Source organism: Lineus longissimus, chromosome 3 (assembly GCF_910592395.1).
Source record: "Lineus longissimus chromosome 3, tnLinLong1.2, whole genome shotgun sequence".
Lineage (NCBI taxonomy): Eukaryota > Metazoa > Nemertea > Pilidiophora > Heteronemertea > Lineidae > Lineus > Lineus longissimus.
The window spans coordinates 11,109,505-11,169,450 of NC_088310.1; the positions used below are offsets into that span (position 1 = coordinate 11,109,505).

Consider the following 59,946-nt stretch of genomic DNA (forward strand, 5'->3'; position numbering starts at 1 on the left):
CTCATGCTGTTCTACCGACGGCAAGGTACAGACTCAGCAGAACAGGATCAATATCAATACTTAGACCGTAGTAAATTTTAAAAAACGCCATTATATTGCAAAATGTGATATGCGATATAATGTGTACAACGCTACAATATACAGGGCGTTTCAAGAAAAAGGAAACCGAGATCAATTTGGTAATTTCTTGGACATGGCTAAATATTTTGGAAATTGGCAACAACCATTGATTACCTAAGGTTGTCCTCTTTCAAATGACACCAAGAAATCCAATTTACTGTCACAGATGACTGAGCACAAAACAGTTAAATCAACCATGTCAGAACTGGTCTTGCACTAGATTTAACGCGGCGTAAATCCAAAAAAGAAGAAAGACCAGCGCGTCCACAGCAAAAATTTTGTTGAATGATTCAACATCTTGTTGCTTATTCCTGTCTCAACCTAACCCCAGTGTCCTCCGACATGCCCCACATTCCTTTCAACACAAACTTCAACTCTGGTTCTTATTGCTCTCAATGCATTTCTGATTACGTCTCTCTGTCCTCTTTAAGGTCTCAACTGCAGCCTCTATTCTGGCACATACATGTAGGTCATTGACAAGTCATTAATTTGGAGGCCCAACAAAAGCCCTTCACTGGGCAAACAAAGTTCGATCATCAACAAAACTTCTACCTGGTGCAAGACCAGTTCTGATATGGCTGATTGAACTGTTTCGTGCTCAGTCATCTGTGACAGTAAATTTGATTTCTTGGTGACATATGAAAGATGACATCATTAGGTAACAAATGGTGGGTGCTAATTTCCAAAATATTTAGATATGTCCAAGAAATTAACAAATCGAATTCCTTTTTTGAAACACCCTGTATAGGAATAGAAGAGTAGACTACACATAATGACGAGTTACCAAGGCGGCGTTGCACAGTGTATGTAATGCGGAAGTAATATGACTGGCCAGCCAAATCGAGTTTTGAATCTCGTAGTCAAGTTTTGAATCTCGATGTCTTGTTTTGAATTTCGAAGTCGAGTTTTGAATTTCAGGTCGAGTTTTGAGTTTTCAACTCGAGTTTTAAATATCGAAGTCAAGTTTTGAATCTGAAAGCCGAGTTTTGAGTTTCGAAGTCGAATTTTGAATTTTGAAGCCGATTTTTTAATTTCGCAGTCGCTTTTGAATCTTGCGTCGAGTTTTAAATTTCGAATTTTGAATTTCGAAATGAGGCTTCTGGGCTTTCGTTCATTATGTGAAGGCATGGTTGTTGAGACCACTAGAAGATGCAACAAGGCAATAGCTTTAACGCTTTTTTGGAAACCATTGCTGTAGTGAAGGCTCCTGTGGACTGTAGCAACAAGTTTATTAATGACAAACTCATAAAATGGGAAATATCAGTACTATAAAGAACAGCAATTACTTTACGGCGCAAATAGTATCAATGCGCGCATTTAGCGTGGCATTTATTTCATTTAATAGAGAGGAAATGTAAAAAAATATAGCAAACATTGAAATGATAAAATAATTACTCAAACAAATGAGACAAACACGTTTTAAAACTTCTTTTTTACAGTCAAAAATTACGCAATATCCCACAACTAGCAGAGTAATCGAAGAAAAACTAGTAGATATATTATATTAAACGAAGTTGAAGGTTTTTTTCTTAACCACCGAGTACAATGTACTTCCAAAAATGATGTTTGTAAAATTGTCAAAAAGCAATAAATGTAGGACAAGTGACTTTACTATACTATCAAGTTCTCCTTGACACATTTCACACTTTTAAATATCGCCCTTTTATTTCCGAGTGACATTTGCGTTGTTGAAAATCAATTCAACATCATTTTGCACATATGGGTGTATATGAACGAGTCATAGCTGTGCACACCATATTGTATTTGGATAAGTGTATGTTGGTCCATTAAATTCATCACAAATGTGCTGATTTTAAAAGGTTTCGGAGCTCATGTGTGACTTATATTCGGAGTCGGTTTTGATACTGAACTGATCGACGAGGTTGTTCATTTACCGAGGACTAAGACTTACCGACATGAATAACTGACAGAAACTGTGAACATCAAAATTGCCACACAATGGGACATATTGTTGGTGTGTTACATATCGTCGAAGTAGGAGCAACCCCCAAACAAAATCTGCATACAGCTCCACTTTGCTGAGACGTGCTTCTATATGATGCCTTGTTCTTGATGAGAGGGCCTAGGCTGTTGGATAGAAAAATTAAAAATGCTATTTTACTTCTGTGCACAAGTTCACCAGTGGATAATTACGTCAGTTGCGTTCGCTATTTTGATAGCCTCGTGTATTCAAAGCCAAGATGTATGCACAAGTGCCACAAAGAAACAGGATATTCGATTTGGTAAGTTTATTTCTCTATACAAAATCAAGACCGAGGTGGAGGTAAAATGTAGGCCCAAATCTGAGGCGTTTTACCAAAGGTCTTGGGCGAAATTCTGCAGGGTGGCCCAGAATTATTTTCCTTCACACAATGGATACACAGTAGAATTCTATTGTCCAAAAGAAAATAATTCTGGGCCACCCTGTAGTTAAACACGGCGATCTCAATTTCGATATAGAGGCCTAGTATTGTGTTTATTTGAATTTACCACCCCTAAAAATTTAAGGAGGGAGATGTCCGAACAAAACATACCGAAATCTATCTTTGGCCGTATAGCTCCAACAAACAAATGCATCTTGATACAGCGACTACCATATCTTTAATAAAAAAATCAAGATCTCTGTCATGAGACCGAGGAGGCACTGTGTAAAATTCATTTATATCAATGCTCAATTACAATCGAGGTATATTTGCGAAAATATTCACCTGAAAATGAAATTATCGGGTGATCTAAAAAAAACACGTCCCGTTTTAATAGTCCAATTACGCCGTCAATTTTGCATCGATATCTTGGAAATTATGCCCTGATCTAGCTTTGGATATTTATATTAGCCATAATGGTACAAATGTCAAGACCGCAAGTCCCAAAATGCTTATCGTCGGATAGAGAAGACTGTCTTATTTGAGCAGGTGTTCTGTGACGTCCTTCTTCCTCAACTATGATATGCAGACATTTTGTACACTTATGGTCTATAGTTTATGGACACCAGTTTTCCTCAATTTTCTCGAAAACCACTGGGTCAAAATTTGCCCGGGTACTAACGGTGTATACAGAAATTGCCGATAGATTATGGTGTAATGATCCTGTGATGTAATTTGTATGGACACCCAAATCAAATATTTTTATTTTCTATGGGGGCTTTTTCTCTCTCTATTACCCCCCCCCCCCCCCACACACACACACACACACACACACGCACACACACACACACACACACACGCACACGCACACGCACGCACCCCAGCTTAAATAACTGCCGCCATACGCCTTGGCATTGATTCTACAAGGTTATTCCAATACACCTGATCCTGACAAAGGGTATTCTAAATAAGTGTCATGAATCCAGGTCCAAATTTAAAAAGTATTTGTAACACCTTCATATTCAATCCTTTAAACCATTGCACCCCATGCGCTTTCGATAGGGTTCATGTCACATCCTAGATGGCCAGCCAATAACCTCGAAGGATTTGGCAGCGAGGTATCCTTGAATCATTGGGGATCCGTCATGCTTGAAGATGAATCGGTCTGGTATGTGACGTTGCATTTCTGGATGTCCTGAGCCCCCAGTATTTCTCTATACTGATGTTGATTAAATCGCCCTTGTATCCGGTGCAGAGAACCATTGCCACGGGTGTCCATCCAGCCCCAAATACTAACGCTGTATCTATACCACTCCTTTGGCATGACCTGATATTTTGTGAATCAAAAAGTCCCCCAGTTACCCACATTCTCCGATCTTAAATACTTTTTCATCAGTCCAACCAACTTTTCACCATTGGTCTACTGTACGTCCACTGCTGATGTGCTCGGGCAAACTGTAGGCTATGTTGCTATTAAGCTGGCGTTAAAACATCCTTCTTAGCAGGGTTTGGTCCAAATAATCCAGCATTTCTTAGCCGACCGACTTAATTACTGGTTGTCCGTGTTGTTGCACATCCACTTGATGATGTTTTGGGAGAAGGAATGGAGCGCGACGTGCTTCACGAACCAATCGGCTATCTTGTCTCTGGTTTTTAACCAGTGTGGGGATTCGGACAGTGTCAGCAAGGCACTATCCACTAATCCAACTTACCTCGACGCGAGTCCATGTCATAAAATTTTCTAAGTTCTGATAACACCGTAATATAGTAGGGGTAGCAAAATAATAGATGGAACAGCTTGTATTACATGTACGAATGGTGGTATTTTGTAGGCCTTCAATCAGCCCCTCAATCAATCGAATGATGTAAGGCCTAGAAATGTCTGTAGGGCATGACACGCGCCTGATCAAGGCCCACACTGCAAAATTTGTTTTCCAAACGAAGACGAATGATCTGCTTTTGGATTATTTTGGTTCTTTCCTCATGCTGTTCAAATACGGCGATGGACGAGGCTGGGGGACCACCAAGGCGACGGCTTCAGGCATACTCCTTACAGCAAAAAATCGATTATTTGGACGAATATTGGTTAGCTCATTTAGAAGGGCTGGAACATGGGCAGACACCAACTCATTTTGCAAGATTCCGAAATATTCGGGCGCCGACATTTCGGGACTGGATAAGAAACGAAGATGACATTAGAACTGAGTTTGTAGAGGGTCAACAACGACGACGACGAATGAGAAGATACCGGCAACTTGGCAACGGTAAGCAATCGATTTCCACAGGCTAAAGGAAACCTATCGCGAAACGCTTGTAAAAATGGGGAGTTTTGAACGGCCCGGTTAAAACCTAAGGTGGAAATAAGCTTCCATTCTTAAAACTAGCATATACCCATGGAGCGGGCAAAGTTGAAATGTAATATACATTAGTTAAATGGGCACGATGATTGAGCTACATTAAATTACTAACGTTACTGAAGTTTTATTAAAGGTTAAACACGAAATTAACTGCATTTAGGGACTTATTGCTGCTATCTACATGCAACCCCCAATAGATTGATTGGAGTACGCTATTTTGCACAATGCATTGAGACCAGTGACAGCAGGTCCTGTTCCAAATAAGGCCCTCACATATTAGGCATATCACCTACCCACTCCCGTACCCAATGCCACTGTCGGACCAAAGCCAGGCGCATGGAGAGATGCAGAACGCAATTCAAACTGACAACATCAGTCAGTAAAGAATAAAACAAAGAGCAAGCGCTGGCCACTGTACATATTTTGTCCATCCTGGCATAACTGTTTATTGATACCCTGACTGCATGTTCCGGTAGGCCACTCTCCAGAATTTGCCTTATCACTCAGGTCAGTGTTTCTCGAATAGAACTAAAATAGAACACAGGCTAATCATTAATCTCCCTGCTAATACCCTGCACCATGGACCAGGTTGTATAGCACTACATACGTGCTGGAAGCTAATACTGATGTGGCAGGGAGAATATGCGTGAAGTTTGTGTATGCTTTTGAGAATGAGCGGAGCTCTCCAGTCGACGTGCTCTCTGAAAAGTTGTTATTGAGGAACTTCAACAAGTTCTCCATTATATTCATCACTCCTTTTTTTTGTCGGTCCATTCACTCAGCAATTACAAAACCAATTTTAGTGCAAGAGGTCTCAACATTTTAGTAGTTATGTCTAGGCCTGTCCCCTTATATGATCAGAGCACATAATGGTCCAGAAATAGCGATTTCGGCAATTTTGATCAAAGAGTTTAGAGGGTTTTTGGTACTTGCAGGGAACAGGGTAAGATTTACACTACGAAGCATTACGATTTTTATTTCGTCTGTAGGGAATGAGGTAAATCTGGTAATTATTTAACTTTATTAAAAAGCCTTCAAGCTTTTAGTTGTTGATGCCGTAATAAGTTGTATTGTCTATTGACTTGATTTCATCAGCAAAACTGGAGAAATATTAATAGCTATCTCTATTAACAGTGGAGTTCTGATTGGTTCTCGCCAGAGTTCTGATTGGTTCTCGCCATCTTGCGGAGGGATCGGGTACCAATCTAATGTTTCACTGACTGCCAGCCTTTGTTTGCGAGCAGCCATTACTACTGCGGCATCGAGTTTTTGTCTTGTCAAAACTGGTAAGTTTCACTGACTGCAATTACTGAAATGATTTCGATTTTCACGATTATGTCAAGTACGAGTTATAGTTACAAATGATATCATGATGTGTTTCATTCGTTTATTGTTGAGTTATAGGCAGTTGTTTACTTCTTGGATGGAGCTCGTGATCTGAGCATGATCTAGGTTTACATGCATGACATGTGTAAGACGTGCATCACGGATTATGCATGCGCTGCGGACATGCCGCATGGTCGTGGCTGATGCAATCATTTTGGATGCTTGGCATGATTTAACCAGTCATTGCAAGTTAATGTCAATTAGCTTTTTTCTCTCCAGGTTTATCAACTATTGCTTGGGCATAGGCCTCCTGTACCATCTTATCAACAGCCTCCCTTTTTATCAAAAAATTGTAGAGTCAGAAGCTGTTCATAGGTTTACATGCATGACATGTGTAAGACGTGCATCACGGATTATGCATGCGCTTCTTGGATGGAGCTCGTGATCTGAGCATGATCTAGGTTTACATGCATGACATGTGTAAGACGTGCATCACGGATTATGCATGCGCTGCGGACATGCCGCATGGTCGTGGCTGATGCAATCATTTTGGATGCTTGGCATGATTTATAACTCGAAGTAATTGATACTACCAAAAGTATAACAGAAGGCAATGTTCAAAAGACCAACTCGGCTTAAAGTCTTAAAAACCAAACTACATGGCCATAAATGCAGTCAATGTACACTAAATATATTGGTCGCTCATGTTGTTTTAGCTCTAAGGCACTATCTCCAATTGGTCTAGTGTCCTAGTGAACCGAAGGCCAAATGTAATGATAGTAGGCAACTCCAGAACTCTACCCCCCTAGAGCCTAATAATACCTTCAAAATATAAGACAGTAAGAACCTAAAATAACCCATCACTATCATCGCTCATTATTATCATATTCACAATGGTCTTTTTCATTTCTAGGAAATTGTTTGCCATATGACAAGTGTTGCACCAAAAGCTTGTGTGACAGTGTCTACCATTCCACCAAGAAACATGGACAACAATGCTTGGTTGAAGGCAAAGAAGTTAAACAAAATAATAAAAGCATTGAAATGGAAATATGCAGTGAAAATTTGTAATGTTTGTGTAAGTAAAAAATCGTATTCAAATTGAATTATCTACACAAGTGCAAGAAGTCATATTTAAAAGGAAGTGACTATTTGGCAAGCCCGGCTCACCAAACAGCGCCTTTTTTCTGCCCTAGATGGAGAGCCGAAATTCATGCATATTCAACCATCCAGGAGCTCATTATCATTCGTGGCAACACGGTCAGCAGCACTGGAGTTACAGTGAAACACATTTAGAAATGCACACTAATGCATTTAACATGCTTATCAGTTAAATCACGTTTATTACTTTTTTTGTAAATCCATACAGTCATGTACATGTACATGCTTCTTCATAGATTATTGACCAAAACCCGAGTTTAGTAACAGAAATTAAATCAAGAGCGGGAAGTCGCCCATTGTTAAATATGCGCATATAAACTCGAATATGACGTCACTGCTCTCTGATTGGCCAACATGTTGTTACCTCTCCGGCTCGCCAAAGAGGGTAGTATTTTTGCCCTGTTTGGCAAGCCCGCCTTGTCGAACAGGGTGGCTTTTTAGTACTGTTTGGCAAGCACCTCTCCAAACAGGACAAAAAAAGATGCCTGTTCGGCGAGCGGCTTGCTAAATAGACCCGGCCTATTTAAAAACTTCGTCATTGAATATACAATGTATCTAATTGCAATGTGATTTCTTTTAAGCGTGTGTTTTGTCGTAACCGAGGCCTGAAAACTGATACTCAAGATGAAAGGCCGGCGAAGGTGGATTTAGTGACTCCCAAAGATGGCTTGCACCCAACACATCGTGGTAATCAAGAATTGACACAACTTGTCAAGAAAGCTCTCAAGCTACCAGGAGCACGCCTTTCGAAAACTAAAGACATAACTGTCAATTACCAATCAGTGAAATGTCAGCTTTGCAATGCAAACGGTCATATTAACGGAAATTGTAAATCATACTGGTACTTGTAGGTTGTGATACCTTAAGATTTGACTGACAATCATAGACGTTAGACTGAAGAAACCTGTATGAACAATGAATACAAAAACAATCAACTTATTTACACCATGTACTTTTAAATCTATCATTGTAAGAGTTTACATGTAACATCAATACTGTAAACCAAGAAATTTTTGCGGCTGGTTTATTTCGCGGATGAGGTCCGTTTTCGCAAGAAAAATATATTTAACGCTTAAAATTAATGCGGATTCCTCGGTGCCGCAAAGGGACATTGAGAGACAAATATATATTTTACGCCTATTGATTTGGCGGACAAGGGCGCACCGCAAAGACCGCAAAATTAAAACGCCCGCAAAAAATTTCACGGTTTACAGTATTCATAAATGATTCATGGTAATAAAATTACTTTAAAGCTATATCTATGACTTACATATTCTTTGCACGTTTCATTCGTTTACTGCCAATAACCGCTTCCTAAATATCCAAGATTAATAATAACTTTGATCTACAATGCCTCACATTAACCTGAAGTTCCTCATCGTCGCCGATAGGCTTGTTTATTCTAAAACCACGAAGATATTCGACGTATGACACCCTCATTGAACTCTTACATATGATCCAGACCTACGAAGCCAAAGGTTGCAAGAATTCGACGCATTTCCAAAGCCCAATTTTGAAACAAAAATCGCCTCCTAAATAGCGGCCACAACGCGCATTATAGTATAGATTTAGCAGTTTCGAGTTCCCCGGGTCGTGAGCTGGCATCAAGGTAACATTGCATATCGTGCATAACATTACTGACTCCAGTCAATGAACTGCATAAGATGTAATCACCTATTTAGTTATTTTTACAACGTTCAGCCAGTCTAAATAAAGATTTTGATCTCTTTAAGCATAAACTATTTGCTTGTTCACAGAAAAGTCATATGATTGTATACAGCTGATAATTAGGCCATTGTTTGTGCTTAAAGGTTTCTGGCCCGAGGTGGAAGATTCTCTAGCAGACTGGTATCGAAATAGAAGGACGCTGGGTTCTCCCGTAGCTGGGCAAGATCTCACAGGACAAGCAACGAGGGAATTTCGTCAGTGGATCGGGGAATTGCCAGATGGAGATATGGAACTTTTACAGAGGGACCGCCCCCATAGACTGGACTTTCGGGCATCACAGTCATGGCTGAAGGGATTCATGCAAAGGTGAATCATATTAATGTATTACGTTTCTATTGTTCGTTGACCCTAACGGCGTCGTCCCATTTCTATCGAAGAACGCAGGCACAGTACCATTCACTTTCGGTCCGTGTAATAGACATGCTTATTTCATTTCAGGCATCGAATAAGTTACAGGCGCGCCACAAAGGACTCCAAAAAGATACCACCGAATACTGCAGAACTTGTTGAAGCATTTCAGAGACAAGTTGCAGACACGTCACGAGAACAGAACATTCAACCAGATCATCTTTTCAATATGAATCAAACGTTCGTCCGTTATGACTTTTCTCCGAACTACTCGATGGACAACAAAGGAAACCGCGACACCGATATCCCATCTTTCAGGGGCAACCCGAAAGAAGGATGTACAGTCACTTTACTGATTGCAGCTGATGGGAGGAAAGGAATTGCCGAGATAAATTTCCGTAGACTAGTTCCGCACGGACGTGTTATGCAAGAACTGGGGGAGCATGCACCCGAAAACGTTAGGGTAAGTCATATCAACACAAAATCCTACTAGGTAAAAATCCGCTCTTTCCTTGTGCCTATTGGAGTAGTAACTGAGAAAGCTGTAATCTAGTAAAACTTTTTAGATTTCCGTCGATGAAGAACTGAACATTTTGCATATTTCTCTTCAGTTAACATCCAGCCCAAATGGATGGGCTAGAATCGAATCGTTAGTTCAATGGGCTGAAACAGTGCTCACCGACTTCGTTGATGGAGCTGCATTTTTGCTACTTGTGGACCAGTATCCCGCTCACCTTAATGGACTGTTTCGAGAAGCAGTAGAGAACTTGGGTGGCGGCTTGGACTTTGTTCCCGGAGGTTGTACTTCGCGTGTCCAACCACTGGATTTAACGATCATGTATGCTTTTAAATCGAGACTGAGGGCGATCTGGAAGGGTGGAAGGTAGGAAATACCGACGATGACGGAAACTGTCCGCCTATATCGCGTAGAGAAGTTGTAAGAATGATTGGACTAGCGTGGGAGAGAATTGTTGATGAGGCAGTGCGTGTTGCCTGGCGTGTAAGTGGCCTTGTGGCAGAACATGCTAATATCGGTATCAATGACCTAGTTATTGAAGATGAAGAGCACGTTGATGGTTTAGAGTTCCTTTCTGACCCCGAAATGACGAGTAGTCTGCTCAGTACATGTTAAATGATTTCGTTACCGTACATTGTGTTTGAATAAAAGGTTAATAGTGTATTACAGAATAAAGTAATCCCACTACAAATTGTGGCTTACGGTTATTCACTATAATTATTTCATCTAGTCGTCCTAATACCCAAGCCTCGTAACTAAAGCTTTTACGATCGTTTACGATTATTATACCCCTCAATCTTGCGCGCTGGACAAGTTGAAGTCCTGCCCCACAGAAATGTCTAGCCTTCACATCATTCTATTGAGGGACTAAAGGCCTGCAAAAGGCATGCCCATGAAGACCACCATTAGGTAATACAAGCTGTTCGATCTACCATGCTACTCCTACTACATTACGGTATTATTAGAACTCAGAAAAATGTTTATGACATGGACTCGCGTCGAGGTAAGTTGGATTCTCCCGTATGGTTACCCCAGCGCTAGCAGACGACAATAACAAATTTGAAAGATTCAACAGCGAATAATTTCTGTTCTATGGCACTCGACGTAGATTTGCTAGTAGATATTTTTGAATGATAACTTGAACACATTGATATTGGTGTAGCTGTCCTGAATAAATAGAGAAAGCAGTGTTTTTCAATCACTATCCCTAGGGTACAAATTCCGCTGATTTCTACCATATCTGCCGAAGTTGTGAAGATTATTGCATGTGCTGTGTTGTGTAGCATGTAAGCCTAAATCAGAATATATGCAGATGTGATTACAAGCACTTGCCTGAAAGTGTTGTATTAAGTGACTTAAGGGTTGACTATACGTAACCAGAACATGTGCTCATTGCAACCAAGATATAGAAGCAAATGCTCACAGAACTATAACAAAACAGTAGACTGCTGAATACTGTATACCATATTGATCTATACATCGCACAGGCACAGTACATGCATACAGTTTTCAATAATTGGTGCATTGTTTTAGACAACAATGCATTTTAGAAGAGCAATTAGAACTCCCTTTGGGGTTCATTTTTCAATAAAATATCACCATCAACGAATGCTTCGGTGTCGCACCTTTGCGTCTCGCCTAGAAACGTGTGTTTTCTCTGTTGGATAATTTTGATCTCGAAAATGGAAGTTGATTGAAAGTGTAAAAGTGTAGATTGAAATAGGCTATTTTTTTCGTGGATCTACTCATTCTCCAAAAACAGACACAGTATTCACGCATATTCTCTCTGCCGGTATTAGCGTGCAGTGTAATACGTACTCAAAATAGCCGCCGCCCCAGATTCGTACTCACCTTGGCGCTAAAATTACAATAACGTATGGATTTTGGAATAAAAATGTTCAACTTAAATGTTATGTTGTATTATTTCAACCATGTCACAATCATTCGTGTTACTACTAGAGGCCTTAAACGTCTTATAATAATGAAATGACTTAGTTTGTGCCGGCAACCCATTCAAGCAGGGATCGGATAAAACTATCAATCATCAATAAATATTGTTCCTGTAATGCGCGAGGATGAGTTTCGGTCATGTGCAGGAAGGGTGGATCTACCAAAAGTTTTCTGATTTACAACGTAATTACAACGTTGTTTTCCTGTTGTTGGTGTCTTCCGATTGCCATAAAAGCAAAGATATTTGCATTGCCTTTGGCCCAAGGAACTCACAGAAAGTAGATATCATGAAATCCAACTTGGGATATTGTCAAAGAAGACTGATAGTTTTTCAGATTTCTTCAGATTTTTTATCATCAAGTGTCATGGCGCGCGGCGCCCAGTCATAAGTGGTATTGAAACGAAAATATAATTTTTGGGCAACACAGACCACATATTATCTGTCCCTGCGCCGGATACCGTGCATATACATTTTCATATGATTGCACTTGTGGTCTAAAAATAGATCGTGAACACAGCTTTAATTGCTGTCCTTCATGGTCTATTCAGAAAGAGAAATTCTACTGTTTTAGCGATGGAGCATATCATTTATGGCTGGGATGCTGTTCTACTAGTCTTAATGAATCATGGATAATGGTGGTAAATAAAAATGTCATGGAACATCCATTATCTACCTAATTTAAAATTGCCCTGTTTTTGGCCGCTTCTTATAATGCAGTGTAATATAGACGGCAGACTGTCCGCTATGGTTACCTGTATGCACTGCCATTACTGGCCGCTATATGGTTACACTTGTAGTGAATGGAACTGACTCTACAGGGCCACCCTGTAGCAATAATCATTCACTGCAAGTGTAACGATAGCGGAAAGTCATGACAGTGGCAAATGTATAGCGGACAGTCTACCATCTTTTATTGCATTTTAAGTCACTTTATATACCACTTTGAGCCTATTGCTTGTTATCACATCTGCCTATTCTAAACAAAATCCAAACCAATCCGACGAGTAGTTTGCGCACCAGAGCCCATAACGCTGCGAACAAAATATTTTTTGAATGTACCTTAGACTGGAGTAACATTCGTGGCTTTCAGCTGTTTTGTACCCCATGGTACCGAAGAAGGAAGAAAGAACAGCGTTCACTCAACCTTTCACGCAGGCCGATGGTTACACTATTCTTCACAAGAATCCGAATGCTACCGAAAAGACTTGCTACACTTTAAGGTTCACGCTAACAGTAGACGATTTTCATGGCTTTGAGTTCATGAATGCAACAAGGGGCAAATGTAAGTCGATAGGATGTTTTCTTATGCTTAGGCTATATTGTTGCGTAACTGCATCGGTATTCCCACTTGCAATTGATCATAATGAAATGTTGAAATTAATTTCAAACCAGCTCAGTCAAAACAATTGAACCGCTCCGCGTACAAAATGGGTCGCTTGTATCTAGGAATGAATGATTCACTTTTCACTCTTCACGCGTGACGCCTCAGGCCTCATCATTCTCACTCCTCACTTTTAATTTCTCATTTTCCCAACGTTACACAGGGTTCACGTTTCACTCGTTTATTTGTCTTTTGGCATTTCACGGGTGCGGTCATGGACTCCTCAGAGGACGAAATGCTTGCCATGTTGCTGTTTTTTAACAACGGACCAAAACGGAAGCGGAGGCAACCAAGGTCGGTGTGGTGCCGGAACCATTTCTTGGTGGTAACTTTTTGTCAATGTCTTCTGAGGCCTGTGCACGCTGGTCTCTATTTTTGTAGTCGGGCTCTGTGGGATCCCACAGGAAGGGTCTTCCTTGTACATACTCGCACAAACTTTCTTTGAAGTCGTCCATCCTGACCCTGAAACTTCAAATAAATGACTTGAGACTATTTGTTTTGTATTTATCTTGCTTATCCCCTCCGATCATTTCCATGGAAGTACTATCGGATTAATACGGCAAATGTTTGTATGTGCTTTAGTAATTCGAGAAAACTCCCACAAGACAAAATACTCACAGCTGTTGAAGGAAATCTTCCCTTGACAGTCAAAATACGTCCTGCCTCTGGTCCAATGACCCGTGAATAATGAGGCGCGAGGAGTGAAAAGTGAACGTCTATGTAACGTCTGCCTTGGCAATTTTGCTGCTCAGGTAGCCCAAATGAAGTGCTGCTAGTATTTTTAATCTATCCGACATTTTGACTATATTATTAACGGTTTGTTTTAAATTTTGCCATTTTGAGAAATGATGATTGCTAGTTTTAATGAAAATCCGATGAATGTGGTATCACATGGTAAGCGATCGTGAAGTCAAGATCTCAGTTATAATCAAATTCAGTACTGAACATCGTTATCAATAGTTTCGAATAAATTTCTTAAAAATCTCAAAAGCCCTCGAACATTTGTAAAACATGCTTAAGTAAAATCGAATTATTTCGTTGTGCCTTTCAATCCGTTGTGATTACACAACTGTGCCGACGAAACAACTTCAGTAACTCACCTGTAAATCATGGTAATATTCGATATAACGATCTGATCATGAGAAATATGAATGTCACTTAAACTGTAACGACTAAAACTGAGCTCTTCAAAATTAGGAGTCATCATGGAATAGGCGCAAAATGTGCACCTTTCAAGATAGGCACGTGCAGCTTTTTTAAGGTTGGGGTTCACCAGAGGGGGGGGGGGACATCTTCACTTTATAAACCTATCGGGATGCGACTCAGGGTCCAACCCACTTTAAGTCAATGTGGTAGCCTGATACTCTGTATGAGCGCTCCGACAACAAGTTTGAATTCAAAAATGTGTAATTTTTTACAATTTGTTTTCAGTGAATAATTCATCGAAACAGCAACTGAAGTACTTCATTTTACATCAGTACATTAAGGATATTCATGCGTACACGAAAATGTATAAAAACGTGATATTGATTGGATAAAGCTGATTTTATTGAGATTAATCGTGAGATCGACCCTAATTAGCGCATTATTATTGCCTCGACTACCCCCTTACTTAATTCACAATTCGACTAGTTATATAGGAAGTACAATTAACTCATCTTTTGGAAACACATAGTGATACCTTTGCTATTTATTTCAATAATAAATTTGTCAAAAATAAATAGGTTGAAAATATATTTTTCAAGGGTGAACTAATATAAAACTTATACAAAATTTGAAGTAGGAATAATGTTCACTAAACCTTTATTTTGAAGAACTGCAGGATATACACCACTTTGAAATTTAGCCGAAATCGGTTAAAAAATTACCTATTGCTCAGTGTATTTTTTCAAAATCCCAAACGGTGGGGAAATTAGAAAATCGGCAACGATGGTCTCTCATTTCATGCTATGGGCTATAACTGAAAAAAGTTTCAATAAAAAAATTGGATATTAAAGATCCGAACAATCAACAACGAAGTTTTTGGCTTTTTTTTAATTTCAAGAGGTAATTTTTTTTAAATACTCAATTGTATTTTTCTTAAAAAGTATGTGTGGTAATCCTTATATTTTTTCCCTGTGAAGCACCAGTACTCTTCCATTACCCATAGAAATATGGGATTCATAGCTTTGTAATTAGGAAAGTTATTAGTTGTCATTTAGGGGTTATTCACACAGGATCAGAAATGACGAAAATCTCGTTTTTTGAAGAATTTTGTTTCACTCATTTAAAGTGGTAAAATGCAAAAACCGAAACGATGGTCCATTATGGGGACCGACGAACTAAATAGCTATGCCAGAAAACCGGACTTGTCTTTTGTTTCCATCACGAACAGTCAACAACGACTTTTTGATACGTCAATTTTAATGAAACTTATGAGATTGATAAAAATTATTGACAGTCATGTAGATTTCTTAAAACATGACCAATTTTTGTAATTCGACTTTTGTGATGAAGGGTACTTTCTCCTCTTCAATTTGATAGGTTTTTTTTCGTAAACTGTCTTTAATGTCATTTAATGGCCGGTTACCATAGAAACCAATAAACAGTGTTATACAGCAAAAACAGTTTATTTGGGGCTTTAAAAAATCCAGTTACGGATAAGTCGCATCATGAATTCTGCAGGATTGTTCGAAAGTCAAATTATGACCTCTAATTAAAAGCTCATTAGCTCTATTCTAATCCGTCAAAATTGATATTTATTTATGCAAATGGGAAGATAAAGGTTGGAAATAAAACATTCATTGCAATAAATAGATGCCCTTTTATAAGTGCATGTAATATGTTACAGATATTTGTGTTGGAAGCGCACACTTGATGTCACATAGGTGAACCCCAGCCTTAAAGTATTTCCGTTTCTGAGTGTTCATGGAGTGGCTATGATTAACATGTTTTTCTTTGTCTCCCTCTGTTGAAAAATCGTGGACTTGTATTGAACATGTTAAAACTCCAACATGGGGAACAACCACACCAGAAATGGTAAACACTTGTGATTTTGACAAGGAAGGTTGCACTGCATTGTTATGTTACGCTACATCCCTACACTGCAAACTGACGCAAAATGCATCTACAGCGCGAATCATGTGAATTTTAATTGACTTTGCTCATACATCCCCTAATGTATAATTAGGACAAGTTTCATGATTACTAACATTTCATATTTTAGATCCTAAAGTAATTTCTACATGTTTTGACATTTTCAGTCTTTGATGAATTGCCGGATTTACGAGGTATTGTCGGTGCTCATAGAACGGCTGTAGAAAATTACGCAATTGCCAAAGGTTTTCCATACATTCTCTCAATGCCATTGGATTCCGAGATTGAAGCAAGACGACTTTTGGGACCCCCGTATAAAGATGTCATGCTCCACATGTGGCCCTCGCCTTCGAATCTTGCTGACGCCATCATCAACTATCTGATTCAGAATAAGTTAACCAATGTCCATGTACTGTATGGAGGAGAAGTGGATCGCTTGAGCTGTATGTCATGCTTCGTGAGAGTTCATGATTCTGATATAAATAGGCAATTGATTACTTTGCAGTGGATCACGCAATTGTAACCCGTGACAGCAAAACCAGGCGCTTGTCGCTCTGAGCTTGGCAGGTTCGGAATGTTCGTTTCTCTATTGTCTACCTTTTGTGAAACATGAGCACATCAATTTCTTCCATTTAAGGCTCATCATCTTCTGTGCGACATGCGCCTGGTTTTTTGGGACGGGTCACAACAGCTTGATGCATTCCTTTTTTTTAACTTTTGGGTCATGCGGGAATTTTCCCCCCCCCCCCCCCCCCGAGAAATTAATGAAGAATTGGAGAACCACTGATATAATTGATATATCAGATTATCCCCCCTCACACACTCGCGCGGACGCATACGCACACGCACGCATTACCACAAATCTGCGCCAGAACGGTGAAACTTATTACTTCGTCTGATCCTTCACATTTCCTCTTATTCTGTGAGGACATAAGTGTGGGCTCATTCTACTAGTTGACAGCATGTGGTCTGTTGATTCATGTAGATGATATAATCATGCCAGTGCCACTATTTAGCAGGTCTCGCACTACCAGACCAAAGCTATATTGCATAAGATTACGTCAGAAGGCTTCCCCCAACAATCAAGTTAATCAGGATTATAAACAAAATACTACAGCTGCAGAGAGGACATTGGAGATGATTTCTTTGTGCTGAACGTTTCTCTCGCGCAGATTTGCCGAAACGCACACACACCCCTCCCCTAATCCAGTCCAGCGTAGTGGTCTTTAGGACTTGTGATAGGTAATAGTAATAACATTGTTTATGGTCGATAATGGTCTCAACAACTCACGATCGACCTCAAGACCAACAGTTACATTCCACATGTCAGATTATTTGTTATTTAAGTTGGACAAGTGCACATTTAAAGGCCATATATCAAGGTTTGAAAACATGCTTGATACTCATGAAATATGTTGAGGGTTAAAAAAACAAGATCCCAGACATTAAAAAAATTCTAAATAATAAAGTCATTATTTAGTTATTTAAATTTTCAATTTTAAACTATTTGAATTTCCCACCACACACAACTTTAGATTAGTTCCACATGTGGCCGCTAGGGATTTTTTGATGACGTAGATCAGGTCAGTCAGAACAAAGCAAGATGGCTTCCGCATACAGTTCAGAGAGTGAGAGCAGTGAATTTGAGGATGTTTTGGTCGATACAGAAGGATATTTAAACGTTGAGCCGTACATGTTCGAGCCATTAATATCACTAGATCATAATGAGAGTGATCATTCGGACGAAAGTGATTAGAATTTGTGGTTAATCAATTTGCATGGCAGACCTGCCGATATAGCAAAGAAGACATTGATAGACGGTTGCAGATGCATAACATGTATGATTTTTGAACAGACTAATGTTGCACAATATTGTTTCGCCTCGTCAGTGTTGTATCGCCAGTTATGTCATGACGCTGAACTACTATTGAAAAGTGACGGAATTATGCACAATCATCTTGACGTGACGATATAATGCCTTGCAACGTTAGATAGGCCTAGATGTCAGATGACAATAATCTGTCATTGACAGTGGCTGCCACTGACACTGACCTGTGTCGCTGTCACCTTGCTATGGCTGGAACACAAGAAGACACTATGCGGTATCACAGGCCCCAATAGGGCCTACACATTATGTATAACAACCGACCTCAGCAGCCTCGGGCATTAAATGCAATTGACATGGTTGGAACAGCTGTTTTTAACAAGTGGCATTTAATATTCAGTTGGATGCAGATATCCGGCTTCATGTGATAATCCGTATCGATAAAGTGATCACTGCCAAGTTTGGCCGAAGGCCCAGGCTTCCAACACTCCAAACGTTTGCACTTCCGAATCCACAGCTTCCTCCTCTCTTGTTCAACTGGCTTTGGAAATTCATGAAAATGGGTCCCATCCGTCATTCGATTGTTCTTTGTGCTATCCTTGACACAATTCGGAGCCACACAATACACCATAGTGAATGAAACACATTACTTCCAGGTGTGCATAATTAATTAAGGCCCTCCTGCTTTTATGATTGCATGACATGTACAGATAACCTGATCTACATCACAACTTTTGCTGAACCCGCCGCCTGGCTCTAACAAGCCAGTTGCTAGCATGATTAGGTAATCAAGTTGTCAAACACATAATTGGCTATATCTTCAAAATGGATGGAGCTAATTGCATTTGGTTTTCTGTATTGTATAAAGTGTTAGGTACACTTTTGAAATCGTCTTACAGCAGAAAATGGCAAAAAACCTTGATATATGGCCTTTAATGTAATTGTGTACAAGCGCGTCATAAAAAGAGCCTGCTATGCCAACAGGCAGAGAAAATCCCAGTTTGCCTGATTTGTTGTATGCTGACGGGGTAAGTCGATTGAATATACCCGCGTGGTATTGAAACGTCCGGCGTAACAAAAGAATATGATGAGTTTATTGTATTTCTATTACGTGCACAGTGAATGTATAACCGATAAAAAAACCGTGCCCGATTGTTTAGGATATTGTTGTTATACTGGGTAGTGTTGACAGAATACCCTACATAACAACGAGAAAATGGTGTGGCAGTTAAGTCAAATGATAATGCAATTCAGTAATGCACTTTTTATTCGTTATCATACATACTATCATCGTAATGTAACGATTATTTATTTTTTCCCAGTGCCTGTTTATCTAGTATCGACGCTGCAACAGAATGACCTTATAGATCGTGTTGGCAGTTCCTACATCCCGGTGGAATTGGAAAATGTCCAGGAGGAGTTCTATAAAGCGGAGCTTGATAATATAAGTGATGAAATCAAGGCAACATCAGCGAAGGCCTTCATTGTGACTCTCTTTAACTACGACCCCGTTACTACCCTTAAAGAGGTAGCATATTTGTGTATTTACTTCGCCACAGTACAAGCACCTCATCCTTGCTCGGCTGTAAATTAACATAACTGTAAAAAGTCAGTCAACGACTTAAAATAATTTAACGAGCTTTATGACTCCGGTCACCAATAAAAGTGGTTCTTTTTCACAGCAGATACACGTTCTCATATAGTTCTCATAATTAAATTATGAAACAATGCATCAGCAAACTATCTGGATAATACATAGTATTGTCACTCGGCGCATTACCGGCTTTGATTTGAAAGATTCCGCGAAAAAACGACACACCGAGAGGTAATAATCTTCAGCCAAATCTGGATACCTTGTATATACTCTATTCTCGGTTTTAAACGACCAGTCCGCTGCCATGCCCAAATCCACGATTATGATACTGCATAGCTTACATTCATTAATGGAGGCATGTCTTCAAGCGCGAATTCTGTCCGGATTGGCTAGTTCGACAATGAATTGACAGATTCGACGGAACCGGCTGGTCATCATTCTGGTATTCTAACCAATCACTAGTATCGCTGAAAGGGTGGATGTCGTCCTGGGTGCCGACTAATGGTACCCAGGTTCCAGATCGACTGGACAATAAGCACCCTGGGTGCCATTACACTAGACAAACAGCACCCAGCTTCTTTTTGCCTGGCTTACGGATCTTAGGGACGATAACGTTTCTTGCAATCTCGTTTTATCTCGCGCCGTGTACTTGCGGCATTAGCAGTGCGCGAAATAAAAAGAACAGATAAACAGAAAAAAACGCGTTTAGGCCTATAGGTCTTTAAAAGCACATTTCGGATGATTTATTCAGAAAAGGTATGTAGGAGGGATATATTCAGAGAATGAAAAATTGTGTGATGACAAAATGAATTGATTTGCTGCGTATTTTTTCTTGACTATCAGTCGATATGTACACATGGGCATGGGGCTTGGGAGCGTATGTCAACCTCCTCCAGGAACCAATGAAAATCCGTTATTATAATGAGGTAAACAATGACACGTGCTAGTCTTGTATACTATGTTGATATACACTATACAGCCGGCAGGGCTGGACTATCAAGGGCAACAGGGCAATTGGAGGACACTATGAGGGCCAGCTAAACTTGCTTTTAATGTTGTTTTTTTGCTCAGCCCCCCCCCCCCCATTGTTCCAAATCCGAACACAACATCGATCAGTAGAGCCTACACACAGAGCACCGAGTGCAGTGTGACACACATATGGATGGACATGATACATGATGCGTGTCGGGATGATGGTAGGCCTAGTGCTGTACTTGCTGGCATCTTGGCCCTTGAGGGGCCTTATTAGCGCTAGCTGCCGATTTAGGCCTACTAGCCTAGACCTTGTTATCAACATCGAATAGACTAAAATGCAGCATTTAGCACGATGTGATAAATTGATTATTCACCTTTTTGCCTAAGCCAAACTCCATTGTTTATTGTTTGATAACGGTTGTACAAGACACATGCGTCATACAGCATGCAGTCACTCGATGGTGAAGAATTTCGTGACCACGCCCACCTGATGTATGCCGTCACAGTCATCGCTGCCTGAAGATAGCAAACTCCAAGACTAGCACGTGTCATTGTTTACCTCATTATTATAACGGATTTTCATTGGTTCCTGAAGGAGGTTGACATACGCTCCCTAGCCCCATGTGATATGTACCACGGCGCGAGATAAAACGAGATTGCAAGAAACGTCCTCGTCCCTAAGATCCGTAAGCCAGGCAAAAAGAAGCTGGGTGCTGTTTGTCTAGTGTAATGGCACCCAGGGTGCTTATTGTCCAATCGATCTCGAACCTGGGTACCATTTGTCGGCACCCAGGACGACATCCACCCTTTCAGCACTAGTATCGACACCATTTATTCAATAAGCAGCTAAGATAAGATTACACACTGCGGGCCTATGCTCTGGATTGGCCTGAGCGTTATAGCAATGCTAAATTATGACTGCATCATTGTTGAAAAGGGGCTGGGTATACCACATGCTGACCAAATCGTTTAAAACCGAGAATAAAGTATTACACATACAGTCTAGCTCATATTAATATCAACACCTATGACTTGTAATATCTCCCAAAATACCATACAATCGAAGTTATCGTATTTATATTATAGATTCTAGATCTCTCCACGTCGAAGGGTTTTGATTGGACTGGCACCCACGTTATAATTGCTGACATGGTAAGGCTACGTGCGTGTTGGAGTTGGGAATTTGAAGTGAGATACGTTTAACGTGTTTAAGCATATAACCGCTTTCAGAATTGTGTAGCTAACCACACCGTACAGGAACAACAATTTATTTTAGGTGATATAAGTATAAAACTGAGGATACGGGGGTTATGAAGTGTTAGGAACTGTTGGGAAAATGATTATAGGACTAGGGTTAGGATTTAGGCTAAAAAGTGAAGACCACTTCCATAACATCTAGAATGGCAAGCTGTTTGTATGTAAATGCATTTTAGAGACTGTTGTCGTAAAAGCAGCCACAGCCTTTTTTTCCATCGGCCATGTTGACCTCACAATTTGTATCGATATAAACAAAAAGCAGGAATTTTATTATAATATTTACGATATTCTATTCTAGGCGCGGAATTCAGACAAAAGTATCGTTCCCAGACTGGCCGAAATAAAGTCAACCCGAGCCAAACTAATTCTCATTAGCCCTTATCAGCTACGTACAACTTCAGCTGCGGTGGACAAATCACTGTCCTATAACATCATTCGGGTGATTGGAAAAGGAATTTACGGATCTACTCTAGACATTTTAAAGAATAACACGAATCTCGTAAAGGCACTTAGACATGTAAGTTCTTGATCGCCATGCGGAACAAAATATATCTCGAAATTAAGCAACAATTTTTCTATACTGCGTTAAAACACCAGTTGAACACGTCCATTCCCAATACTCTGGAGAGAGCACCAGACATTTCGCTTGTCATCTAATATTTGTTCGTCCCAACTTACTAAGACAGACATGTGATAATATTTCAGAAACAAATGTTAATTTTGCGAGAGATATTTGTGCAGTCGTTAGAGAGTTGGTCATCTGATAAAGACTTCACTGCTAAAAATTGGGGGGGGGGGGTATTAATGCTAACATGTTTCACTGTAATTTCACTATGTACATCTGCTAACACTAATACCATTTTAGTGTACCCAAACCTGTAATAGCCGCTCACTTTATCTTTCAGGTCACATTAACTGCATCGGTAGCAAAATGTGAATCATCTGAAGAGTTCATATACCAGCCAGTCGGATTCAATGACATAAACGGCCTTCGTGACCAATTCACATTACTGTTCACCAAGCTCGAGACCAAAATCACAAAGAACTCGAGATCAACAAACCCCATAGTAGGGTTGTGTTTGTTATTTCTGTCTAGTCGTGTATACTACGTAATAAGAATAATGTCGACAGAGAGTTTTTAGAGGGCATGCCTGGCAATGCTACAGGCGTCAACCTTTCTCGACGAGCAAAAACAGTGACAAAAGTGGCATAAGTTCTTTAGGCGTACTAGACTGATGTTGCGAATGGTAGACGTAAACAACGTGAACTTCATTAAGCAAAATCACCATTATTTTATTTCATTCTACGTCTTTTGTATTATCAAATTGTACTGGTATAATTATGACGAGGGTACATGACGTGTGCGCATTCACCAGAATTGGTAATACACGCAATTGCACCGAAGACATCAAAAGTATTATTCCATATTTAGTGACCAACTTCGCTTTCATGTAACGATCTCTATTACCAATGGCCTCTGATTCGGCTATAGTTCACTCGTTTTGTGATGGATGATATTCTCTAGATTCACCGATCTAAGGCCAGTTCTTAATACCAATAATTAATCTAAGCTTGGTCGTTTGGTGCAATTCAACATGTTAAATTTTGGGTAGACAATGGGTTGGCGAAGTTATCGGATTGCCATGAAGTCAAGTTCCGGCTTGGTCTGTTTCTCGTTCATGATAGTTTATCAACCGATCTTAGTTCGGTGAAACTAGAGCAAGTACATTAACTTTTTAAAATGTAATTGCCCTTCTAAGAATTCTATCACTTGCCATCCTACCTTTTTAGGTGACAGACGCATACAGTACGTGCATACCTGATGAATATTCATATAATTCGTCGGAGTGCGCTTCGAATCAAGCAGTTCTTGTATGTGAGAAGAAAAAGACTAATAAAGTTAGGATTTTAGTCGTTGTGGTGAGTGCGAACATATCAAGAAAAAAAAAACGCAACAGTTGAAATTTGCTTTATGGCCTATCGGTAGACTTACACTATATATACCATTGCGAAGCATTCGGCATGATGAAATCGCGTCAAATTGCATTTAGCAGTCTAGAGATGGATGTATTTCCATATCTAGCATTGTGGTATGGATTTCCATACATATACAGTCGAGTAGAGATGCTAACCCATACATGATTATACAAGTATGGATGCCAATGATATGGTAGGTGATAAAGCTTGGAAACAGTGAAACCTTGGAACCAGTGATAAACCTTGGAAACAGTCCTAAAAATGCACAAAAACATTAAATTATGGTAAGGTGGTTATGAATCAATATTTGGAGCTTATATTTGCATAGTCAGATCGGAATTAGACGGTAGTTTAGAAATCAGTCGCATATCCGATTCAACCCTGTATATTTTAGAACAACCCAGTCGTACCTCGCCTCCAGTGTACAGAACTGATTTCCCAAATATGGGCATGCACGTGACGACACGCACACCACACACCCATAATATGGACCAATCAGCGCTCCGCTTACTACGCCACCATACGGTGCCTATTTGAACTACGGAGCGGTGTAATCAAACAGGGTGATACAGAGAAGATTGACTACATCATGCAGTACCGGCTGGCACTTATCCGTACATCATCTTAAACATGACAAGAAACGTATACGAAGATTTATTACCGAAGGTTTTAGCCGGGTTTGGAGATGAAAAATGTGAACAAATTCCTTCACGGTGAGCGATTTCGTACATTTTCATGTACACATCGAGGGATGTAGAGATATTTTCGTGATGTCACCAGTTCTAAGCGGATACATTTTTTAATGATTCCCGTGTGCATGTTTGTCCTATCTACCAAGCTTAATCAGAGCATTATATATACAAAATGATTATTCTAATAAAAACGTTTTATTTTAGTATATGGAATACAAAACAATCACAAAACCTTTCTTTTGCTTTCAATTCATTGAAAAGAAATCATTAGATATTTGCAATTGCGACCCGTCATGAATAAATGTTTATTTCTTAACGACAACAACGCATTTCAAATGCATTCCATGATGACGTCATCCTCCACAAAAAGGTGGTTTCTGGAACTACTGGCAAATTGCTATCAATAAAGTCAGCTGGGACGAGATTGGTAGTTGGAAGGGTATAAATCGTGAAGGAACGCACCCGATTTCACGCGGTACTTGCACAGTGATTCCACGGTTTAGTACTGACTATTCCAAGGTTTATCACTGGTTCCAAGGTTTCTCTGTTTCCAGGCTTTATCACCTACCCAATGATATACCATACCACAAATATGAACGTTCACACTAAAGTGCCGTGTATTTAAATATCCATGTCACGCGTTGATGGTACAGTATTCTTTTATGGTGAAATTGCTCATTAGAATGCAGGGATGGATTTCTATATATAACAGTTTGATATGGAGATACATATAATAACAGGCAATGGCATGTGATTATTTAAGCATTGGATGCATCAAATTATTAAAAAAACACAGTTGATAAACCATGATAGAAAGTGAGTTTCAGACCACGTTTGCCCTGAAGGCAACAACGATCTGTAGAATCATAGCAATAGTATAGAAAGTCAATCTTGTACCCCTTTGTGACGGTGCTGGCGGTGGTGTATTGGCATGGCAACGAAATATAAACAATATGGCGACAAGTCATGCCAATAGTTGGCATTACTAGAAAATCCCTTCTAAATTCTTCATTTTGAAGATTAGTTTTAGCTCGCTGCAGGTGATTGTTTTTTTCAGACAGCTGATGACCTTTGATAACACACCTCATGATCAGCAATGCAGTCAGTCGGGGCCAACTCAGCTCATACATTAAAGATTGGGCATGACATTCTGTAGAGCATCGTCGAATTCGTCGAAAGTGCCAGCAGCAATGGCATCATTGAGGTATTGGCTTTCAACAACTTCTGCTGTGTCCACCTCCCGACAACTTTCGTGGTGGTCCTGACTTGGATGCTGTGTTCGGCATCCATCGCATTTTGCTGTCTTCAGACAGCGAATCTCTTTCGATGTCAGCTCAGCATAGACACCAGTGGCCTCATTATAAACCTGTATCTTGTATTCGGCGTCGTCTGGAACTTTGAGCAACAGGTCATCGAGGTTTTCAAGCAGGAATGTGAACTCGGCAATCTTCAGCCTCAGGTGCCACTTCCCACCATCTGGCAGGGGCTTGTAGCTCAGTGTACAACCCCGACTCTTGGTATTTCATAAGAGCAGCGTTGACCTTCCCTGGTAGGGTCTGCTGGAACGACTTTTGGTCTTTGATGACTGTGGTACTGTAGCAATCAGATTGTATTGCTTTAATGAGGTGAGCATACAGCCTGAACTTGCTCTTCTTGTGGATGGTGATTATCAGGATGGTCATATCGTTGTATTAACCATACTCTGCATCATGCATCGGGATGTGGATCGGTACTTCGCCTGCGGTGGTGTCCTGGGCTGCTTTTTAGGTTCAGGATTGTTGGTGGTGTTGTTAATTCACTTGACACCTCGCTTGCATGAGCCGGACAAGTTCTTCCCCAAATAGTTCATGGCTTCAATTGTTGCTTGTGTCATTGCTAATGCTTGCTTCAAGCGTCTGGCTAAGTGAATAGTTTGCTTGCTTCTAGTGTTGGGGCGAAGTGAATGGTTAGGCCCTCGCTAGCTCGGTTTTTTTTAGACAAAAAGAATGGTTCTTATTGGTCAGATTTGTTCTCCGTTAGACTGTCTCCTCAGAGTGTGATTGGTTGGAATTTTTTTTACTTGTCATGAGGTCATCATTCTCATTTGATGACCTACATGTACTTGAATATTTCTTTCTAGCTTTAATTTATCTTTGGCGGGATTTGTCGAACTAGTGCTTAAACAAATGGATACTAGTGTCGTCCAGTACTCCTGACCTTAGTTCATACCAATTAGAGCCTTCCTTCTTCAATATTTTTCATCTGTCTCATCTAGTGCATAGTAATTATAGTGTCGCCCAGAACTCCTTATCTTAGTTCATATCAATAAGGGTCTTACTACTTTTAATAACCTTTAATACTTTTTAAAATAATTTAATGTATAATTTTGATCTATCACATCTAGTGAAAAAGTTAAAGTTAAAGGTTTATAGTCTGATATCAACTACGATAATTATAGGTTATCATCCGACTTTCAGTTTAACCCCGGTCTGTCCTGAAACCTTTCAGTAGACCACAGATGAGCTGCTCAACCAGCGCTATAATCTGGGCATTTCTGACCGGTACCCATTTATACACCTGGGTGCAGAGAGGCAAGTAGGACAGAGAGACCAGCCAACAGTCTCACGCCGACAGTGAGGATCAAACCCGGGACCTCTTGACCGCTGGTCGAGAGTCCAAGCCACTACACCACAGCAATTATAATGTCGTACGGTACTCCTGAACTTAGTTCATATCAATTAGGGTCTTCATACTTTTAATACTTTTATTGTTTTAATACTTTTCATCTGTCTCGTTTATAGTACATAGCAATTATAGTGTCGTCTATTACTCATGATCTTAGGTCATTTCAATTAGGGTCTTCCGACTTTAATAATTTTGATCTTTCTCATTTAGTTCATAGTATTATAGTCAAGTACTCATGATCTTAGGACCGGTACATACCAATTAGGATCGTCATACTTTAAAAACTTTTGATCTGTCTCATCTAGTACATTGCAATTATAGTGCCGCCCAGTTCTCTTGATCATAGTACGAAGCAATTAGAGGATTCCTACAATGTTGATCTGTCTTTATAGCAATTAGGATCATTCGATGTTCCGTAATTTACATGTATATCAGTTTTGTCCGTCTGATCTTAGCACATGGATCCTGTGTAATCTAGTACCAGCATTCTATTACATCAGTCGGGGCCCTATAACAACCTGTCTGAACTCGGATAACATGGACAAATAATACGATGTTATTTTACATATATGTATTCCCTTTGTTTTGGTTTATGTACATGAAGAACTATTATGATAATCGGCGACTTGCTTACGGCACTAGGCTGGGAGATATTTTTAATCACCGCTTTATTGCTCTTCTCTAGGCTGTCTCCTAGGGGTGTGTTTGAGACCAAAACCACTGTGTGAACAGGCAGGATGATTTTGGTCTTGTGTTGTGTTGTCGCATCTACCAGGGTTTTCATCAGAGTCTCTTCAGTTCAGTTAACTGTTAAATGTTCTTGTGCTGGTTGTAGCATTTTTGCTGCCATATATCTTTGGTCTTATCCCTCTTGGTAGTTGCTTGATTACAGATGCACACTTTCTGCTGCTAGTACTATCGCTAGTGCTGTGTTTGCTCATATCCATGTCATAGTAAAATTCTAGCATCCTAAGTTTGGCATAGCCATCAACAAAGAAACCAACTTTCATTGGTAAGTCAAGTCTGATTGAACGTGGTGAGCTTAGGATCTCATACGTCTCACCATTCATTTGTGTCATTTCCAGGAACGAATTCTTACTAATAAACAGCAGCATCCATTTCAATCCATGCCAATACACCACCGCCAGCCCCGCCACAAAGCGGTACAAGATTGACTTTCTATGCTACTCATAGACTATTAATTTTCTTTTACATTATTGGGAATTTCAGTATCCACCATTTATCGTCAGGCGCACAGGGCTGAATGGAAACTTCACGTTTGAAGGTGCGGGAATTGACATTCTCGATCAGATTAGACTTGCAATGATCAATATTGGCAAGAAGTTGGAATACGACATAACAGAGGAGGAGAGTTACGGCATGGAGACCAACAGGACCTGGAACGGAGCTATTGGAAAATTAATTGCGCCGGTAATTATAGCCCGTGGTTTCTTGGTGGGACTCAAATTTCTCTTAGGAAAATAAGAAGAAACAAGCTTGATGAACCATCGTTGGGAAAACAAATCTGAAGCAGGCTTGGCGGCGAGGCAGTCGGGTTCTGATCGGGAGTCTAGTTTACATGCGATGCTGCCTTTACTCACTATCGTGTTTACATGATATTCATATAAATTCACCAAAGCCGATATAAATATGGTTCCCTCAAACAAATTGCACGTGTACAGTCCTACCAGAAAGAAAATATCCACATATTTTTTAGAATATCACAGAGATAGAAAAAGATAATTGAATGCGGTTTTCAGAAGAGAATGGTACATATATATCTAGTCTCCTCTTCGAGCTCATACATTAAAGATTGGGGGTCTTTGTAAAAAAAGTGATGGAAGAGATTAAAAAAATAACATAAAAATCCTAAGCAAAAATCAAGGAGGATACCGCGGTGACGTCACGGCTTTTCCAAGATGGCGCTGTTATATTGTAAACAAACTCGATCCACGGCCAAGGGAAAATCAAGTCATCAAAAAAGTTAGATTTTTCGCATCAAATCAGAGTTATTAGTACTTTTCTGCTATGAAATAAGTCTTCAGACAATAAGCTATCATTTGAATAATGAAAAGTGCTGTTTTGATGGGGAAAAATAGGGTTTTTTAAACCAAATAGCCGGGCACCGATCTTCCAAAATTAGCGATGGTTTCAAAACAGTCTCCCAGATATGGGGCAATCTCTTCATTATCATAATGGGATTTGGAGGCATGTTTACAGATTTTACAAGTTCGAGACCTGTAATACCTAAAACTCGCATAGATCCCCATAGATCCCCTCTATTTGTCGAGTTAGCGCCCCTGTAAGATCATGCATTTTCGGACACTAGAACGAAATCTTCCTGCGGATATCGCGGTTTCGGTGATGATTTAAGGAGAAATTGACTGTTCTTAGAGTTGTATGGGACAGAAATGAGTTCATACTTCATGAATACATGAATATATTATGATATGGGCGGGCTTCTAAGTCAAAACAATAACAAACTCAACTGCATCTCTACTGTATATTGCGTAGTGCATTGCCTAGTGTATTTCGTAGTGTATTTTAGCGGAGACATTATTTCCGCACTTTGGCCACGCCAAATGTCTTTTTTATTCGTGGAAGTTAATCTGCTCTGTAAATTTTATTTTACACAGGAAGAATCCATACTAGGTATTGCAATATTTCATGTCTATCGGTGTTTTTGTGTACAGGAGCGCACCAGACAGTGAGACGTGGAGATGTGTTCAGTGCTGGTGCTGTCAGTAGACTGAATCTGATTGGCCATAGCGATCACTAATATGGGTCGGGATCACGTGATGTGACGTCACCGCGGTATCCTCCTTGAGCAAAAATGTGCATTTGCCATGACTATCGAACACATTTTATGGTATTGCAAGTGCCAAAAAATAATGATCATAAAGCGCGGTTCATGGGCTCATGTGACTATTTGAAAAGGCACATGAATAAAAAAAGTGATTTTTGGACCTTTTTTGAAATGCTTGTTACATGATGAAGGGATTGAATTAGTTGCATCCAAATACAACAGATATATGACTAACTAAATATACCATACTCTCCTGAAAACCGCATTCAAATATCTTATTTTATTTCTGTGTATTTCAAAAATGTATTAGTATGTTTAAAAACGGTGGGAATTTATTTTCTGGTAGGACTGTACATCTATTGATTATGGCGAGTTTATGGAATATATGGTTCATACGTTATTTGAAAAAAGGTTTCTCTAAGTTTTACATGTATATCAAAGAGACGCACAAGTTGACATATCTAATATCCGTGCACATCTAGCTAAACATATTGTGTAAATTTTAGCCAGCTGGCTAGTGTACGTGTCACACTACCACAAAACTTGTACGACGCGTCGAAAATGTCCGTTTGAGACTCTCGGTATTTCTTAATCATCCAAGTGGCTATCCCTCAAATAACATCATACCCAAATCTTTGCCAAACAAAAGGTCATTCATATCGCATAAGTCATCAAGATTCAATCACCTAGAAAGACGACTTTGTCATGAAGATTGAAAAAGCCCAACTTGTTTCCAAATTTCAGATTCCTTCAGATGAAACTTTCTTTTCATCAGCTGTCATATAGTCCAGTCGTAAATGTTATGTTTACATCGTTTGGAGTTCTAGAGGCGGACTACGGTTGGATTTCTTTGAAGTTTATTCTCTTTAGATCCATGCCTAACAGTCTATTAAATGGATTGGGATTTATTATTTCTGGGATTGGGCATATGTCTACCAACACCAATACCGGTACTGCCCCTATCAAATGATCTGCGACCCACGGTCAAAGTGGAACAAAAGTTCATCACAACGGCTCTTACAGTCCATAAGGTCGACTCCCGGTACAAAATAAGATAAAACTCCATGACAATGGTCGTAATCACTAAGAATTTCTAGGCCCGGTGCACATTGATAGATAGCGCTAATTACCCCAGCAGTAAAATAGGCCTAGATAGTGACCCGGGTCGCTACGTAGCGCCCCGGGACAGATTGTTTGGAGATAGGTTTGTCCCGGGGCGCTACGTAGCGGCCCGGGACAGATTGTTTGGAGATAGCATTGTCCCGGGGCGCTACGTAGCGGCCCGGGAAGGGTTGGATGGAGTTGGCGTTATACCGGGCAGCTCCGTGATAGGTTGTCGGGAGATTGCGTTGTACCGGGGCGCTACGTAGCGGCCCGGGTAGGGTTGGATGAAGTTTGCATTATACCGGGCTGGTCCGTGATATGTTGTTAGGAGGTTGCGCTATACCGGGTCACCCGGGTAGGGTTGAGTGGAGATTGTGGTATACCCGGGACGGTTTGTTCGACAACGATGCTACCTGTGGTTGGAATAATTTTATTAATGATCACCTTGGTTTCTTTTGATGATTAGTTAGCCTAAGACCGCAGTGGGGTCTCTAAAATGCGCTACCGGTTTCACGACAAATCATCCGAATTCCGTAAATATGATATCAAATCGCATGCAGACACAAAGCTAGACTTCAGACATACATAATTCTGTAGCCTGGATAAAAGATACAATGTACATGTGCATGATGTACATATATATTGGCCTGGCAAAGTCATGAAGTATAGGCCTTGCTTCAGAGATGTTATGGACATATTAGGTCATTGTCATCTGTTCTTTCCTCCGTCTGGATTCTCTCTTGGGATGAGGCACTGCTCTTGATAGGTCTACTACATGCCATCTCAACCAGGATAGGTTTTACCAGGCCTACCCCCTCAGAGGAGACTATCTATGCAACTGCAATGACGAACAGGGACATCTTCTAGAAGGATTCTCCTTTGGGTTGGGGCACTCCGCCCTTGATAGGCCTACTGCATGCCATGTCATCCACGGTGTGGGTTCTACCAGGCCTTCCCCCATAGAGGAGACTATCTATGCAACTGCAATGACGAACATGAACATCTTCTAGAAGGATTCTCCTTTGGCCTGCCCCCTCAGAGGAGACTATCCCTGTAACTGTAATATCGACCAGGGACATCTTCTACAAGGATTCTCCTTTGGGTTGGGGCACTCCGCCCTTGATAGGCCTACGTCTGTTACGGATCAACTCTGAAACAGTTTCAACTCTGAAAGACACCAACTCAACTTTGAAACTGCATCTCTGAAAGTATGAAAGCCTATGACCGCAGTGGGTTCTCTAAAATGCGCTACCGGTTTCACGACAAATCAACCGAATTTCGTAAATATGATATCAAATCGCATGCAGACACAAGCTAGACTTCAGACAAACATAATTCTGAAGCCTGGATAAAAGATACAATGTACAATCATGTTCAAAAATTTATGGACACCAGTTTTTGCACATTTTCTCAAAAACGGCTGATCCTATTGAACCGAAATTTTCATCAATGGTGGAGAATCTTCTTGGCTATCGAATGACGTGATAGTTGATATCAGGACCAATTGCATAAAAAAGTTATTACATAATTTTGAGAGGCATCTTTTTTTACCTTTTTGTTAATCAATTTTTCAAAACCAAATTTACCCTACATTATAGCTTGCACATTGCTAAGACTTTCTGTGAAAAAAATTGGATAAATCTCATTTCGGTTTTGAGATATATCGAAATATCAAAATTTTGATATTTTGATATTTTGATAATTTGATATTTTTGGGTTTTTTGCAACTGTATCATTGAGAAGTCATACCCAAATAATGAATGGCACCAATTTAGCACAGCTAGCAACTAATATTGCTGAGAAAAGGTGGATATTTGGTAGTATGAAAATGTTCATATTATAATTTCAAGATGTTCTTTTAGTTGAAAATCAGAAAAGAATCACCATTCATTCAGGGGACATGGGTACTACTAGGATATATCGAAAAATCAGAAAAATCTCAAAATTTTCAGAATATGGATAAATAAAAATTTTGGTATTTTAATATATCATGAAAAGTAAATGATATTTTCAAATACTTTCTTCACAGAAAGTCTTAGCATTGTTATCTGTATGATGCAAGATTTATACTTCGATTTAAAAAATCCATCAACCAAAAAGTGAAAAATAGATGCCTCTCAAAAGTATGTAATAACTTTGTTATGCAATTGGTCCTGATATCAACTATGATATCATTCGATAGCCAAGAAGATTCTCCACCATTGGTGAAAATTTGGGTAAAAAAGGATTAGCCGTTTTTGAGAAAATGTGCAAAATCTGGTGTCCATAAACTTTTGACCATGAGTGCACATGTGCATGTAGTACAAATATATTGGCCTGGCAAAGTCATGAAGTAATAGGCCTCGTTTCAGAGATGTTATGGACATATTTATTAGGTCCTTGTCATCTGTTCATTCTTCCGTTCGTTTCATATTTTCTTATTGATTTTGAAACCTTTCGTCCTTATATGTTAATGTTTTTGGAACAAAGAGATTGATACCCTGTTCACGGATGTGTAACAGCGCACTACTCCATGACTTGTGTAGGCCTACTACTGTACGTGCATGCGTGTGTGCACATAGAGTCTGTTGATGTACACACACGCTGTGTATGCCCTATTCCTAATTGACTCCTTCCCGCGCTCGTCACCAAGGCAACCCCAATTAGACATAAGGAAGTCCAGGCTTCATTCGTAGATGTTCTTATCAAAATTGCCGAGCACTACCGAAGTTGGATGGGATATAGCAATGCAGCAGGCGGGTGGGAGAGGGGGGGGGGGACTCTTATAAATAGGCTAGGCCTAGAGATAGGTTGTGTCGTGACATGTCCTCGGCGACTGTTGTCTCATCTTTAGGCCTACTCTTGGAATAAGACCCCAGCTGGGTGAAACACGAGGCCTACACCCCCTGCCTTATGAAGTATATAGGCCTAAATGTTGTGACAATCCTCACTGTTAAAGGTCTCATCTCTCCGAACTATGGGTTGTGACGTGTCTCCAGCGACTATCCTGATATGCTAGGCTACTAGAGGACACCAAATTTGGTCCTGCCTAATATTATCAACATCATTATCCGCATCATCATCATCTTCCGGTAGGCCTAAATGGTAGGGCGCAGTTTGCGCGTTATTAACCATGAAGTAGTTGCTCATTACGCAGACGGTGCACAGACGTTTATAAAATCTTGGTCGGTGCGATTAAAACGATAAAATCTGGTGGTTAAAATAGTTGTGGTCTACGCGGAGCTGGAGGCTAGGGGTCTTGGCAGATGTTGTCGCTTCTGGGAGAGTGTTCCAGCTTCTGATCGTTCTGTGGAAGAAGGATGATGCCTCTTGCTGGGTGGTATCTGTCCAGGCCTCGGGTCCTCGGGTCGCCCATGGTGATGGAGTCTGGGGCGACGAAGTCCACGAGGCTGTGACGGATATTGTAAAGCACTGTAGTGATGCCTTCCTTCTCCTCTCTTTGAGTGTATCCCACTGTAGGGTTTGGAGTTGGCAGGTAACAGATCCTGGTCTTCGGTCTCTGTATTCATTGGTGACAAAAAAAATCGCGCTGCTCTTCGTTGAATTCGCTCCAGTAGGTCGGTTGTGACTGCCCTTTTTACGACTATCTGCATCTTATTAAGGACACCTTGGTCTTGCCTATGAAGGACACTGTCAGCAGCACAGCAGCAGTATGTTGTTCTTTGCGATCTGTCTCATCTTGGTAGGCCTAGCCCCCCCCCCCTCCCCACAGGACACATTGGTTCTGTCTATGATATCATAGGTTGTGACATGCCCTTTGCGACTATCTGTCTCATCTTGGTAGGTCTAGCCCCCCCTTTCCACAGGACACATTGGTCCTGTCTATGGATATTATAGGTTGTGACTGTCCTTTGCGACTATCTGTCTCATCTTGGAACGCCTAGCCCCCCCCCCCCCCCCACAGGACACATTGGTTCTGTCTATGATATTATAGGTTGTGACTGTCCTTTGCGACTATCTGTCTCATCTTGGTACGCCTAGCCCCCCCCCCCCCCCACAGGACAGATTGGTTCTGTCTATGATATTATAGGTTGTGGCTGCCCTTTGCGACTATCTGTCTCATCTTGGTACGCCTAGCCCCCCCCCCCACAGGACACATTGGTCCTGTCTATGGATATTATAGGTTGTGACTGTCCTTTGCGACTATCTGTCTCATCTTGGTAGGCCTAGCCCCCCCCCCCCACAGGACAAATTGGTTCTGTGTATGATATTATAGGTTGTGACTGTCCTTTGCGACTATCTGTCTCATCTTGGTAGGCCTAGCCCCCCCCCCCCCCACAGGACAAATTGGTTCTGTCTTTGATATTATAGGTTGTGGCTGCCCTTTGCGACTATCTGTCTCATCTTGGTACAGCATGACACATTGGTTCTGTCTATGATATTATAGGTTGTGGCTGCCCTTTGCGACTATCTGTCTCATCTTGGTACAGCATGACACATTGGTCCTGTCTATGGATATTATAGGTTGTGGCTGCCCTTTGCGACTATCTGTCTTATCTTGGTACAGCATGACACATTGGTCCTGTCTATGGATATTATAGGTTGTGGCTGCCCTTTGCGACTATCTGTCTCATCTTGGTAGGCCTACCCCCTCCCACAGGACACATTGGTTCTGGCTATGATATTAAAGGTTGTGACATGCCCTAGCTTTGCGACTACTGTGTCATCGTGGTGCAACAGGACACCTTGGTTCTGTCTATGATATTATATGTCCTTTGCGAGTCTGTGGTCTCATCTTAGTATATAGAACACGACACATTGCCCTGCCTTTTATCAAGGGTTGACATGTCCTTTGCGACTATCTGTTTCATTTTGGTACAATAGGACACCAATCTTTCATACCACATTATGTATGAGCATGACATTTTTGAATGACGAATCATCTTCACAACGAATAACAAGTAGGGCCTTAAATGTCATTTATTTGTCTTTCATTTGGTGAAAACTTAATCTAATCACAGTCATACAAAGTTATGTTATAAGCAGAATACTAAAATGCTATTTTCAGAAGATTTTGTATCTGGGCAGAAGCATAAAAGAGGTGCAAACAATCATCAGTATTTCTACAGAAAAACTCCATTAAAGTCATCTTTTATACACTACAGTGCATGCCTAAACCTGTCCAAGATGGTAGCCCAAAAGAGCCTATAATGATACACGCTGCTTGGTTCAAGCAGAGTCTTTCTATACAAATATACTATACTTTCTATACTTGTATAGAAAGCCTCTGGTTCAAGGCAAGCTGGTTCCAACAAACACAATAATTAGGCCTATATCCAATCTTAATTACTACAACACAATCGCGTGGCATACACATGGGTGAATTCAGGCCTTTTATGTAATCCCCACGCGTTTATTAAGCGGTCGGGGTGAGGAACTGGGTTGCTTATTGGGGGTCGTGTGTTGGCGTCCTGTACTATAGGCCTACCTAGCTATAGGGTATAGGCCAACATAGGCCCCTACTGAACATATATTTCGTCTCTCCTCATAGGCCTATGCTTCATGATATATCTGTAACAGCCCCATGGGCATTAACAAGATGAAATAAATTGAATTGTACTATGCTTTACTATAAGAAAACACTTGGTGTTTAATATCTCTGTGAGATACAAAATAATAAACAAAATAATAAACCAAATTGATAATAATCCCGGTACTGTATCTGATTCATTTAGCCAGAGTCATTCTAAACAGTTGTTTAGAATGACTCTGATTTAGCCCTGTGGATCCGGTGTAAAAGTAAAAAGTGTCCCCCCTGGAAAAAGTGTCCGGCCCTATTGTATTCTGCAATATGGTTCTATAGAGACCCTGACCGTCAATAGCTCAGAGATTGAAGCGCATAATTGAATCCTTTGTTCCCGGACATTTTAACCTAGGACATTTTAAACTTCTCACCGGCATGAAAAAGTTTATTTTTAAACTGAAGTGCTTGTCCCCGAATTATATAATTATTCGAGCAAAGCAAAGTGGGGCTACATCGAGATAGGCCAACTACTATGACCGCGGGTTACCGGTTGCAGGTCGCCTGTACAAAATAAATAATTGTATACGCCTACTGTGTCCGCAAGTTTTAGCCGGTGCTAGAATAGCACCACACATAGGCCTATTACAGGTATAAAAAAGGTATTTTTACAGGCGAACCGCAAACGGCTAAAACCCGCGGACACAGTAGCCTAGACTAGTAAGCTTACTGGTATAATACCTGGTTTTACCTGTAATATGCCTATGTGCAGTGACATGCCTAGCACCGGCTATAACCCTCGGACACAGAAGACATTATTCATCTTCTCATCCTCGATCAATTGCTGGCTAAAAAGGCCTAGGCTTAGGCCTAGATGTATAATAATATACTCTGTCTGCGGGTTTAAGCCGGTTGCAAGTCGCCTGTACTTAATACTGAAATAACATTCATTTTGAGGAAAGGGGGCCATTATCAAAGGCCCCTTGTTTTCAGGTATAAAGTGTACGCATTAGGCTGTCTAGACTGCTCGAATAAAGCAGCGTCTCAATAGTCCCCACAGAAACAGGATGGGGTGTATGTTTCAGAGAGAGACGAAACACGCATATCTCCTGGGCATAACTTTGTCCCAGGTAGATCGAGATGGCCTTACAAGGACAAGTCCTGTGGGGAGGGGGGGGGGGGCTAGGCCTACCAAGATGAGACAGATCGCAAAGAACAACATACTGCTGCTGTGCTGCTGACAGTGTCCTACATAGGCAAGACCAAGGTGTCCTTACTAAGATGCAGATAGTCGTAAAAAGGGCAGTCACAACCGACCTACTGGAGCGAATTCAACGAAGAGCAGCGCGATTTTTTTTGTCACCAATGAATACAGAGACCGAAGACCAGGATCTGTCACCCGCCAACTCCAAACCCTACAGTGGGATACACTCAAAGAGAGGAGAAGGAAGGCATCACTACAGTGCTTTACAATATCCGGCACAGCCTCGTGGACTTCGTCGCCTGAGACTCCATCACCATGGGCGACCCGAGGACCCGAGGCCTGGACAGATACCACCCAGCAAGAGGCATCATCCTTCTTCCACAGAACGATCAGAAGCTGGAACACCCTCCCAGAAGCGACAACATCTGCCAAGACCCCTAGCCTCCAGCTCCGCGTAGACCACAACTATTTTAACCACCAGATTTTATCGTTTTAATCGCACCGACCAAGATTTTATAAACGTCTGTGCACCGTCTGCGTAATGAGCAACTACTTCATGGTTAATAACGCGCAAACTGCGCCCTACCATTTAGGCCTACCGGAAGATGATGATGATGATGATGCGGATAATGATGTTAATAATATTAGGCAGGACCAAATTTGGTGTCCTCTAGTAGCCTAGCATATCAGGATAGTCGCTGGAGACAAGTCACAACCCATAGTTCGGAGAGATGAGACCTTTAACAGTGAGGATTGTCACAACCTTTAGGCCTATATACTTCATAAGGCAGGGGGTGTAGGCCTAGTGTTTCACCCAGCTGGGGTCTTATTCCGAGAGTAGGCCTAAAGATGAGACAACAGTCGCCGAGGACATGTCACGACACAACATATCTCTAGGCCTAGCCTATTTATAAGAGTCCCCCCCCTCTCCCACCCGCCTGCTGCATTGCTATATCCCATCCAACTTCGGTAGTGCTCGGCAATTTTGATACGAACATCTACGAATGAAGCCTGGACTTCCTTATGTCTAATTGGGGTTGCCTTGGTGACGAGCGTGGGAAGGAGTCAATTAGGAATAGGGCATACACATCGTTTGTGTACATCAACAGACTGTATGTGCACACACGCATGCACGTACAGTAGTAGGCCTACACAAGTCATGGAGTAGTGCGCTGTTACACATCCGTGAACAGGGTATCAATCTCTTTGTTCCAAAAACATTAACATATAAGGACAAAAGGTTTCAAAATCAATAAGAAAATATGAAACGGACGGAAGAAAGAACAGATGACAAGGACCTAATAAATATGTCCATAACATCTCTGAAACGAAACTGTTTCAGAGTTGATCCGTAACAGACGTAGGCCTATCCAGGGCGGAGTGCCCCAACCCAAAGGAGAATCCCTGTAGAAGATGTCCCTGGTCGATATTACAGTTACAGGGATAGTCTCCTCTGAGGGGGCAGGCCAAAGGAGAATCCTTCTAGAAGATGTCCATGTTCGTCATTGCAGTTGCATAGATAGTCTCCTCTATGGGGGCAGGCCTGGTAGAACCCACACCGTGGATGACATGGCATGCAGTAGGCCTATCAAGGGCGGAGTGCCCCAACCCAAAGGAGAATCCTTCTAGAAGATGTCCCTGTTCGTCATTGCAGTTGCATAGATAGTCTCCTCTGAGGGGGTAGGCCTGGTAAAACCTATCCTGGTTGAGATGGCATGTAGTAGACCTATCAAGAGCAGTGCCTCATCCCAAGAGAGAATCCAGACGGAGGAAAGAACAGATGACAATGACCTAATATGTCCATAACATCTCTGAAGCAAAGGCCTATACTTCATGACTTTGCCAGGCCAATATATATGTACATCATGCACATGTACATTGTATCTTTTATCCAGGCTACAGAATTATGTATGTCTGAAGTCTAGCTTGTGTCTGCATGCGATTTGATATCATATTTACGGAATTCGGATGATTTGTCGTGAAACCGGTAGCGCATTTTAGAGACCCCACTGCGGTCTTAGGCTAACTAATCATCAAAAGAAACCAAGGTGATCATTAATAAAATTATTCCAACCACAGGTAGCATCATTGTCGAACAAACCGTCCCGGGTATACCACAATCTCCACTCAACCCTACCCGGGTGACCCGGTATAACGCAACCTCCTAACAACATATCACGGACCAGCCCGGTATAATGCAAACTTCATCCAACCCTACCCGGGCCGCTACGTAGCGCCCCGGTACAACGCAATCTCCCGACAACCTATCACGGAGCGGCCCGGTATAACGCCAACTCCATCCAACCCTTCCCGGGCCGCTACGTAGCGCCCCGGGACAATGCTATCTCCAAACAATCTGTCCCGGGCCGCTACGTAGCGCCCCGGGACAAACCTATCTCCAAACAATCTGTCCCGGGGCGCTACGTAGCGACCCGGGTCACTATCTAGGCCTATTTTACTGCTGGGGTAATTAGCGCTATCTATCAATGTGCACCGGGCCTAGAAATTCTTAGTGATTACGACCATTGTCATGGAGTTTTATCTTATTTTGTACCGGGAGTCGACCTTATGGACTGTAAGAGCCGTGGTGATGAACTTTTGTTCCACTTTGACCGTGGGTCGCAGATCATTTGATAGGGGCAGTACCGGTATTGGTGTTGGTAGACATATGCCCAATCCCAGAAATAATAAATCCCAATCCATTTAATAGACTGTTGCCTCAAAATTAAAAAGAATTCGAGGGGTTCAGCATTCTTAGTGCAGAAAAATATTTTTAAAAAGGTTCAGCGAAGTCCAATGGTCATTCAAGGGTCGCCTGGATAGGCCATAGTTTGTTTCTGGATATTTTTCATTTATTTGGAGCCCAAAACGATGCGCACATATTATTTACGAATGGACTATAGTCGGAACGAAAACATAATTTTGAAAAGATCAAATGGTTTACAAAGAAAGAACAATTCGCCACTGGATAAAACAATGCAATGGAGAAGACGATTTGTTAATGTATTTTCATCCGTTAACAAACCGATTTCGATAAGTGTGATTTACCAAGCTTCCCTCTTCAGCTCAATTGAAGTTAGCTTTGGTACCATGCCCAAACGCTACATGCATGTACAACACTGACCGAATAAAAATGAATTAAACACAGTGACTTTGACTAGCAATGAACGTTCGATCCCGCAATTTCATTGTTATGGTAGGCTACGATCAAAATTCCGTCAATGAAACTAATTCGTAGTTTCTTGCAATCTATCAAATGAAAATAATAATTGTATGTCTGTACATTTTCATATATAGGACGTGAGGAAGACGTCTGAATTCCAGATAGCAGTAGGCTTCTTCAGTAAGACTCCGGCGAGGATGGAAGTGGTCCAGTTTACGCACGGGTTTGTTAGCAGTGGTATATCATTTCTCTACCGGAAGGAAGCTATTCAGAGTTATGTTCGATTCATGAAACCTCTTCATTTGTACGTTTGGTAAGTCTCTTAAACTAATTTTTTTGCACCACACATATAGCTGTCGAATCGCTATCCTTGGGGTTCAGTTCAATATTTTACCAATAAAACTGAGTGACCGAATATTGGTCCCTAAAATAATTAGCAAATTAAATAGAATTTGTCCGATTCACGAAAATGCGCATGACTTAAAACACGTTTGATGGTTTCTCTTGCGGAATGCTGGATCCGGACTGGGTTGTTGTGGCTCGTTCAATTTTGACAAAACTGCGAAGAAAAGAACCTGGGCTAGTACAGTCGAGTCATTTGAGGCGGACAATTTAAGTGAACGTTTGAACACGTGTAGCCTTGTTTAAAGGCCATGACTCCTGCTTTTATGATTGCATGACATGCACAAATCCTCAAAGATTGGACTTAAAGCTCCGCATCAAATCAAGTTTGATCGAAATTTAAGCACCCAGTCCAGAGATATAGCAAACTAACTGTTTAGTTTAGTTACTGTGTAACAGCCTTGGTAAGGTTTTGAAGTGAAGTCAGACGGCAGGTTTATTGACATAGATGAGGCTTATGTTGGATTTCCTGACGATATCCTTGAACTTTTAAACATGTTACTCCTAAACCCCTCCAATGAATGGATTGTATGCTATTTCATGATTTTTGCACAACGTATTGATACCTGTTTTTAGGATAGGCCTATATATGTTGGGCATTTCAGCTACTCACTCTCGATACCCTAATAGGCGCATGGAAATCCCGATTAAGAAAATGCAAGCCTAACTGACAATACATGTACTCAATTAAGAATAATCTTTGATGAAGGTCTTGGGCAAAGGGTTTTATGTAAACTACTAGGAAGCTGATGTCCAGCAACGTGAGCATCTCCTTGCCAATGCCCTGGCATGTGGGTGCCTCTGCAGATGACAGACCAAGTCATGCAATTTCATTAAATTTCATTCTTAATCAAGGTAGCTTTCTGACCAACAGAGCACAGTTCTGTCTCCCTACGCATGACAACTCTCCAGTTATGCGAATCCCTATCAGGCCTCTCTGCAGATTGCTCCCTCTCGCAGGCCCCCTGGGGTTCCCCAACCTGAATGGATTCTGGACTAACATGACTAAAATAGAATAAACTTATTACTAATCCCTTTTCATGGCCTGTATACTGTTCAATGCATATGACCTTGGGTGTGCAGTACTTACATGTAGAGACTATCAATGGTACGTCATACCAGTACATGCATAAGCATTGAAGGCTACCTGATTTTAGAGCCAATGTCATGTTTCATACATTTTGTGAGATAAAAGAGAGCAAAGCCAACTGAGTGAACTCAAAATAGAATAACAAATTCAGGATATGTATTGCACAATGTTTTTCATACTTTTTCTGTTGATTTTGGTAAATTTTCCTCACTACTGATTTATGAAATGGAGCCCTATTTCAAGGAAATTCCCTCAAAATGCCAAAACAATAAAATATATTTCTCCATAATCGCTCCAGAATTCCAAAATTAAAGCCGCCAAGACATAGCTAAAATCTACGTTGTTGGTTGTTTATTGTTTCATGTCTGTAAGCCTTAAGCAATTAGATTCACTAAAAAGTTATAGAAGGACATTATGAGTCGGTATCAGTTTTGTAAAAATTGATATTGACGTGCAGTTCTGCAATTTCCCAAGCGGCCGTAAATGGGATCGCCTAATGCAACTTACACTACACCATGTACACAACCCATCCCTATGTAGGCAAAATATTGGTCATCTTCATAGGCTCTAAAGTTAAGAAAACGAGGGGATCTAAGGGTATCTATGGCGGTTTCTGTCTCAGTAGCTCGTATTATTGGGGGAAAGGGTTGGGAAATTCCCTTTTCTGCTTCTATCAATAAGAACGACCGCATAATGTGAAGGTCACTCCATGTCAACATTTGGATAAGCTGCGAATCATACCCGTGATAAAAGTCGGAAAACTAATCACAGACTATGAATTTAACATTACTGTTGCGAAAATGTATTAAATTCAATCATCTACTAGTGGATTACACTTTGGGGTGTTAGTTCGTGATTGTTTATTTATTCATAGTTCATGTGATTTTATATCGATAACAACGTCGAGTGAAACACGCGTCTTTGTTTACATTGGACTCGCCATTTTGAAAAAATGATGTGACGTCACCGTGGAACCTCATTTGAGTTTTAACTAAGCTATGTAGTTGTACACATTTTCATTTTCGTCTCCTTGTTAGGTTGGCAATATTTGGAGTTATCATTGTATCAACTCTAGTCGTGTATGGATTTGATCAATGGAACCCGATGCAGAATAACCTCAGAAAGAGAGACAGGTACTCCATGAGTGAAAGTGCGTGGTTTGCCTATTGTACCATCAACCAGACAGGCACTAAGTTTGCACCATACCAGATTCCGACAAGAGTCTTCACTGTGTTCCTGTGGTTCTTCACTCTTATTGTTGTGGCAAGCTACACAGCTAATCTAGCAAGCTTTTTAACATCTAAGGTAAGGTAACTTGCATGATTCTGCATGCAACTTGTCACTGATTTTACATGTTTAAAAAAACATTCTTAGCTTATTTTATCGACACCTACGTAAAGTACAATTAAAGCGCCCAAAATAACCGATTACTTGATCCATGGCGGGGCAAGCTCCGAATTTATATTCGTATGTTTAGTGACGATCAACATAATTATGCCGTTCATATTTCACAGAACCATTCAAGCTCGAATCAAATTTTATTCAGTAGAATTTTAAATCCGACTTGAGATCGAAAATAAGTGAAATAAGTGAAATAGAGGATGTCATGACCGAGTTGGCATGACATCAAAAATTACCTGGGAGACACAACACAGTTCCTACAATAATTCGCTGGAGTAAACGTACAAAAAATTTAAAAAATTGATTAGAATAAATGGCGTAAAGCACGTAAAAATCAATAATCTTGTTCTGAACAGGAACAACATTATGCCAAACCAAAGTAATACGACAATTAATCTCGACTGCCAAAAATAGGCGAGACATTAACCATTTCAGTGCCAGCCTTGCATAAGCCTATAAACCGCTCTGTGCTAGTTTTGCAAGGGTTTTTCAGAGTTTTGTAATAAACCATGTCGAGAAATAAAGCAACAAGACCTATGTATTATACCTTATTTTGTATCTCTTTATTCACTCTTTCATTTCCAACATCAATGCTACCTTTTTACTGAGTGGTAGATGGTGAAACATTCCCCTGGCCATGAGGGTATTGCGCGCTTTGTTTAGCAGCGCCGCGTGTTGGCAATTTCGGCAGTCAGCGCCAAGCCCATACTACCAGTGTTCATTCTGCACACGTGATAACGTCACCAGCGGGTGCATAGATCGTGACTAGTCGAAGGAGTGTGCATAGTGTGTCCATCTTTGGTTTTTTTCAAGAAATAGTTCAAAACGTCGAACGACGGTTTTGGCACTCAAAGGATAATTGGGCAAAGGAATAAGGAATAAGAAAAGAATAGTGAACCGGACGCCTTTGATAAAATCTTTACAAATACAACCATGTAGGTTTGCCGTGCACTTGGTGTAAACTGCAAATGCTTCTTAACTTTTTCGAAAGTTGAGTCTTTTTTCTGATTGACAACAACACTATTTTTGTTTACAAATAGTCGAAGTACCCCTTTTTGAGTACCAGTCACCTGACTAAATCTGGATTCTATTCTCGATTGGGTTTTTTTTCTTGATAGAGTATTTTTGCCAACTTTGAATTGTTTTTAATCATGATTTCGATTACATATTGTGATATTACACTTTCGGGCTAAAAAGGATTCACCTTTTGTCATTTTGCTCTTCCTTCAGGCCTACAGTAATCCTGACTTGAGCACAATCAAGTCACTTGCGTACACAAACAGACATACGCTGTGGGCGTTAAGAGACTCAAGTATAAAAAGCTTCTTCAGAGATTCCGACGTGCACGAATATAAAAGAATTTACAAGAGGCTTCGTTATCTATCGAATACAAGAGAGGGACTTAAGTTGGTTAGAGAGAGAGATAATACTTTATTCCTTGGTGAAAGTCTTACAGTGAACTACAATAAAGGTACGGAATTACAATTTGTCAGATTTTAAAAAATAGAATGACAAGTTTCACGTTCACTCAAGTGATTTAAAGTTTCCACATACACTTGACTGATCCGCACTCTTCAGAATTGAGATATGGCTACATAATCCCCACACCAAATATCCCGACGAAAAGCCAGTATTTGACCAGTTGACGCTTCTAACAACATCATGCGAGAGGTGGAGTTGATTTCGTGTTGCCTGGCGCAAGCCAGGCGTTCTTTGTACTAGACGTTTTCCACCACAATGTATCTGGGCCGAAGAAACACTGCGCAATATTAACTCCAGCTGGAGCTAAGAATAGATTATGCTAATGAGCATACTTCCTCATTGAGTTTTCTCAGAATGGTGCATATCGCGCGAAGCTACTCAGCCTGATACGATTAGGCCCCGCGTGGTGGCGCTGAGACGGCCGCTGTAATGAAGAGAGTGGTTGAGTCACTCTAGAAGCTACTTGGTCATCAAAGAACGGACCTAACCAAAATTACTTACATTTTCGCATTGCTACAATGAAAGACATAACACTGAAACCACATGTCTGTTGACTGTGCTTTAAGAGAGACTGGCATCATGCCTACAGTCAACAGACACCGCTACACCCCCTCACACTCAGAAACCACAAACGCCCACCCCTTCCTGCTACCTTGATACTTCTGAATTCTGAATCGTTCATGACATCTGCAATTTTATGGATTTATGTTAATTAAATGTTCCGCCTGGTGTACACGTACATCTTTCACACATCAAGTAACAATCTGAAGTGAGAACATATCATAATTCGTACACAATATAGCTCACACATACATCATCCCGGAGAATCAAAATCCTGAACTCCGGGCAATTCGTGCCCAGTCCAGATTCCGAGTCATCTCGTATTCTTGAGTTCCGAGTCCCTCGGTATATTCATCAATAAGCAAGCAAGAAAAACAAAAGCTTTTTCCCTTATTGTAGCCTATCAGATGCAACCTTTAATATGCAACTTCAGCTATATCGTGTTCCCCAAGATCCCAAGATCCGAATGCACAAGTTGAATTAGAACTTTATCGCGTCATTGAAGGAAGGAAGCACAGTTTTTTTCTAGATAACCAATCGTGAGACTCGGAACTCAGGAATACGAGATGAATTGGAACCTGGATTTGGCACGTAATTCCCGGAGTTCAGGATTTTGATTATCCGGGGTGAACATTGGCATGGATGATATAATACAGTTGCAAGGTGTATGCTTAACTGGCTTTAACATTTTATCAAATGTGTAATGTATAGATATCGTGCGGGATGAAGCAAATTTCATTTCAACTAAAATTGTTCAAGCCTCTGTTAATCCGGTATTTGCATAACGTTGGCAGACCCACTTGCCGCGTTTCCCTGTAGCGAGCCATGTCGAAATAATTTTCATAATTTCTAATGCTGATTATATGCATCGTTTTCAGGCCAGGATGCAACATGCAGTATCGCGCAATCGGAGGATATTATTGATGTTACAAGCGTCGGGTTCCCCATGGTGAAAGGCTGGAGCCTCGCGGATGATTTCAACACAGCACTGTTAAAGCTGAAAGAGGACGGGGTGATCCAAAATATCCTAGATAAGTGAGCGATCACCTACACTCAATGCTTTTTACAATACTAACAATGCTAGACAGTCTGGATGCGTGTGTGGGTGAGATCGGATAGTCCTTTTGATAAGAAAGTCCTTACATTTTTAGGATTGTGAAACATATTGACGTTTATGACCAACCCCAAGTCACGTTCGCAGTAAAACAATATTTATCGTTAGTTGTGTGGAATGGTTTTTTGTTATAGCGTCTTAAAAACTTCCCGAGGCTAATTAAATATGGAACGTAATTCGTAATCATTAGTCAGGCATGGATCGACATGAGCAAGCCAAACGGTTCTTGCTATAAAAGCCACCAATGTTCAACGAAAAAAAACACAATCATCTTAAACGCCACGTCGTTCTGTAGGAAGAGAAGAATGACTTGGTATTAGCAGATAAATGAAGCTTCGGCCTCGCAGTCGATTTTGCATTGTATATAATTTGGTTTAGAACAAAGCATGAGGCTACTCTAAAAATCGATGTCGAAGTGATCAACGGTCTTCTTTTGTTCGCAAAGTGGGGTTACAGAAGTACCACGATATAACGACTCGGTTCAGTCTTGACATGGTCTAATTTGCAAATAAGCGGCATCTCTGGTCTGAATTCGTCACACGCATACCGGGTTGCTAAATAAAACCGCTTCAAAATCTAAAGACCAATATACAGTATACTCTCTTTTACACATTAAGAGGTCAGTCGCAAGAGTGTACAGAAAACATGGCTGACAGGTAACACAGCCCAATTCTAAGTTCCATTGGCTTCTAGAATTATACATTTTCCGAGATGGAGGTCATGCATACTAACAGGTGTTTATTAATCTTTTGATTGACCTTATGGAAATGTACATGAATTTCTGACCAATCGGGCTAATATAGGGCCTATATTGGTATATTTTACATTCCAATATTAATAGTGGGTGGTATTTCCAAATTAACAAGGACTGACCTCTTAATGTGTACAAGAGAGTATAAGTAACCTACGTAGGCGGAGTCATATGGTGTCTTAGGACCGGGACTAGAGTATATACACACACATGGAATTAATATTTTGCACACATGCGTCTAGAAAGTGACATTAACAATCAGTGATGCAATTTCGAAGATGTCCAATATTTCCTCTGCTGCGAAAAAACAAACAACATGACATACACATAGATAGCCAGCGAAAAGGCGTATTTTGGTTCACTTAAAATAAATATTCGATGAGCCGGTAAAAAAAAAATTGGTTGAATAAGCATTCGCAATTATTCAAATACATTACCAGATAGTCATGTTACTTGCCGGCAAATTTGGAAAAGATCATACTGCTGACCCATATTCATAGTCATTTGCTGTTTTGATTATAAAAAAAGGACATTCCCCATGATGGCATTAATGGAAAGCGAGCCAATCAGGTGTCACAATGATATTTTTCCTTGAAATAATCATAATAATAACCTAGTGACTTCACCACTGCTACCAAATCGGTTCTGCGTCTTTTTATTCAAAACACGCTCACAAACAATGATTTTGTTGTCAATCTGAACCAGACTAACGTAGAATCGGAAGCAATCTCGCTCAGAATTTAGTTATTGCCTTCCGCCTCCGCGTGATGATCAGAAACTTTAATAGCTGGCATTGTTGACGCAACCACTAGAAATCTTTGGAACAATACACCTTTCGGCATTTTCTGACTTGGTCGTTCATTATTTCTTTTTCATTACAAGAGATATATGCTGCCAATGGAATTCTGTCATTTTTCACGTCAACAGATGATATCAAATATCTTAGTGGGTGCAAATTATAAATCACATTGATGACGCATTTTACGATTTCTTGGTTTTTACGTTCGATGCGTTTTTTTGGTCACCCATATATGTGCATGTAGTCCATAAGTCAGTCATCTAGACATCAGGGAGGAAGAGGTCAGGAACTATGGATGGAAATGTACACAAAACTCTTTCTACACAGTTTTATTCGTATAAAGGTACTAGTAAAGATCCTTGATAAGTCGCTTTTCTCAAACTAAAACAGTGTCACACGTTTTCGGTTTTGTATTTTCAGGTGGTTTAAGCTTCCGAGTAAGTGTCGCGGAGCAAGCGATGAAAATTTAATCACGCTAGACTGGACGCACTTCATTGGCCTATACATCATTCTTGGAGTGGGAATCCTGCTTTCTTTTATTCTTCTTGCCATCAAACTCATCTATTTATGGCGCAGAGATAGGACGACACAGGTGTGTATTGATGAGGTAGCCGTTTGTTGATATGGGTTATGAATATGCATTTTTATTGCCTAATGTTATGTGATATTACCCGCGTCTGCTCGATCGGTGATATCATATCATGCGATTATTCCGTATTTCTGGTATACCTTTGGATAATGCAGCGGTCAGTATAAGGGGGCAGCGGTAGCGTAGTGGAAAATATTCGGCCTCATAAACAGTAGGTCATGGGTTCGACCCCGGCCGAGTCAATGCTTAGTTCTCTTACTGGTCGAGTTTACGTGGTCGAGTTCTGGTTGCTCCCTGAAACCTCTTTTTGATTTCTGTGGATACCGGGGTGTATATGCTATCTCAAAAGCGCCATCATCAGGTAAACATGGAAAAGTGATATATAAAAACTAAATATTTGATTATCATAACCATTGCAAACTCAACCCCCTCCCCCTCAGGTGATCGTCACTTAGTCGTCTATTTTGTTCTCGGGCCACAGTTCGACATTAATTCATTCGGGACTCGAAACTGAATGGCCACCCCATTTTCCTCAATGATAATTTCTTCTGCTTACTTCATAATAACAAATAACAGATCCGGAAATCTCTACTCGTTTTATAAATGTATTTTGTGAGTTGACCAATTATGCAGCATACTGACACTGACAGTGCTGACATTTTTCTGCTTGCCTTCTCGATGCTCCAACCAGTTTTGTTTCCCACTCTAAGCTTGATAATTGATACAGATATGTAGCATATTCTTTTTGTTTTCTTCAGGAACATGACTTATCGACGCCGGTCCAATCAACATTAAATTTGACTGAATTCAAAAACTTCAATAACCCGAGCTCCTATTTTGAAGATCGTGGTTATACTAACCCGAGTATGAATAACCTAACTGGAAGTCCTCGGCACAATGCCTCCAAGAACGCTACCCCAGAGCCAGACGAGCTACTTTATTGAAATTGCATTCCAGGTGAATTAGAGCATCACGATGGCAAGTTTTTCGGCTGTAAGATTAAACGTCCAAAGATACGTGTTTAACCTCAGTCGAGCGTTTCTCAATATAATTTCTCATTGTGTTGGATACTATAACATGATCATCTGGAATTTCAGCATCTCACTGAACAAACGAGGGCGTGTGCTATAAAAATTGATGCTGCCATTGAATTTGGCGTCACGTCCGCCGGCAGCTAATTCTAGCCGCTCATACGTACGCCAAATGGGTACTACAACTCCAAAATCAGTGCCAAAACGGATAACTTTTAAGTACATGTAAAGTCCTACAAGAAAGTAAATGTCCACAGGTAAGATAATTGAATGCAGTTTTCAGCAAAGAATGGTATATCTAGTTGTTCATGTATTTGTTGAATTCGGGACCAGCTAATCATGTCTCTTTATTATGTAACAGGCAATTTTAAAAATGCGCAAAAAGTAACTTTTTTATTTATTTTATTTTCGTTCTTTTTGAAGATATGTTTTAGATCGCTACATGTAGTGTACAGGCGATTGTTTTTTCAGACAGCTGGTGACCTTTGAGAACACCCCTCATAGTCAGCAGTCTTTATGACCAACTCAGCTCATGCATGAAGGACTGGGGGTGTGGAAGAGATTAAACAAATAAATTGAAAATCCTAAGCAAAAATGTGCAATTGTCATGACTATCGAACACATTTTATGGAATGGTAAGTACCAAAAAATGATGGTCATAAAGCACAGTTTATGGGCTCATGTGAGTATTTGAAAAGGCACATTAATAAGAAAAGTGATTTTTGGACCTATTTTGAAATGCTTGTTACATAATGAAGGGATGGAATTAGTTGCATCCAAATACAACAGATATATGACCAACTAAATATACCATACTCACCTGAAAACCGCATTCAAATTAAGTTATTTTATATCTGAGATACTTTTTAAAAACGGTGAACATTTACTTTCTGGTAGTCACACCATGTTCACAGATTCTCTTCAAATCCCATCGGAATGTCACATCATACTAGAAAATCCCAAGATTATGGATGCAGTCATTACAGATTTGCCGCGGGGATTTGATCGGACATAGGCCTGATCCTCAAAATCATCGACATGCTCTTGAGCAAGTTGCATGTCTCCTCCAAAACGTATTCCAGTGCATATATACAGGTCAGTTTCTGATGGTGAAACGTAACAGGACAACTTGCATTGGATTTCTTACATGTGATTTAATGACCCCGACGGCATGCCAACTGTTCGTCTCATCTTGCAATTGTTTCCGAACCTTGACATCCCAAAATGACTCTATAATGGAACACGCTTTTTAACTTTCGGTTAAGGGGCAGATCGAGATACTGGATGATTTTTTTTCTGAAATATTTACCAGTCCGAAACCTAAAACATGAACTAAAATAAAGAATGTTGCTTGAATACTCATATCAAAGATATATATTCGGTAGTAACAAATATTGAATAAATGTAAACAGACTTTCAGGTTCACAAATCTTCCTAATCATGAGAAACAAAGGCAGTTTTTTGGTGCAAGGAATAGGCAAACTTGCTGATTTTTCTCTGCCCAAAACCTTATCAATCAATGCGTGAATAAGGGTCACTGCTAGGGCAAGCTAGCATTTTGAAGAAAAAAAAATCGCCTATAGTTTATGAGTAAATGGTGTTTCTATGTACAGTTTTTAAAAAATTTCTTCAGACTGGTAAATATTCACCCAGTATCTTTCCCCATAAATTTTCAGGGAGAAGTTGCTTCAGTTAAAAGTATCTAATCAGCATTTTGTGACATATACGAAGGAATAATGAAGTGAACGACTGGATGGTTTCTTTAAACTTTGTTTCTGAAAAACATAAAATGATACAAAATTGAGAACACTCCGTTTGATAGTATCAAAAGAAATTACTACCCGGAGTCACATAATAGGCCTAGAAACAAGTACCTTGACGCAAGGGCCCAACGCGCCGCGTAGCGGCAAAAAAGCGAAGCTGGCGAAACATTTATAACGGGTCACCGTCACTTATTATTGGACTTATAGCGCATTTACGGGGTTGCAACTATTTTGCTTTATAGTGTCACCAGGAAAGAAAAGCATGCGACCTAACGCCGATCTATTTGTATAAAGTGATAATTGGAAGGCATATAGTAGGAAATATCAATAAAATAATCATTCCATGTCGTCTTTTGAGGGCATTTTTGATTGTAAAAAATATATGTGTACGTCACCGTAGTCTCTGCAATGATAATTTTATCAGAGCAGTCTCGCGCAAGTAGAAGTTCTTTACCTACTAGTTCTTCACTTATTAGTCTCAACGTCTGGCGCAAAGCCAGACGTTTTCCATTACGATTTCACTACGATGTTTGACAATAAGGAGCAGTGCGAGAGATATGCTAATGAGCAGACTTCCCTCGCTTGAGTTTCTGAAGAATGTTCCATATCGCGCTAAGCTCATCACTGCTGATTATGACAGGCGTGCAGCGGTAGGTATCTGCTCCCCAACTTCCACCCTAATACGGTACAATAAGTTACCATTTGATGAGAATGGGACAATGCCCTCACTGTGTATGGAGTCATAGGGATAAGAAGACATTATTCATTAGTGTTGGTACAAGTGATTTTGCCCAAAAAGCATGCGCATTCAAAAAACAAAATATGCAAGGTATCACGTACATGTAACATGACCATGACGACGTGCAGAAAGTGCACTGGCCATTGCATACCCTATGGCTATGTATAGTAAACATGGTAAACATGAACAACATCATTATTCATCGGCAGTTCATTTTACTCCGAGCTTTTCCTGAAACATATTGCCATGATGATTAGGCCTACCATGTACCATGACCAATAACGGCACTAGATCATGTAGATGTCAACAAGTTCACATGAACCGTATAATCCCGCATAATCCCGCATGGCGCATGTGGGGCATGCGTCTAAACCAAAGCCCCAAAATCACTTGTTTTGGTCTATTTCACTTGTGTTTCCCCCGTCTCCCAGTCCATAATACATTTAAGGTTTACAATCCCCAATCATGGCCCAACAAAAGGTCATCGGTTGACTAAAGCCAAGGAACACAACTGTTCAATGGATTTATAGTTGAATGCCATCAAACTACATCTTTTCAATCGTGGATTGTAAATTTAACCCCATGGGCCTAGGGAAGGCCCTATAACAATACTTTCGACACAGTTATTATCTCCGCTGCCTCCACCATGTTACACACAGTGCTCACTGCTGATTCTAAAATGCGCCACCTAGTCAATTGCACTATCGTCATCACCTCATCATACTTCATTGACATTACAGGCACACATTGACATAGACCACTGTTGCAATCAACGACACAGTCGCTATCCAAGTAGCATTATAGAGGTAATTATCATTATCATACCTCAATAGCATGTGAACCAATCGCGTCGCGTCCTTTGCGATCACGGCAAAGCCTCATGGAATAATGTCTTTCAACGTTGAATAATTTTTCATATTCCATGCCTACAACTTCAATTTCTTCATAATCCATGGCTATAAGTTCAATACTAATATAATATCCAAGATAAAGTTACAAGAAGTAGTCAATAGGGGTCTCTCACCTCTCACTGTATGTCCACACTATTCACGCTTGTACGAGGAATACATTCAATGCTGAATCTAACAACACCCAGTGCCCTTACTCTGTATATTAGTCACTGGAAGATGGCCCATTTCACTCCTTGCTTCTACTTCACCTATAGTCTCATTGCAAACGCCTCAGTTCTATGATATCACATTCACTTTCAGCTGTCATGCAACGCAACAACTGTGCTATCTGCCATCGCACATCAACGAAGAAGTGCAGCCGCCCACATTCCACCTCACGTCTGTCCGACCAGCTGCAATCCTCGAGGACGCCCCACTGTACCACGATTTCACTACGATGTTTGACAAGAAGGAGCAGTGCGCGAGATAGGCTAATGAGCAGACTTCCCTCGCTTGAGTTTCGGAAGAATGTTCCATATCGCGCTAAGCTGACCACTGCTGACCATGACAGGCGTGCATTGGACTGGTACTGGTTGGAACTGAACATTGAATATGCTGGTGGTGACGCTTTCTGATGAGAAGTTGGTCGTGACTGATGCAGTATCCTTGGACTTGTCCACAGCATCGTTCAATCATTGCTCTCTGAGCTGCCTTGATTCTGTACCCAAATACTAAGACCAAATGCCTGTTGACTGTGCTTTAAGAGAGACTGGCGCCATGCCTAGAGATATGACTGACCCCTATTGGCAAATTTGTATGACTTTATCTTGCCTACCTAGCTGCTGCCTATAGTCTCCCTTTAACTGCGGAACACTTCAAAGTCGATAAAATGCCATGTTCCACCTTTTAATGTGTTCAGACTGCCATTTTCAAAATAATCAAGTCAGGACACTGCCTTCTAGTCTCATAATAAATTTTGCTTTCCTCAATATATAATAACATTTCTTCTTCTTCAATGCTTTCATCATTCCAAACTTCTCCTCCTCTGACTTTTACAGGGGTACAGTCATGGCAATCAAAACCCAAATACTGAGACCAAATGCCTGTTGACTGTGCTTTAAGAGAGACTGGCGCCATGCCTAGTCTCTCTTAAAGCACAGTCAACAGACACCAACCCCCTCCGACTCAGAAACCACAAACGCCCAACCCTTCCTGCTACCCTAATACTTCTGGATCAAGAAACTCATAGCATAACTATTCCCATACTTTAATTCAAGACAGTGTAGGTGGCAGCACTACGGTGGATAAACTACAAATTAGAGAAATCTCACATTTTCACACTCTGTCATGAAAAGTCCATAGTTCCCAACCAAATACCTAGATCGAACCAAGATCGAGTACAACAGTTCACCAGCTACCAGCAATGGCGTTTAAGATATAATGGAAACTCACAAATATTCCAAGTAGAGACTTCGCCCTGAACACAATCGCACACATGGATATTCCTAAACACGCATCAGTGTATGTCTAGCCTGAACGAGACAAAGTTAAAATGACAGCCATGGCTTTCAAGGTACTTTTCTGAGCCTTTTACTGAATTTCTATAAACATGATGGGGGTAAGGGTGATTCTGTTCATTCTCTCTTTTTTGCCTGAAGTTGCTTCATCCAGTTTCTCGGACAGAGAAGAGATAACATCACTTCAACGAAAGGAGAAAAAATCTGCAAAGACTTTCCTCCAAAATAAAAATGGCGACAAAGTAAGCATGGCGACGTCACGGAGAAAATTCGCGCGAGTTGAAAGCGCGCGGAATTCAAATCACAGTTTACTTGAATTGAAGAGCGCCTCAATAAAATTGAAAATTATAGATTTAAAGCGAATGATAGTGCGTTTCACAACATTATTTTGTAAATAGCCAGTATACATTGTTCTTTTGAAGGGGCTAATAAAGGTCAAATTATAATCAATATGTAATACAAATGTGTTTCTCTGTTGGTTATTCCGATCCTTCCATCAAATCTGGCACCCCCCCCAAAAAAAAAAATATTAAGCAGCTTCACCGAACACCCCATGCCCCAAACTCAGTGCAGGCGTGTATGGCAAGCAGAGTGTCCAGTTATTCAAACAACCTATATTTCTTCAATAAAATTTGGTTTTATTGCTGATGTTAAGTTTAAATGAAAGAAATACTTTTTTTTAAACCACCTATGTTTTTTCCGCGGAGTGTCCAGTTATTAGTTTTCAAACAACCTATATTTCTTCAATAACACTAAGTAAGTTATTTTCCAACAAGCTGTATTTCATGATGAAATACTGGTTTTTCAACACAAAACCAGTTTTCGCACCAAAATGTCCATTTATTCAATAAAACTTGGTTTATCAAGCAAACAACCAGGATTTTCTTTAAAAAAAACAAGTTATTGTCTAATAAACTAATTAAAAAACAACAAACCCTGGTTTATGACAAAAACCTACCTTTTTAAGCCTCGACCCCACCGACAACTGATTTCGCTGGGTGAGGTTAGCTATACCCGTCCCCAGTGCATGTATACGCATACACAGGCGCATGCAAAGACGAATGCACAACCCATGGTGCCGAGGTTGCACATCCTCGTGAAAAACTTATATTTCAGGGCATAAAACCTGGTTTCTTTCCGAAACTTCAGTTTTATGGACATAAACCTAGTTTATTAGGGATAGATATAGTTTTTATTAAAACAACCTGGTTTATTCGGAGAAAATATAGGTTATTTAAAAAAAACTATATTTCTTTCAAATGAGCTTAGTTTATCAGCCATAAAACCAAGACTAGCATTATACTCGTGGCGCAGGCAGGTTGAAATTGGCTATTTATAGGCCTACCTTGAATTGCATGGGCCAAAAGATTGAATTGCAATGAAAATCAAATGGAATATCAAAGGGGCCATATCGAAGAGACAAATTAAACCAACCAGTTGTCCACAGACTCTGACCCTGTGCTAATGCTTGCATATAAAAATATGTCAAAGGTCCGATAGAGATGATGAGGCAATGTCAACATGACTCGTTCCTTAATAGTCAACAATAGGCCCCTTTTTATACGGAGGAGAAGACGGATAACTCAGATAGGCCTTCACATGTCATGTCGGCTGCCCGACGGCTCGAACCAATTTCAATATCACTACTATAACTTTAAAATGCGTGCTCCTCCTAGCAAGGTCTCAGGCAACGCACTTAGTCGACAGGCAAGCTAGAGCTTCAGCACTGTGAGCAGCTCCTTGATAGGCCATGCCATGACATCAAGTATTGAAACCTTCATTTGAAAATCCCTTCATAATTAAGGGACAGCACCAATAAACAATGCCCCTATCGTGTCCCTCGGAATATCCCCTCAACCAGAACGTTAACACCCCATCAGGGCCACGGGGATACCTGCTGTACTGAGAATAGGTTCTAAATCCCTCCCAAAAAATACATTAGTCTATAGGCTATACATGTATGCTTATCGCGCCAAAGCCACAATACATGTAGCTCCCTTATCTTGTTGTGTGCAAAACGGCTAATATAACGTTGCGTATTGGTGGGCGTTTAGAAATATTTGCATATGGGAAGATGGTGGATCACATGGTCACTTGCAAAGCCATCAGCTGGTCAGAGGGGTTGTTTCTCTCAGTTAAATGTGAATAAAGCAACTGAAATTAACATGAAATGGGAGAATAAATAGCATTAGTAGGTACCTAAAAAAATTATTCAGACTGATATTTGTTGTGCAATTTGGTTTTATTTAGGTATATTTCTGTACTGTTGACTCATGAAATGCCCCCCATGCGAATGATAACTCCTGTTGACTTTTGACAGTCTACAGTATGATGATGACTGACCATGCCCTTATATGGAAGCAAAAAAATGCAATTTCTCTATAATCGCTGTAGAATCCCAATATTCAAGCCCGTTAGGACAGACTCTGCATGAATCTCGACTCTCAGGAGAAGTTTTGTTGTCATCGGATCCAAACTGACGGAGGAGTTACATTACGAACTATTACACCTCCATTATAGTAGTGATATAGGTTGTTTGAATAACTGGACACTCCGCTTACCACACGCGTGTATAGCTGGCGCGAGTGGACAAAATTCAGACGATTTAACCCTTGTCGAGTTAGCCAAATATGGTTTAGACTGTATGATATCATGCAGCTTTAAATATTCTGTCAAGTGGATGTACGACGGACAAACGCAAAGTTATTGTTTTTGGTGAGACCACACATCAGTGGCAAGCGATCAGCTGCGATCGAACTTGGTGGCTGGGCGAAAATCGAGTGAAAGAAGCCACCACTCTAACACATCTCGGAACAATACAGGACAAATATCGCCGCACGGCAACAATAGCAATCACAGCCGCGCAAAAGCTAAATAAAACTCTTCTGTGCATCTTAGGGCCGGGAATTATACAACTGAACAAATTCAACCCGATTTCCAGTCATAAACTTTACCGCAGGATATGTCTGCCGAAGGCATTGTATGGCAGCGCACTCTGGTCTAGTATGTTAGAAAGGGACTTGACGATTCTCGAGCGAGCCCATCGGTTCTGCCTCAAAAGGATGCAAGGTTCCAGTAGGTTAACTAGAACTGTGACTGCAAAAGCCATGATTGGCAGTGTAAGTCTAAAGGCTTATATTGATAAACAGTGTCTTCTTTTCTTCGGACAACTGACAAGGATGCATGAACAATCTCACCCCAGACGAATCTTTGACTTTAGGTTTCAGTCAATGAAAAATAGAAAAAACAGATCCGAAACCTGTCTTGGATACATTCAAAACCTTGTAAAAGTCATGGAAAAATACGATCTGTCGAACGCCTTAATGTTTACACCGATAGCGGTGAACTCGCGCCATCAGACATAACCTGGAAGTCTTTGGTTGACAAGTCAGTTCTTGATTATGAAAACAAACGTTTTTCCGCCGAGTGTGTAAAAAACAATCTCCTAAGAGTAGCAAACATTGAGATATCATTAGATTATCAGCTAGATCCAAAACACGAACAGGACTATGCATTTCATGCGAAATTAAACATACTGTCAGAGACAACTGTAGAGACTCAATGCAACCGTTGTAACCAATGCTATACCGATCCGCAGGTGCACTTCTTCTGTGGGTGTTCAGGCTATTCAGCCTAGAAAAGATTTCTGGGAACAAGTTGTAAATGATCACTCAGTTGACATAAGTGCCCTTCTTTGGAACATGATTGGTGTAGAGCTAACAGAAACTTTGCTGGGTAAGCAACTCAGCTCATCAGACTTTGATGTAAACATGACCCTCCTAAAGATCACAGCCAAATGCTGGAGTGTACATGTATAACGTAATGTAATGATCTCATGTTAAACTACTATAAGCGTGCCTTCTAGTTATTGCTCAAACGCAATTGAACTGTTGTACATAGCATTTTTTTTCTTGTATTATTAATGTCCCTGTATTTATTTTTGACTTTCACTGTAAGTGTTAGAATCTTCTATAAGGAGGAATACATTTATATATATATAAATCAACCAATCAAAACATCGGATCGCGTGAATTATGCCGCGGCAGAATTCAGAATTATGCCACGGCATCAATAGGAATTGTGGTGCGGCATAATTAGACGAATCAGAAAGTGGCACTCGTTTATTTATGGTGCGGCATAATTCACGAGATCCGATGTTTTGATTGGTTGTTTTATTGTGCACCACAATTCCGATTTACTTCCGTCCGCCATAAATGACACTTCCGTCCACAATTCCTATTTAAGCCGCGACATAATTCTCGAGATGAGACAATACCACCAATGAATATTCATAGGTTGGAGGGTCCAGGCCTATCAATTAGACGAGTGCATGTCTTTAACTCTCAATTACATATTTGGAGAGGTATTGAAAAAATATTTGCTGTGGTAAGTTTACAGAAATAAAAAAATTATTTGATGAAAAAATTAATTTGGAATTTTGCTAAATTGGTAATAGGGGGCGTGTTTTGAGATTTTTCTGCCAGTTGGCTGAAAAGAGTGGAAATATCAATGTCTGTCCAATTTGTCGATTATCAAAAAATTTCCGTGGTCAACTACCAGTTTACTTTTCACCATTTACTTGCCCGATTGTCCGGGATTTCATATCAACATTTCAGATTCACAACCCCACGCAGTATTTGATGCGTCGCGGTCAAACATTGACAATTGAACTGCTAAAAGGCTTAAAAAATCAATGGTGGTCTTGCCTCAGATCCGAGGTTTTGATTAATCAATTCATGGGTGTATTCCTGTTTCGCCTAATTCCTGT

General features: G+C 40.5%; 1 protein-coding gene across 1 annotated transcript; it reads left to right on the forward strand.

The window, feature by feature from the left end:
* Positions 1 to 16,245: 16,245 nt before the first annotated feature.
* LOC135484761 (glutamate receptor ionotropic, kainate 2-like) lies at positions 16,246 to 50,200 on the forward strand. Its single transcript, XM_064766438.1, has 14 exons — positions 16,246 to 16,270; positions 16,495 to 16,770; positions 19,475 to 19,680; positions 21,808 to 21,873; positions 22,277 to 22,495; positions 22,884 to 23,045; positions 23,770 to 23,898; positions 28,542 to 28,742; positions 41,184 to 41,362; positions 43,579 to 43,846; positions 45,173 to 45,413; positions 46,864 to 47,020; positions 49,070 to 49,241; positions 49,997 to 50,200. The coding sequence occupies exons 1-14, from the start codon at positions 16,246 to 16,248 to the stop codon at positions 50,180 to 50,182; spliced, it is 2,487 nt and encodes an 828-aa protein (XP_064622508.1). The 3' UTR covers positions 50,183 to 50,200.
* Positions 50,201 to 59,946: the final 9,746 nt, after the last annotated feature.

Excerpts from the sequence above, each read along its gene's own strand:
- LOC135484761 (XM_064766438.1), top strand. The coding sequence starts at position 16,246 with ATGGGGAACAACCACACCAGAAATG. Across the intron at positions 22,496-22,883 it reads TCGTAAAGGCACTTAGACAT|GTCACATTAACTGCATCGGT; the intron begins GTAAGTTCTTGA and ends TTTATCTTTCAG. Across the intron at positions 23,899-28,541 it reads TTAGGATTTTAGTCGTTGTG|TATCCACCATTTATCGTCAG; the intron begins GTGAGTGCGAAC and ends TGGGAATTTCAG.